Here is a 72,089-nt window from a genome sequence, read left to right as displayed (position 1 = left end):
TATCGTGAACTTTTCACGATAAAATTCACGATATCGTCAATTTCATCGTGAAAAGTTCACGATAAAGTTCACGATATCGTCAATTTCGTGAATTTCTTCGTGAAAAATATGCGATAAAATTGACGATATCGTGAATTTTATCGCATATTTTTCACGATTTAGTCTATTCGCGATGTCCCTTCAGGGCCACCATATCTACTAGCAAAAACGGGTTAATAGTAACATAATGGCAAAGATGTCGTAAGATACCTAAATATGTGTCGATGCTCATTTACATATGGCATGGGGTTTTCTTTCCTTCTATTTCTTTCTTTCTTTCTTTTTTTTTTTCAAGCGTGCTACACTTGACATTAGGGACTTTTAGATTCGCACGAAGACAATGGGGATTGCCCCCCCCCCCACTCCGGGGTCGGAATGACCGCATGCGTGTTACCAAAATGTCCGGTAAAGGGGTACTTTTCACGCACCAAAGTCCGGCTCGTACATACACAAAATTGACTTTACACACCGGACTTAGGGGGTGTTTTCAAAAGGAGGGAACACGCATATGCGTACCCTGAATAACACTGAGTGGGGGGAGGGGGCGGGGGATTGCTACGATCGACATCCTTTTAATGCACTGCCTTAAATGGACGTCACACGTATCAGTCCACGCAAATCTAAAAGTCCCTATTTGCAGATCTTATTACACATTGGTATACGTGAGCTGTACTCATAGGACCATTGCTACTTGCGAGGCAGCTACTTTTTTTTATTCATCCCAATAGACCGGTTTACTAACATTCTCAAATGTATGGATGTTTCTTTCCTGGGGACCTACAGTTATTCCACCTGTTGTTAATGAATAAACTCCAATAGGCCTACTTGGAATCTAGTCTGCATATAATTATCTGTTGCCATGCCGGGCAAGTCACGGGCAAGCTTTCAGGTAATAATGTCAAGAACAACTCTTGTTTAAAGAGTATGCATACAATAGACCAGTTCACGGTTAGCACTTTACTGCAATGACCCCGAATATCCACAGATCTTCAACACATGAAGAGGTCCCACTTTGTACATTTTGAAATAATCACTCCTATGTAGCGATGGACTGGTGATTTATAAATAGCCTTTGTTCCCCCTTTTCAAAGAATACTTCCACCTGTGTACAATGGAGTGCACTGAATGTGCATGAATGAATAATGTTACATAACTTTCATGAGCACGTATCCAGTATTTCGTCTCCGTGTATTTCAAAATTTGTTCTGCAATGACCTGTATCTGCTCATGCTCAGACTGCAACCGTGAACTGGCTTATTTGAATATGTTAGTAAACCTGTCTATTTCTAATCCTTTATTTCAGAACCCTCCGCGGTTCACCGCGACATTATGTGAAAGGGGATTTTAGTCGAGTCTGGTCCCATTTTTATTGTTGGCGAAGGTTTGTGCCGTCAAGAGCACCAGCTATGCAAGATGGATTGTGGGATGCATGGGCCAAATTCGACAAGGACATTCCATCTGTCGTCGCTCCGGCGGCTGAGTCGCGCTCGTTCGCACCAGCGATATCTTGCTCAAAGATGGCGGACGTGGGTCGCTCTTGTTTCTTGAACATGGACCACACTGCCTCTCGGAATTCTCTGAACCTCAACGCGTAGATGATGGGGTTCACGCAGGAGTTGAAGAACGACAGAACGATGAAGAGAGTGGATGATGCATTCCTTCTCAAAGTCTGAGGGAGGACTCCGAAGAAGAAGAGAAAGATCGCCACTTGCACTGGTCCCCAGCAGATAACGTAGGTTATGATGACGATGAGCATGATCTTAAGAACGCGTTGCCTAGCAACGTCGTGAAAGGATGGGTTGTGCTGCCCTTGGAACCGGCGAGCCTTTAGATAGAGATGCCTGGCGATGAAGATCTGTGTTACTAACAATACTATGGTTGGGACGAGAAGTCGGAGGCAGAAGAGGTAGACAGCTACAGTGATCTGGCTTACTCTGTTGGCATACCTGTATAAACAGATACCTCTGTCGCCAACGCTGGTGGTAAAGATTCGGGGGAAAGTGGCCAGGATGGCGAACAGCCAGATTATGATTATCACCATGGCAACGCGTCTGCGTGTGAGGATACGATTGAAGTATATGGGATGGACAATGGCAATGTAGCGTTCCGTTGATATTGCAACCAGGATGTAGATAGAGGCAATGACACATATATCTTTGGCGATGTTCGGTTCTTGTATCTTGCAGTAAACTTCGCCAACCCTGGTTGGAGGAAGCCTTACCACCTTCAGGACAGGGATCATGACGATGGATGTCAGGAAATCCGCAGTAGCAAGACCTCCGACCAAGGTATCCGTTGAGCGACTCTTTGCCCTTCTTTGGAAGAGGACCATCATCACGAGTCCGTTGCCAAGGATACCAATAATTGCGGACACCATTTGAAGAATGACCCACCAAGACCACGTGATCGGGCGAAAGGACCAATCAGAGTCCGAATGGGTAATGCCAAATCCGTTCCCAATAGCACTTGATTCTGTAGCTTCGTGCAGTTCAGATGCGAGTGTTGTCAGCGCTAGAGTACTTTCAAGAAGACCAGGCCCAGAAGTCGACATGACATTTCTTTCAGCCAAACTCACATTTGAAGTTTCCATAATTAATTTGATAATCCTCTTTGTGGAAAAACCTCTTGGTATATGGTCAAGATTGAAGAAAAAAAATCGACCCTTTCTTTTTTCTTCTACTGCGCCCAGGAACCTAAGCGGTGTCTGATCTAGAGTAAAGTCAGCAATTGTTTCCAACTATAAATGTTTATCTACCGTGAAAGTATCCCCTTTATATACATTCGTCAAATGAAGTTGAGAAATTACACAATACCGACTTTATCTTACGTATACTGCTTCACCTTGGTAATACATGTATAATTCAAGGAATTGTCTTTTGGCGCGTAAGATAATAATTGCTATACGGAGAAATGTCCTTCCTGTGCGAATGTCTCTTTTCTTGCTTCTCTTTTAGACGAAATGGGATCCTCATAAAAGGCTAGATGGGCTTCAAGCCACAGGCCCATATCCATTAACCCTTACTGTACTGGGGGGGGGGGGGCCTGGGAGGCCCCCCTCGACATTTTCGGAGATTGCGCCGCAACCGCTCGGAATTTTGAATTGTCGTTTCATGACTTTTTTCCCTCAAGTCTTACGCACATTTCGATACCATTTTCGTAAAAATCGGATATACCTGTAAGGTGTTACATAACAATTAGTATGCGCATGTCATCAAAAAATTGCTATAATTGCATATATTCATGTACAAGCAGAAATGTGAAGCTATGAATTGATATCAAATTGCTTTTATATGTTTCTCAAAGTAACTTGATGTATTTCAGAACAAAAGAATACATTAGAAATAAAACAATAGATATAATAAGAAATAAAAAAACAATAAAATACATAAGAAAATAAATAGTTGAAAATCGCATTAAATTTGCATAAATTATCATTATTAATTACTTCAAATAACTTTTTTGTGATAGAAAAGAAGTTTCATTTGAATAATGAGTAACAACATTCAAAAAGTGGAGTCTGACAATTTTTGTAAGGATTCTAGTCCCCGATATATATTTCCGGATTTGATATTCATGAACGCATATTCATAATTTATGCAAATTAACCTATTAATTTTCAAATATCATAAAAATAATGAAACCTCATGAATTAGAGATGAAGGAAACACTTATTCAATACATTTTCAAGATTCTTCACAATTCTACGGACAAATATGTAGAGTTTTCTGTAAAATGCATAAAATTAGCATTTTGCATAATTAATTAGGCTATAACGACAAAAATTTGCATATTGGCGAAAAACTAATTATACCATCTTGTTCCTTACGTAAATATCTACAAACATGCAAATTTTCGCGTTCATCGGACATTCGACGGCCGAGATCATAGGGGGGGGGGCCTCCCAGGCCCCCCCCCCCCAGTCAGAGAGTGCTCGAAATAGCCCAGTACAGTAAGGGTTAAGGATCCTTGCTAGTGAATTTTCCTCGTGATGTCCATAACCAGCGGCGTATCCAGACCTTCACTTAATGTGGGGCGAAACAGTAAGGAAACCACTTTTAAGGAACCTGGTTTTCGTATGGGGGAGGATGGGGTGGGGGGAATCTTCAACAAATGACTTAAATGTATTATTGATATATTATTAACTTACCTGTGTATAACTACTGGACTTCAAACAAGATTAAAAATGGCGACTATTTTTTCTTCACCTTTACATTCTTTAGGGAGTGATACCCCCTCCCTCCACCCAATACGCGACTGTCCTTGTAACCCGTTAAAGGAAACCTCACCTCAAAGAATAAGTGTAGGAATTGTGAGAAAAAGAGATGTATTCCTGCCCTTTGATGTACAATTTATTCTTACGAAAGTGTACAAGACCTACTTTTATATAATAGGGACTTTTAGATTGAGTGGACGAGAACACGACGCACGCCGACTGATCATGCGTGTCAACGTACTTATCTGCCCATGTTGACTACAATTAAAAAAATCTTTTAGATTGCACTCGACGATATACATGCATGCAGGAAGTAACACTATGAACATCACGGACAAAAAAAGAGGACAAGATATACAGTTCCTCATTCTACCCTCAACAAAAGAACATCCCTTCACTGCTATTATGTAAAAATGTGTAAAATAGGTGAATATGCATGTGACACCTGTTCTACACATTTTTACATAATAGCAGGGAAGGAATGTTCCTTTGTACCTGAGGAACTGTATATTTTATGCGCACGCAGCATACTAGTACCTTGAGCATGTAAAGGCGCTATATAAATATCAATATGTATGTATGTATGTACTAGATTTAGGAAAATCAAGGTTGACGCATTCTCGATCGCCGACTGAGACGACGTAACGCATGCGCAGTGCCTTAAAATGACGTCACACGTTGCAGTCAAAGCTGTCGACGTGCAAATCTAAAAGTCCCTATTGAAGAAATTCTTGGCATGATGAAATGCCTTTTATCTGCATGACATGGGCGCAGCTGACACACAAGGCGAAGTGGTACATGTATCCTGCACCAAGCTTCGATTGGAAATACTTTTTAGTTCAATAACAAAACCTTTACTTTTCAATGGGGGGAACCATAACTGAGAAGGTAAGAATTATATTTGGTGAAAAATATATTACGAGGGAAAAATTGTAACTCAAATATTAAAAAAAAAATAAGTATAGCAGTTGACAAATCTATTTCATTTAGGTGAAACCTTCACCCAAGAAGAGCACCAAATTATCGATGCGATTTGCGTTCTGGCAATTGTAGTACATGTACATAGGATAATAGCAGGTTAATGAAGTACTTCATCACCACACACATCTGGGAAGGAAGATTCCATAAATTTGAATACATTTACTTGATAAACGACTTCACATAATACGTCACGTTATCAAGAAAATTGAGATGCCCATGTCGTGCTGAGAAAATGTACGTTATTCTTGCTTTCTGTCTTTCTCCGACGTTTTGATGGGGAATCTTGCAGATTAATGGGCAAGAATGCAATAAATCTCTCAGAATAACTAAATATTTCATGGTATGAGGCCTTGATGGGACCTTTAACGGCATTTGAAAGATAATACTATTTTAGAACGTCTCTTAAAAAAAAAGGGGGGGACTTGAAAATGTCTTTAAGTGGGGAAATAACGACTATTAGTTGTCAAATCGACATACGCGATAGCAATACAGTAAGTAATAGTCTGATTTTCAGACCATAGTACCGAATGGTCGTACGTTTTTTGCTGCGCAAAGATTCAATCAGTTTAATTTTTGGCCATTACAAGAAGTGGGTTATTGATGTAGACAAATGCGCATGCTCATTTCATGTATGTTATTACCAAAGAAGAAAAAGCCAGTCAGTCTCTCAAAAGTGCCTGACAGTGAAGTCTAGCAAGTAAACGGGTTTCCTTGCATAATTTGAATATTAGGATACTGCTAACGTTTACATTTTACAGATAGAACATACATGACATATTCATAATTCCTGCAAAGTTCTACAGAATTTGATGTTGGCTGCAAAAGGGACATAGTATCTTTAATTTATTTTTTTAATTTTCCTTGAAGTTCGGATCGCGCGTGAATCAAACAAAATTAAACCAGTTGAAATCAGTGCTCATGTCCTGATAAGCCTAGGTAAAAGAAAAAGTCTCTCAACCGTTTTCCCGTCAAAATATTGCAAAATATCAATCTTTTTTTTAACCTTTCGTTTCATTTATCTGTAATATTATCCCCCTCCCCCCCCCCCCCCCCACTCCGTGAACGGAGGGATACCATGCATGTTACCAAAATGTCCGGTAAAGGGGTACTTTTCACGCACCAAAAACCGGCTCGTACATACACAAAAAAGACTTTACACACCGGACTCAGGGGGTGTTTTCAAAAGGAGGGAAAATGCATAATTATGCGTACCCTAAATAACACTGAGTGGAGGGGCCGGGAATATTAAATGCCAGGCACTGTGTCGTATAACTTATTTTCTCCCTGTACTGATGTATTTTGTCATTTCCCTGTAACCTGGTACTTATATCTATATTTTAATTATATATCTTTAGGTCGGCCACTTATAAGGATTACTTCCTTTCTGGCTACTACCTGCCAAGCAACTTTCATATTGTTGTACCAATGTATTTTTTGTTTTACCCCGATTTATTGAATTATTTTGACAATGACTTATTCCTAATAGATCTAGATAATAGTATACATTCTCAGATTTTATTAAAGAATAATTTGCCAGTGTTTGTTTTGCGTGAATGCTAAAGCATGTGTATGCTACTATGCTTATCAACTATGGGACCTACGCCCTTAAGTCATAAATGACAGTAATGAGGATTAATACCCTTCAAAAAGGCACTACTATAGCACATAGACACGGTTTTGATCCTGGGGCCTCACAGTTACCAGGCCATTGCTAAGTTTGCCACTGATAATGTAATCACAAAATAGGGGTATGCCAGTGTCTACAAAATTGTATATTTTCCCTTTGAGATTTCCCTTTGAAGGTGCCCTTTTTCCAGAAAGTGCCCTTTTCTATTGGTGCCCCCCCCCCCAATTTGGAAGTCGCTCCGCCGCCTCTGCATCATTATCCAGTATAATGGGTTTTTTTTTAAATATTTCTTTAAAAGAAAAACCTGTGGAAATGGAGGGATCCAATATATCGACTTCAAAAAACATATGTATACATAGATGACCTAGGCTGGCTAGGCAACGTTCATATTACCACCCAAGGTAGATATGCATTTAATTATTTGACTCTGGGGTGTACACGGATGCAAGCATTACAATTGAAGCAGAATTACAGCGTTTGCGTCATCCGAAAGCACTCTGAAGTTCCTTTGATTTTCTTGTCACAACAAGGACAAGAATAGTATGGTACTTACTAGAAAGGAAAAGGGGCACGTGTCAAGATAAAAGGGGGAATTATCAGAGATGAAAATTAGCATTTAAGAGAAAGGGAAGAGCTTTTTGTGAGGAAAAAGGGCACTTATCAGAAGGGAAGCGTGCACTTATTAAAAAGGAGAAGGGGCACGAGTCAAAGTAAAAAAAAAAAAAAAAGGCAAAAAATATCAAAGGGAAATTTCTCGCACCTGAAAAGAGGAACTCACCAGAGATGAAAAGGGCACTTATTAGAATGGGAAAGGGGCATTTTTATGAAAGTAAAAGGAGCACGTATCAAACTAAAAGGGGCACTTATCAAAGGTGAACAGTGGCACTCATCAAAATAGAAACAGAGCAAAGTAAAACGTGTACCTGTCAGATTTTAACTGGGGCAATTATCAGAGGTGAATAGAACACTTCTCAGAGGTGGTAAGGGGTACTTCTCGTACCTGAAAAGGGACACTTACCAGCATGGGTGCCGATCCCGGGGGGGGGGGGTGGGGGATATATCCCCCCCCGAATATTTCAGGTGGGGGGATGGCCTGTACAAGCACAAAAGTGCAAAAAAGGAAGTAGAGAGTGGGCGAGAGGGATAATGAGAGATAGAGAGGATACAGGCGTGTAGCCAGGGGGAGCGGTGGGGGCGGTCGCCCCCCCCCCAAAAAAAAAAAAAACACCGGCCAAAAAAAAAAGAGAGAGAGAGAAAGACGAAAGGAAGAGGACGTAGGAAGAAAAAGGATTAAGAGTCGAGAACTGTAATGAAACGTCAAAGCCTCCGCGCTTCGCGCGGGTAGGGGGGGGGGGAACTGAATTCAGACAAGGATTAAGAGTCAAGAATGGTACAACGAATCGTCTTCTTTCTTTAATAATTTCATGAAACGTCAAAAGAAACTGAATTTAAACAAGGATTAAGAGTCGAGAACGGTACAACGAACTTCTTCTTTCTCTAATAATTTAATGAAACGTCAAGGCTTCCACGCTTCGCGCGGGAAGGGGGGGGGGTGGGAACTGAATTCAGACAAGGATTAAGAGTCGAGAATGGTACAACGAATCGTCTTCTTTCTCTAATAATTTAATGAAACGTCAAAGCTATAACTACGAATATGTATGTTATTTAACTATGAAGCTATTACATTTTTATGACGTAAAGAATCTCGGAGAGATCGAAAAGCGCCATCTTAAAACCAATAGACCAAAGCAACATTGGAATTTGAAATTGAGATAAAACCTAACAAAGCTAAAGTTAACGGACGCCGTGTGAACTAAGCGAATGTCAACAATTATGATGGTCATGTTCAATGAATGAAGACAATTGGTCAATATTTGGTGATCAATAGACCATGTTCATTAGAGCGTGACCGAGTTCGGCCAGCTGTTTATTGGTAGTCTAGTCATACATAGACCTTGTAAGCAATCTCTTTCAATATTCGAGAGCGTGAAACAGTTCAATAAGATCATGCGTTCAAAATATATCAAGCATATATATATATGTGTCTGAACCAGATTTGTTAATATTTTACAATATATTATATATCCCAGCAAAATGTATTTCATATTTTGAATAGGATCGACTCTGAGTAGGCCTATTTAGTACTCCCTGCTCATGATGTGCCTATCTATACCGCTATTTACTTTTTAAAGACCTTATCCGATGAAAATACAACTTTATAATAATGGAAAGCTGAATGAACGTAGAAATTTAAATACAAATTTAAAGGTATAATTAAATTATTTTCCCCTTCAAACTTAGGACATGATATGCCAATAATGTAAAATAATGTTTGTATATAGGGCCTACTAAAACAGCCTCTTGAAGTGATTACTAAAATCTGTTTGATCATGATGAAAGCCCGCTGTTTTTCTAGACTACTAATCATCATGGTCAAGATGGTACCTGGCGAAGCATACAACTTCCTTCTTTTAGCGATGAACATGAATGAGCTAGTATAATCTGCTTGCAAAAGATAGGGGTCTATTATGTAACGGTTTGCCCCTACCATCACGCCTTTGTGCCATGAACCGGTACCCTAAGCCGGACATCAGACTGCCGCTAGACTTCGGGTCTAGTTGACCGCGAGAGACCGTTAGAGTCATGATTAGGTCCCCTTAGGGACTGAGAGCTTGCGAAGATTATTGGAGACGAGCTCGTTCCGGACCCATGTAGCCCTGGACCTCGTTGGAGCGGAGGACCAAGAACTTACTGCTTTCTGTTTTAGAATAGAACATTAAAACTTGTCAAAATCACGTTGAGACTTATCTTTAATGTACTTGTACGTACATATATTATGATAGCCAGGATCTGATGCGCCGTTTTAGATTTCACGCTTTTTGTCAGCTTTCTATCTTTGCTTCGTCGTTATAATTTATGCAAGCCAAAACACAACGTTTAGGGATGAAGTAGATCATTCCGCTTTGAAGTCGGTGTCCGTTTAAAGAGAAGCATCGTTTATTGAACTGTTTCTTCAATGCGCAATTTTCTACTCATACTTTAGAGAAATTCTTTTGAGAAAATGGAGAAATATTAGCTTTAAGGTAAAACAGATGGTAGCTGGAACCTGGAAGGTTCGATCACCGATCAAGTGGTAATGATCGTGGCCAGAAAGCCGTATACAGCATTCGCCCAAGTGTTCCAAAATGCCGCCCGTCAGTGAAGCAAAGACCAAGAATGAAATCCAGCAAGTTGGTAAGTTTTTTTAATTTTTAATCACTATTATTTATCATCATCATCACTGATTAAAGTCAGCATTTTCCCTCTTACGAGAGGTTACCGACTTTCGCGCCATGAGGATATACTCCCTCCCTCTACTTCTTCTTGTCTCGAGCATCCACTTCATTTAGACCAACCTGACTGCCTTATTTCTTCACCATATCTTCCAATGTAATGTTATAATATTTCTTTCTCTCTTATGCCATCCACTCCTTGTTATTTGCCAAGAGTTAGTTGTTTTGCTTGTTTTGCTTGACCGCCAAGACAGCATGCGTGTTGCGTTGTACGTATGTAAGCAACCCGGGGACCGACTGTTTTAAAGAGATGGTTCATTGAAATGTGGAAAATGGGCATATTACACCTCTACAGATTGCTGAGAACATTAACAAAATGAGCAAAGTAGTCTTGAAGCCCTCACTGTTGTGATGAATAAATTAAATGCAATTTTGTTACCCTTTCCCGAACCTACTCACAAAGTGAATTGACGGCGTTATTTTACATGCGAAACGGTGACGTCACAATATGAACAACCTACATCACACATTTGGGACTATGTTGGATACCCATTGCAATTTTCAGATATGGTTTAACGTTGTTTATATCTTTACCGCCAATGGTGATATTTTCTCTATTTTTGGCATTTTGAATGAGATACACTGAATAAATGATTCTTTCTCCAAATGTTTGTTTGATTTTTATATTTTTTCCCGTCACATTTGAGCATAAAAATCGGGAAACTAATCACATATTCTGAGGGCACTTCAGCGTGTATGTGTCTGATCTGGGAAGGCAAAGGACATTTTGCATGCTGGCCTAACGACTCTTTTGGAGTAAAATAGGCGACAAATTTACATAGAATTGTTCAAATATTCATTACAGCGAGGAACTTTGTAATGAGGATTACCAAGGAGAGGGCAAAAAAGAAAGGGGGAAAAGAAGAAGCAGGGAATAGAAAGAAAGTTGGACAAGATAGAGAAAACAAGAGAGTTGCTAGGTAGAATGAGATCTTTGTGCAGCAGTGAATGACGGAGAACCTGGATAAGGAAAGGGGGAAAGAGTGGCAGGACCGAGAAAGAGTGAGAGTGATGAGAAGAGAGGGAGAGTGGGGAGGCAAACAGGGAGAGAAAGAGAAAGAAGAAGAAGAGAGAGAGAGAGAGGTAGATACATTTCTATATGAATCAAATCCTGCCTTGTAAAGAAATAGAGAGACAGAGAAATAAAGAGAAAGAGAGGGGGAGGGAGAGGGCGGAAAAAGAAAGAACATTGGAATGAATAGAGATAGAGAGAGAGCTCGGTGCGGTAGAATATAACTGTGTCATTATATTGCATTTATACTTCTTCACCGTGGATAAAATGTCGACCAAGCAAGCTTCGAATTGAAAACACCAAGAGAGAGAAGGCCCCAACTCCATTTAAACGATTTTAAGTCATTAAAAAGTCATTACTTTATTTAAGAGACAGAACACACATACTTCCATATCCAAGGATTTTAAAAAAGGTGTTTACTTGATTAAGGGTTGTCAGAAGATGAGAACACTTTTCTCCGATTGACTTGGAAATAATATAGATATATTGACAGATATGAGAGGAATAGCTGTTTTTTAGGCTCAAGGGAATGTTACATCCTGCCATTACCCCGAGGCGCGCCTAAAGAGAGGTATGTCATAGGTTCTCCTCCGTTATACTCTCATGTATTCGATTGAAGCATCTAGTGCCCCGCAAATCGATTAAAAGCTTGCTGGCATTTAGATTTGAATATGGTAATTGAAACCTTTTTGATATATGAAGCTCTTTCTAAGACCTTTCATGAACTATACTGGAGACCTTCAAATTTCATATTTCAAATTAATTTCTTTTACCCTTTTTTCCGATTGAAAGAAACCTTCCGCACGAATATCCGGGAAGAGCACTATCGTGACGGGAAATCGAAATGGCAAACGAACATTTTCCCTTTTAATATCATAACCCGGTATATTCTTTCACTCAGATACTTTACAAGTCATGGAGTTAAGTTTTCAGTGCCAAAAGTTAAAGGCATCGTTTAACAATGTTAAATCTGAGATGCACGGCCCTACGTGTTATCATTTTATGTGATATTGTGTAATACTGAAGCCCTAAACAAACAAAAAAGCGCTTTAAAATGTTCAAGAAGTGCCTCAAAAAAGTAAAAATCTTTGAGTGACCGGTTTTACCATACTCGTTCCCCTAATAGAGTAGAGTGTAGAGTTATGAAAGCCGTTAGGCAAACGCCAAATTTGGCTTCGATTTCCAATCATAAATATCTTGATAATCATACAGGCGATCGGCTTGTAAAAGTCATGGGGTTCCTGACTGACCTAAAGGTTTATAATTATCACTAGCAGGACCCGCGGAATTCCGCGGGATTCTAGAGGGGGGCGGGGGGTGTAAATAGATATATAGAGACTGTCTAAATTAAAACCACCAAGAACTTTATTTGCCATTCAGGCCATTAAAAAAATATACATGTTTAGCGTCCCCGCCCGCTTTTTTTTAAAGTATTTTATTTTTTTATTTTTTTTTATTTTTGAAAGAAAAAAAACAGCGTTCCCGCCTGCTTTCTTTTTTGGGGGCCGCCTCCTATTTTTTTAAAATTTGTTTATTTATTTTTTTTTTTTGAAAGAAAAAAAACATGAAACTGCTAAAATGTATTTCTGATTTTAAAAAAGAAAAAAAAAAATTGTCGGCCGCCATCTTGAAAAAGAGCCTGAATGTCAGGAAAAATGTACGGAGCGGCCATTTTGAAAGAAAATAAAAAGAAAAAAAAAAGGGCCTCCTCCTTCCCATTTTTCGAAAAAACAGGAAGCTAAACATGTTTTTTTTTTAATTTGGCCTTATATAAAAATTAAAAAAACGATCCAACTGTACCGGTAGTTATTCTTTAAGCCACTGGAACTGCGTAGAGTTCCGTAGTGTGGCGTACCGACTACGCAGAAATTAGGCTGCGTATTAATGGGGAAATAGTCCCTGCGTAGGTTATGCGTAGGCTGGCGAAAAAAATTAAACAGGTTGAATTGTTTTCGTTCATCTTGCGTACCCCTTTCCGTCCCTCAGCATATAGTAACGTAGGCCAGCGTAGTTGTTACGCAACACTACGCAACTCTACGTATTGACCCCACGCCAATTAGTGACCCGCAAGTGTCACAAATAAAGTATTTAAAATATGCTCATCTGACCCTATACGCCTAAAACCCCCGAGCTTTCGGGGGTTTATGGCCCCTTGAAACCCGTGGACCCCACGCCTATATTATATATACACTCAACTCAGGACCCGCGGAAATCCGCGGGATTCTAGAGGGGGTGCGCAGGCAAAAAATTAAGTTTTTCATTTTGGGGGCTCCATTTCAAATTTTAGGGAAATTTTCGGGGGCTCTTTTTTCTGGGGCTACTTTTTCATTAATTCATATAAGGATAGGCCTACACTTTGTTGAGATTTGTTTAGTAGGCTATTAGGTTTCAGGCTTCCTACTTCATAATTGCCTATTTTAAAAAAAAAAACATTTTCTAGTTCAATAACTAAGTTTTCATGCATTGATTTGATGCAAGAACTGTAACATAATAGACCCTAGATTGTGATTATTTCTGACCATGAATTTCGATAATCATTTTTCAAAGTAAAATTTTCACAGGAAAATCAAACAGTCTTTTAAAAACGTAGACATTAGAGTCTAGTAATACTTTTACTAATTCTAAGCTCAGGTTTCGTAAATCTATTCACGAAACTATATTGAAATCGCGGCAATAATGATGCAAACCAACAGATAACAATTTCAAAGTGTCAAATCTCTTCGACTCGAATTCAACTCACACACTTTTAACTGCAACTCAGCTCATCTCACACACACTACACAGTGGCAATGCACTGTCAGTTACGGTGATTTTGTCTGATTTTCTTTACTTTGAAGAAATGATTATCAAAATTACGTAAACATGGCGAGAACATCACAAAATAGGCTTTAATTTCATACCTCTATTTATGGAAACTTTATAATATTGCAGCAATCGTGAATTCGTGATGGAAATTGATTGCAGTTTCGCGATGTTTAGTGGTTCATGGTCTAGATTCAGCTTCTACCAAATCAAAATCGACCGCCAAAAACTCGAGCCCTACGCTCCGTCTCGATCTCGCAACTGCGAAAATGTACGTGTTTTGGCGTGCTTGCGTGCGACATGGTAAGCCAGGTAAGGTATGGAATATGGTTCGAGTTCTTTTACGACCGATTTTTGTGTATACAATTTTATACGGATAGTCATCGGTCGTGTGTCTACGGATGTAATGTTGAATATCCATGAGGTATCTCTGTCGTCACGCATATCCTGCATTATGCATATCGCGTCTGTTTTCGCCCTGGACGTCGACACGGAGGAGGACCTCGGGCGGAGTATAGCCAATTCCACAGAGTAGACTCTCCCGCGGACGATGGCACAGGGCACGGGTACCCCGAGGGGAGGGTTCAGGAGGAGATAGCCGCACCAACTTCGGTCGGCGATCTCATTAAAAAACAATAGAATACAAAGGCTCGCCGAGACGCCGCGCCCCCCGCGGAGCCTTAGCGTATTATTATTATAGATTGCAGCATGAGCTTAACCCAGGATTTTGTTTCAGAATCTGAGACAAATATACCGGTTCCCTTTAAGGGCAGAAAGACTTTATGCTAACTGAAACTCAAAGTATTTCGATCTATGAATAGGAGATTGAAGGTCTCGAAAGCAAGATTCGTTTGTAAAGTTTAAGGCTGCAATTCGTTATTGATAAGGTACCTCGGTTTTGGTTTGTATGAGATCGAGCAAAATTGGTTTCAAAGATGACAGCAAATCGCTTCTTTTTTGCGAATATACATTTCAGATCTTTTTCATCACGAGATGATGAAAGGCCTAAGTGAAGTGACTATTTCACTTTGAATGTGTGGTCGATAGCTTTTAATAAAATGGTAATGACAAAATGCCCCACAATGATGTGCTGCTCCCATTTTTGTATTACTCTTATAATGTATCATCGAGATGTTTTACAGAGAAGAATTGGAAAAAAATGTTGAAACGTTATGGATTTTTATCCCGTTATGTGCACCGAAAAGAACTCCCTAATGACTAAATATAATAGCCAGACTCTAAAAGGTTTTCAAAGCAATATACTTATAGAGATATATTGATTGGCAGTAAAAAAATAAAAAAGAGAAGAAAGTTCACCAAATTGGAACGATCTTGATATTCTTCCTTGTGGAGAAGTGGAGCCCCTGTCAGGGAAACTTCCGTTTATGAAAACATGGACATTATTCCTGCAATATAGTGTTCGTGCATATCTCGACGGGTACAGTATTATTTTGCTTTATATAGAAAAACCTCATGATTTTTTACATGACCCATTAATTAAGAGAATTTTCTCGGCAGTTCAGACTACGTACCTCTAATGATGAGATTGGATGCAAATATAAAGTTAGATGGTATGTTTGGATCTCCTCATTTTGAGGCACGGTTTTCGTCTCTGTCGTCTATAGACTTGCGTAATATCTTTTTGTTTCCGTAATGCAAATTGTATACCTGACTTCGAACAAATTAGGACTCTTACGAAAAATCTCATTCAAGATCCAATGGTTCTCCTTTGGCAAATAATTTGCTACACTTCTCCAGCATGTTTACTGATATCTACATACTTCATTTGATTGTTGGTTGTTTAGCAATTGCCTTTGGGATTCCTGGCAACATAACAATCATCGTCGTCTTCGGTCGTCTAGGAATTAAGAATGCCACCGACATCACGTTTATCGCCCTCGCCGTTGTCGATCTCATCGCTAGCATCATCAACGGTTTGAAGATTTTGATGGTTTTCTTCCACGGAGACCATCCCTGGGCGTGTTTCATCGAGGTCATTGCAGCCAGGTCGGCCCTCTACGCTGGCCTCTTCCTGACCATCTGGATAGCGTTCTACCGCTACCAGGCTGTCTGTAAGCCATTCGCTAGACGAATCGGACGAAGAGCTGCCGTCTTGATCTCCGTCGCTTGCACTGTTGTCGCTTTCGGGCTCCATGTGCCGTTCTTCTTCATTACGACATCGATAAGACTCCGGAACGAATACGAATGCAATGTCTACGGCGGTGTACCCTGGGGGCGTGATGTGTATGCAAAAGCCCAAGCCGTTGTGTTTTGTGCTTCTGCCTTAGGTATTGCAGCCTTATACCTTCGCATCTACAAGTTCATTCGGACCCACCAGGTTATCCGCCAACAGATGATCACCGGATCTGCTGCATTTGGTGGTCAACCACGCGTTCGAGCTTTGGATGACGCCGTGTCATCACCGGGATCCATCCCTTCAGTAAGTGGTGCAGTGTCCTCAGCAGTTGGTTCCTTCTCGACTTCGGCAAAGCCCGTTGGAACCAAAGCCCAACCAAGCACTGTTCATGATGATGGACCAAACACGCAGGAAACCCAACGATCCAATGTTCGTGTTGGACCCAGCAAACAGACAACCCAACCAACCAACAATAAGCTAAAGCCATCATCAAAGAAGCTTCGGAACCACCCATCTGACCACAAAACCACTCAAGTCGTCATCATCATCACCGTCATATTTTTCCTCCTGTGGCTGCCCAACATTGTGCTTGATCAGATTCCACGTGATCTTTTCACTCGCATCCTTCAGAAGACCCACGTCACCATCTATTTCTTCTATCAAATTAATTACATCAGCCATATCACCAATGTCTTTGTTTATCTGTTCACTTATCGCCGCTTCAGACAGTCGTGTTGTAAGCTATGCAATTAATATCGAATTGAGGTTTGATTTCATTTGTAGTAATAGATTCATGCAGTTAACAACTAAATTATTCCTGCCCTTACCCAAAAAAAATCATCCCGATTTACGTTTCTTGAGAATGTGACATATTAAAGCTTACGTCTTAACAAATTCGACAAAGGCCCTACTCCAACCAATCCAACGTTTATTCTTAAATTCCGAAGAAGAAAAGAAAAATCCAATTTACGAGGGTTATGAATAGTTTGGTTGTTAACTGTTGAGTGAGTCATAACCTATTAAAGCTCCAATGTCTTAATAATCAAGTGAAATTGCTGAATATAAAGTTGGTGAATTCTTCTTTAATTTTGATAATTGCTAGGTAGTATATCCATGGATAAACCTCAAAGATGCTCAAGCTTGGGTACAGAGAGGGCAGCACACGGACGTGCGATACCTATGCCACCTTGCGAACTTGTTAACGCACGGGAGAGTAAAACCCGTTGGCTCAGTGTTATGTAGTGATCGCCAACATTACTTGCCTACGCTACGAACGACCGAGTCTAGTCGTGCCGCCCCCGATTTATTCCGAGTTTCGATTGACTGTTTGTAATTTAGTTTAAAAATATCAAATTTAGTGATATGTGATTAATTAAATATATCTAAAAAATAAAAATTCATATTATTATAGTTCTGTAAAATATATTTATTTACAATTTAATCTTGCAAGTTTTATTTGATATTTGATCGGAATTTGAAGATTATATTATGTATTATGGTCAAAGTCCGTCCGTTGTTGGATCACGTTTAGCGAGCACGCAACGCACGCGTACATGATTTCACTTTGTTTGCCCTGTACCTTCATTGCAAATGTTCAGGCAGACTACCTATGACTGTCAAAATGTACGATTATTATGATATTACGCGCGGTACTCCGAAACCGCTCCGATGTACACACTGAGTTTCCTTCGGGAGATGATCTTAATGCTCATGCCTTTGCTTTTGACTAGATAAAACACGGGGCAAAGATTTTCCGAACCGTATATGGCATTTATTTTGTAAAAACGTCGTAAATTATTAAAAAATAGGACTACATTTACTTAGTCGTGTTTGTCATTATGGTAAATTTGTATTATTAAAGTCACTAGTGTTTTAGACATTATCATAGCATTAATTGATTTAAATGAGTTCACTCTGTTGTTGTGACTGCAGATCTAACCGACACATCATCATCAACAGTCATCTGGAATTAAACCGAAACAATGTTTCTTAGAAATCAAAAAGACTTGAAGAAACGCCTCATAAAGCTCGCTTACATGCCAAAGGGAGATATTTTGGTTTAATAAGGATGATTTTACTAAGATGATTGTTGATAATGTGTCGGCTGATACTACAGTCGTAAAAACAGAGTGAACTCCGGTTCCAGTTAACAAAAATCTTGCTTTCAATGACTTGAAGCGAATATCTTTTATATTTTTCTATGATTAATAATTCTAGGCGGATTAGTGATACAGAACATACATGTACTTCTAAAATATTGTTTGCGATTATGATAGAATGTGTATCGCACATACATTTAGGTAATTCGAATTATGGCAAAACAAAGTTATACACGAAATGTTGGCCTCAAAATATGAAAAGGGAAGGTCTAAAACTGTATTTATTTCATAATTATTGTTGTTAAAACAATATTTTAAACTTCTGGATAGATAGAACCTACTTCTTACTTTAATTCCATTTCCCTGCACGAATCGTTACTATAATGTATCACTTGAAAATGTGCGTTCGATATATTTGTTAATTACGACTTTGTTCATTTTCTGCACACATCAATAAAATAATAGAGGGTGTGACGCCTTTTCTATTTTAAGCCAACATTTAAAAATGCTGTGCTACTTATCACTTATCATGACCCCGAACAATTTAGAAATCTAACTTTGTTTGATTTGTCAATGAACAGAAAACTTAGAGATTAATGCATCCCAAAGGGAAAGTCCACCCTGGTATTAAGTTGGTTTTAAAGCTTATCAACACTAGTGTGGCTAGGAGGGATTAGACCACACAGCGAGGTCACTGACAGGTGGCTATCTTATCAACTCAGCTCTCAAATAACATAATAAATAGAGGATAGAAGATAGAGGCAACGATCGGGGAAGTTTTCTATATAGAGGGAGCAAGTATCTACAAGTTGGACAGTGGGGCTTTAAAGGTATTATGTCCCATTTGCAGCCACCATCAAATTATGTCGAACTTTGCAGGAATTATGAATATGTCACGTATGTCCTATCTGTGAAATTTAAATGTTAGCAGTTTTTTATCATTCAAATTATGCAAGGAAACCCGTTTACTTTCTAGACTTCACTATCAGACACTTTTGAGTGAGTGACTGACTTCTTCTTTTTTCTGTGTTAATAACATACATTAAATAAGCTGTAAAGTCACACGCGCATTTGTCTACATCAATAACCCACTTTCTTGTAATGATCAAATTTAAACTGATTGAATCTTTGCTCAGCTCAAAACATACGACAATTCGGTACAAGGGTCTGAACATCAGAATATTACTAAAATGATTGCAATCACTGAAGTCGATTCGACAAGTAATGCTCTTTATTTCCCCCCTAAAAGACATGTTCAAGCCCTTTCGTTTTGAGGAAAGTTCTAAATTAGTATTATATTGCAAATGCCCTTGGAATTTAACCTTTTCATTTTTTGGGCCTGCGAATTGGACATTGTACCTTTAATACAATCAGAAAAAAATAAAGAAACAAATAAGTGTAAGTTTGAACAATAGCAGATAATAATTAGGAAATTTATGAATTTGTGAAATTGTCATCATCAGTAAAACACAAATCGGCAACACTGTTACGTATCTTGCGAGCTTCTCTTCAATTTCCAACGTCATAAACGTTCATTTTCTTAGTTATTGATGGCGGAATAGATTTGTTTCACACAGGGGTTGTCAAAATCACGTGGAGATTTATCTGTCATTTTAGGTATGGTATGTACATACATTGTGATATCCAGGTTCTGACGCGCCGTTTTAAATTGTACGCTTTCTGTGGCTTTCTGTCTTCGCACCATCGTTATGCAAGCCAATGCCCAACGTTTTTGGATGAAGGAGAGAATTCCGCTTTAAGTCGGTGGCCGTTAAAAAGAAGCATCGTTTATTGAATTGTTTTTTCAAAGCGAAATTTTCTCCACAGACTTTAGAGACATTGATAAAATGGAGAAATATTAGCTTAATTAAAGGGAAAACAGATGGTAGCTGGAACCTGGAAGGTTCGATCGCCGATCAAGTAGTAATGAACTAGTGATCAAGGCCAGAAAGCCGTAGACAGCATTTGCCCTAGTGTTCCAAAATGCCGCACGTCAGTGAAAAAAAGACCAAGAATAATATATATATACATGATAAAGTTTACCTTGCCTTCTTCTTTGTATTAAAACCTATGAATGATGTTTTTAATTTACATGTAGGCCTCTTTGCCTATATGAGGTGTTTTGGTCTAGTGGATAATAATAACAATAATATTGGATATTTATATAGCGCACATATCCACCATGCATGGTGCTCAAGGCGCTCCAACTATTACTCCGGCTCTGCTAGGCAGCCGATTTCGGCGCTCACATCATTCAAGTAATTCCTTCCTACCGGAAGGATAAGTCACCCGACTGCAGATCACAAGGTACGGGGTTCAAATCCCAGCCCGACACTAATGAACTATGGCAAGACGTTAACCTACATTTGCCACTCTCCACCCAGGCGTTTATTGGGTAAAAGGTAGGATGCGAAATTTGATGTAGTTTGCTCAGCATTGGGAGTGTCTGTAAAATGACGTCTGGCTGGAATGCTCCCCAGGGAGTGGAGAATTTGCATACATGTGTGCGAACAAGCCTGAATCCGACGACCAGTGTTATAATATATCTGTAAAGCGCTTAGAGATATCGTTGATGTATTAAGCGCTATATAAAAGCGGAATATTATTAATTTTTTCTCACTGTTATTTATCATCATCATCACTATATAAAGTAAACATTTTCCCTCTTACGAGGAGTTACTCATGTGTGCACCATCAGGGACGGATCTAGGGGTGGGGGCACAGGGGGCACGTGTCCCCCCCCCCCCCCGGCCAACAAACAAAAACACAAAAAATTAGTGCACGCGTGTCAAATGAAGTGTATAGAATACTCTGGTAAATTTAATATTTAAAAAAATCACTCATTTGCATATTTATGGTAATTTATGCAAATAAGGTCATAAAATCTACCTTTTTACCCATAAATCACATATTCTTTATATTTAAGCATTCTTTTTCACTAAATGTATTCGTTAGACCATTTGAAACAATAATACGACCAAATAAATTTGGAAGAGCTAGGTTACTCCTTATGTTATCTCTTGTTTTGATAATTTCTTATGTATTTCATTGTTTTTCTTTAACTTATGTATATTTTTTATCATTTCTAACTACAATTCAACTATGTTGACTCCCAAAACAAACACCTCAACTTTAAACATGACCCAATAACCAATGTTTTATCTCTTTTTAGGAAAAATGACATTTCCATATGTTTTGTACACAAATCACGAAAATGAGCGATTTTCGGGCTGACCTGCAAAAACAAAAGGTCACGTGACTTTGTAACTGTAGGTCCGATTTAAAAAAAAAACGTTTTAAAAGATGCGCAAGACTCGGAAGCAAAAAGTCAGTGAGCGGCGGGGCGACAAAAATCGCGGAGGGGGGGGGGGGCATAATGCCCCCCCCGGCCTTATTAGGGTTAATGCCTTACCAAAGGGCACCAGTGCGTCGACTTGGTTTCGAACCCGGGACCTCCCAGATACGAGACCACTGAGCCGCCACCCCTCCAATTATTTTCCCGTGTGTCTTCTCCTCCTCTTCCTTCCTGTTTTGGTCCACTACTGATTTTTTAAAGTTATTTCTATATTACACGGGAAGTCCACCCTGATAATAACTTGGTTTTAATAGAAGTATTAAAACAGGTCAATGAAAGTTTGATCAAAAACTGATTGATTAAAATAAGAAAGTTATTAACTTTTGAAGGTGCGAGCAATCATACACAGATTGGCAACTATGTGACGTATCTTGCAAGGTCCCCTCTCATTTACCCTGAACTACACAGAACTTCACACATTCATATCTTCCCTTAAGAAAATGTTCAATCATGCATTCACCCCTAAATATGATTATTGCAGATTTGTTTTTATACCACCCCTCTCTGAATAAAATATAATCCGCCATCGGAAACCAAGAAATTAAAGTTTGCTAAATTTTCTGTACAGAGGAACTTCACAAATTCATATTTTCCCTTTAGAAACTGTTCAATCATACAGTCATCCTAATATTTTCATTTATACTTTTACCCTAGATTTAATTATTGCATACATTTTTTTATACAACCCGTGTATAAAACAAATTTATTTCGTCGTCAATAACTAATAAAATGAAAATTAATTAAATTTCTCAGCGCAAATTGGAGAGGATCTTGACGACGGATAGTCAACCTGTTCGAAACCTCGAGCCACTCATCCTTAGAACTATAAACTAAGAAAGATAACAAACAGTCCTTTTCAGGACTACACACCCCCAAGAAAGATTACCGAGTCAGGGTCCTTTTCAGGACTCCTCAATCCTCTCACTCTCTCTCACATGGTGCACCCGCAAGCCTACTGTATAAAAACAAAGGAATACATAAATATATAATATAGGCCCATGCAAATTTATGCATGCTCATGTAAATATGTTACCATATGTACCATAATAAAAAATGTAAATACCTAAATCTTATCCATGTCTGTGATTCATTTTGAGTCAATATGATACTTTTTATTGTGTTTTTCTTTAAAATTTAGAAAAAGTAGCAAAAATGTGGGTTCTTCGGTCATTAATATGCGCATAATTTGCGTATTTAACAATGGGTCGTTAAAACGAAAACATGAACGCGTCGCTAATATTTCAATGTACCTCTATGCAAAATTGCACATGAATCGGACAATCGGTCTCCGAGATCTTAGAGGGTCAACTTGACCCCCCCCCCCCCCCCCCCGCCTCCCCCGGTAAAAACGTGGTCTGAAATAGCCCGGTTAAAATGGGGTTAATATCAGGGTGGACTTCCCCTTTCAATATTATGAAACACCCCTTCTCCTAAAATTTAAGAAATCCGAACGAGAAACTAGATTACTAGACCTTACCATTCGTAATCCATTTAATGATCATCATGATCATCAACGCCCCGTCGTATCAAGGATGTGCTTTTCTAAATACGCATCCCATTTTGTTCCACATAATGATTTTTCTTCCACAAATAAATATACAATATAAACTATTGCAATGCGTACAAAATATGAAAACAATACTTAATGAGAACAATCCTGCGAAAAAATACATTATAATCATTTGACTTGTTTAAATTAAAATATCGTAATGTGGAAAATACCTTTGTTCTGAGAGAAAACAAAATGCTTTATTTTATTTAGAAAGAAAGAAATATATAATAGTATATAAAGAATGTTAAACGAAAAAGTTAAAGCCGTAAAATCTAAGGAATGAAGGGAATTCATTGCCCTCTCTACCTCCCCACCACCCCCCCCCCCCCCCCCACCACCACCCTTCCCTTGCAGAACCACCCCACTATATCCCACTCCGGCACCGCCCGGTTGAGAACATGGATAGCCTTGTTAGGTCTAGTATCACCTAGTTTGCCTGGAGTATAGATAGCGAAACGCAGGAGTGATAGAAAACCAAGGGGACGGCGAAAAAGAAAGGGGGAAAAAGGAAGAAGCAGGGAATAGAAAGGAAGACGGACAGGATAGAGACAATGATACCTTTGTGCAGCAGTGTATGACGGAGAACCTGGATAAGGAGAGAGGGGTGGGAGAGAGAAAAAGAGAGTGATGGAAAGAGAGGGGGAAGCAAGCAGAGAGAGAAGGAAGAAGAGAGAGGGGTAGATAAATTGATATATACATCAAATCCTGCCTTGTAAAGTGATAGAGAGAGATAGAAATAGAGAGAGAGAGAGAGAGAGAGAGAGGGGGTGAGAAGGGAAGCGGAGAGTGGGAAAGGAAAGAACATGGGAATGGGAAGAGATAATAAGAGAGAGAGCGAGAGAGAAAGAGAGAGAGTGAAGGAAAGAGAGGGGGAAGCAAGCAGAGAGAGAAGGAAGAAGAGAGAGGGAGGTAGATAAATTGATATATACATCAAATCCTGCCTTGTAAAGTGATAGAGAGAGATAGAAATAGAGAGAGAGAGGGGGGGGGGGGGGGGGGAGAGGGGAAGGGGAGAGTGACGGAAAGAGAGGGGGAAACAAGCAGATAGAGAAGGAAGAAGAGAGAGAGGTAGATAAATTGATATATACATCAAATCCTGCCTTGTAAAGTGATAGAGAGAGATAGAGAGAGAGAGAGAGAGAGAGAGAGAGGGGGTGAGAGGGGAAGGGGAGAGTGAAAAGGGAAAGAACATGGGAACGGGGAGAGAATATAACAGAGAGAGCGAGAAGGAAAGAGAGAGTGACGGAAAGATAGGGGAAGCAAGCAGAGAGAGAAGGAAGAAGAGAGAGGGGTAGATAAATTGATATATACATCAAATCCTGCCTTGTAAAGTGATAGAGAGAGATAGAAATAGAGAGAGAGAAAGAGAGAGAGAGAGAGAGAGAGGTGAGAGGGGAACATAGAGTGAAAAAGGAAAGAACATGGGAATGGGAAGAGATAATAAGAGAGAGAGAGAGTGAAGGAGAGAGAGAGAGAGAGTGAAGGAGAGAGAGAGAGAGTTCGGGCGGTAGAATATAACTGTGCCATTATATTGCATTTATACTTCTTCACTGTGGATAAAATGTCGACCAAGCAAGCTTCGAATTGAATACACCAGAGGGAGAAGGCCCCAACTCCCTCTGAACGATTTTAAGTCACTAACAAGTCATTAGTTTGTTTAAGAGACAGAGCATACATACCTTCATATCAATGAATTAAAACAAAAAATCTTTATGAAAACACCTTTTCTCCGATCTACTTGGAAATAAACGGTCTTTCTCCTTCTTTTTCTTCTTCTTACACACAATTTTTTTTTTTAAACGGAGTTGAGCCCTTTTTCCTCGCATGTATTCAACTGAAGCCTCTATACCCCGCAAATCGATTAAAAGCTGTTTCACATTTAGATATGAATATGGTATTTAAAACCTTTTTAATATATGAAGGTCTTTCTAAGACCTTTCATGAACAATATACCGGAAACCTTCGCATTTCATATTTCAAATTAATTTCTTTCACCCTTTTTTTGCGAGTGAAAGAAACCTTCCGCACGAATCTCCGGGAAGCGTTAATTTTTTATGCGGCACAGATTGGGGCATGGCGCGTGTTAAACCTATGGGAAGTACGCTCTTTCCCTTCTGAATAGTGTCTGCACGTACGTGAGACTAGTCATGTTCGCTAGCGCATTAAGCTCTGCGAAGAAGTTTGTATATCCATCGCGAACTATGTGTTTAGATAACATTCCTCTTCGTTTAAGTTAGTTAAGTTTTATTGACTAATTATTGTGATGTTCTCCTTATTGACGTGCTGCCTCCTCTTCAGATTTCCAATTTGATTTTAATTGTTGATGTAATGATTTTCCATGCGGTAGTGGATTACATGTAACACTATTAAAAACAGACCTCTACTACTTATACTGTCTAGTACGCACACGACCAGTGCTAGTCTGTAAATCAAGACCCCTTTTAAAAAAAAGCCCCAATCTGTGCCGCATAAAAAAATAACGCCTCCGGGAAGGGCACTTTCGTGACGGGCAATCAAAATGGCGAACCAAAGTTTTCAATATCATAACCAGGTCAATTCTTTCACTCAGATACTTAAACAGTTATTTATCATAATAACACATATTCAACAGAGTGTAAGGTACCAATTACGTAATCTAAGTTTCATAAGAAAGTGTTTATCTAAACCTGCGGCTGAGATCTTAATTCATGCTTTAATTTCTTCTCGTTTAGATTTTGCAAATTCATTGTTCTGTAACCTTCCAAAAAAAGATGTCACAAAACTGCAACGACTTCAAAATTCTGCAGCCCGCCTATTAACATTCACTAAGAAATCTGATTCCATATCACCAATTCTCCGTTCTCTCCATTGGTTGCCAGTTGAAAAAAGGATTATTTTTAAAATTATGTTACTTGTACATCATTCAGTTTACTCTCTTTCTTCCCCTGCATACCTGAGCAACTCTGTTTCAAAATACAACCCCACACGAAGTCTTCGCTCCTCATCAGACACACTATTACTTAATACACCCAGAATAAAACATGCTTGGGGTGAACGGGCTTTCTCAGCCATGGGTCCAAAACTGTGGAATAAGCTCCCTCTAAAATTACGTCAACTGTCATCGACAGAAACATTCAAATTACAATTAAAAACCTATTTGTTTCTTTCGTTGTAATTATTGCAATATTTTAATTTACTATGTCTAGGAGAATTCCGAATTTGTTTTTTCTTTCTTATGCCTGTTACATGTACTCTTTTCTAAGCGCCATGAGCACCGAAAGGTGGACCTGTGCGCTATACAAGTAGCCACTATTATTATTATTATCTTTTAAAGTTAAAAGTTAAAATGTTCAGGGACAACAGCTAAGTGCACAATGACTTGATGACTTGATGCTGACGAAAACTCAAAATATCTCGATCTATGAAAAGGAGATTGAAGGTCTGGAAAGCAAGATTCATTTGTAAAGTTTAAGGCTGCAATTCGTTATTGATGTATTTTCATAATAATGTACCTCGGTTTTAGTTTGTATGAGACCGAACATGATTGCTTTCAAGGATGACACAAATTCGCTTCTTTGTTCGCGAATATACATCTCAAATCTTTTAAATCTCAAGACGATGTAATGTTTGTGGGAAGTGACTTTGAATGTGCGATTGATAGCTCATGGCCGCACTAAGTGCCCTCCAAATAGTATATTCATAATTTTTTTTTTTTTTTAATAAAATGGTTATGACAAAATGCCCCACAATGAGTCGCTGCTCCTATTGCTAATTACTCTGATTGTGTATCACCGAGATGATTTACAGAGAGCGATGGGAAAACAAATATTGAAAAGTTTTTGATTTTTTTTTCTTTCATTTATGTGCACCGAAAAAAACTCCCTGATGATTAAGACAGTATAATAGCACGACTCTAAAAGATTTTCAAAGCAATATTTAGATATATAAATATCCACTTGATTGGCAGTCATTCAGATTTGACTGATCTTTATATTCTCTCTTGTGGAGAAGTGGAGCACCTGTCAGGACTATGAATAAATGAAAATCAGTATTCTTGTCATCATAAAGAGATCGTGCATATTTCGACGGGCAGACTATTTGCTTTATATAAAAACCTCATGATTTTTCACATGACCCATAAATAAAGACAGTTTCTCGGCTCTTCAGAGTAACCGCCTCTAAAGATAAAGTTGCTTTCAAATATAAGGTTAGATGGTCTCTTTGGATCTCCCATTCCGAGACACTGCTTTCGTCCCCTGTCGTCTCTGGACTTGCGTGGTATCTTGTGTGTTTTTTTTCCGCTAATGCAAATTGCATACCTGACTTCGAACAAATTAAGACTCTTACGAAAAATCTCATTCAAGATCCGATGGTTCTCATTTAGCAAATAATTTGCTGAAATCCTCCACCATGTTTACTGATATCTACATACTCCGTTTGATTGTTGGTTGTTTAGCAGCTGCCTTTGGGATTCCTGGCAACATAACAATCATCGTCGTCTTCGGTCGTCTAGGAATTAAGAATGCGACCGACATCACGTTCATCGCCCTCGCCGTTGTCGATCTCATCGCTAGCATCATCAACGGTATGAAGATTGTGATGGTTTTCTTCCACGGTGAGCATCCCTGGGCGTGTTTCATCGAGGTCATTGCAGGGAGGTCCGCCCTCTACGCTGGCCTCTTCCTGACCACCTGGATAGCGTTCTACCGCTACCAGGCTGTCTGTAAGCCATTCGAAAGACGAATTGGACGACGAGCAGCCGTCTTGATCTCAGTCGCTTGCACCGTTGTCGCTTTCGGGCTACATGTGCCGTTCTTCTTCATTACGACATCGATAAGACGCCGGAACGTATACGGATGCAATATCTACGGCGGTGTACCATGGGGGCGTGACGTGTATGCCAAAGCCCAAGCCGTTGTGTTTTGTGCTTCTGCCTTAGGTATTGCAGGCTTATACCTTCGCATCTACAAGTTCATTCGGGCCCACCAGATAATCCGCCAACAGATGATCACCGGATCTGCTGCATTCGGTGGTCAACCAAGTATTCGAGCTTTGGACCATGTCGTGTCATCACCAGGATCCATTCCATCAGTAAGTGTTACAGTGTCCTCAGCAGTTGGTTCCCTCTCGACCTCAGCAGAGAACGTTGGAACCAAAGCCCAACCAAGCACTGTTCATGATGATGGACCAAACACGCAGGAAACCCAACGATCCAATGTTCGTGTTGGAACCAGCAAACAGACAGCCCAACCAACCAACCACACGCTAAAGCCGTCATCAAAGAAGCTTCGGAACCACCCAACTGACCACAAAACCACTCAAGTTGTCATCATCATCACCGTCATATTTTTCCTCCTGTGGCTGCCCAACATTGTGCTTGATCAGATTCCACGTGATCTTTTCACTCGCCTCATTCAGAAGACCCACGTCACCATTTATTTCTTCTACCAACTCAAATACATCAGCCATATCACCAATGTCTTTGTTTATCTGTTCACTTACCGCCGCTTCAGACAGTCGTGTTGTAAGCCATGCAATAAGTAATCTCGAACTGCGGTTTAACTTTCATTTGCAATTTACAAATATATTCAGTTAACAAACATATTAGTCATAACCTTACTAATTTTTTTGTTCAAGTATGGAAAATATTGATTTATCCCGATTTACGTTTCTTGAGAATGTGACATATTAAAGCTTAAGTCTAAAATTATTCAACAACCTGTCTACCTTTAATTCTTGTAAAACAAACATCAAATTTATAAGGGTTATGAACAATTTACTTGTTAACTGTAGGGTGGGTCTTTAAAAAAGGGAACCACTATTTAAGCTACTTGAAAACCAAGAAAAATTGCTGAAATACATAACAGCTTGGGGATGGTTGGTAATTTCTTCTTTAGTTTACAATTAGTCGGTATAGTACATTCATGAGTAAGCCTAAACCTAATCCATTAGGTTGGCATAAAGTTCATATCTTAACGCTAATGACTTGCCTGAAATAAAACCCGGGGCAACATGTTTTCGGACCATATAAATGATGGCATTGATTATATGGAAACGTTGTACATTATAACAAATAAGACTACACGTACTTAGTCATGTTGTCACTGTAGTGAATTTGTGGTATTTTATTCACTGGAGTTTTAGACATAGAAATAATTGATTTAAATGAGTTCACTATGTTGTTACGACTATAGTTCTAAGCGACACATTATCAACAATCTTCTGGAATAAAACTTTACATAAAACCGAAATAATGTTTCTTGAAAACTCCGAAAACTTGAGGGAACGTCTCATACAAAGTTCTTTTACATGCCACGGGGAGATATTTTGGTTCAGTAATGATGATTTTACTTAGAAGATTGTTGATAATGTGTCTGCCAGAACTGTTGTTACATTCGTAACAACAGAGTAATATCTAGTTTCAAGTTTCAAATACTCTTGTTTTCAATTTCTGGAAGCGATTTTCTTTTGTTGATGTTGCTAGGATTAATAATTCTAAATATGGACGTATTAGTAAAACAGAAGATATTTTTAAAATATTGTTCGCGATTATGACTCAATTTGCATTGTACAAAGGTACATGTAGTTCGAATTTTGGCCCAAAAAAAGTTATACACGAAGTATTTTTGGTGGCCTGAAAACATGAAAAAAGAAGGTCTTTTTAAACTGTCACGTTAATAATCATTTCAAAAGTATAGTTGTTATAAGAAATATGAAAATTTATAGATATATAGAACGTAATTTTCACTTAAATTCTATTTTCTTTTATCGTTATTTTTCCCAAATGAATCACTTGCAACTATTCATTTAATACATTTGTTAAATTCGACGATGTTCATTTTCTGCACACAATTTGTGTAATAAAAGAGGGTGTAACGACCTCTCTGTATAAGCCTACTTAATGCTGTACTACTTAATTATCACTTATCATGACCCCAAACAATTCAAAAGTATAACTTCAATTGGATATTAAGTTGGTTTGAATTAAAACAAAAAATGAGAGAGAAAAAATTAGTGAACGCTTGGGCATCATCCACTCGAAAATGGGAATTGTTTAAGCTGCCAAAAGGGAGCTCCTCTCCAATTTCCCCAATAACTTTCCTATTTTTAAGCATTTTTTTTTTTTGGGGGGGGGCTCAATCTTTCACTGGCCTGTTTCTCTAATGTTTATGCTTCTATTAAAACCAACTTAATATCAGGATGGAGTTGGTGGACTTGCCCTTTAAAAGTGCTATACTAGCATCCGATGCTTCTACAGCATGTCCAGAACTTTCCTCCAGCACATGCTTTGAAGCCCCCCCCCCCCCCCCCTTACCCTAAATAACACTGAGTGGAGGGCCGGGCTTTGAAGGGTTTATTGCCGTTTAGTCTACAGCTGGTTCGTCCACAACCCACATGTAGATAGTAGACGAACTGGTTGCAGACCAAATGGCAATTCACCCTCTAAATTAGAAGTTGAACCGGTCACTACCACGAAATTTAGAAGAAAATAAAATTACAGAGGGTTTGCATAACATAATTATTTGCTTGTATTCTGGATGATTTTTGTTTTGTTTTTTGTATAGGGCAAATGGGAGGGGATCTCGTAAAATTCGTCACAAATTTGCTATTTTCTGTTTGATTGATTGCACCTTTAAAAATTCATATTTCTTAGCGGGTTTTTTTTTTGCTCAAACGTTCACTGGTCTGTTTCTCCAATTCTATTAAAACCAACTCAATCTCAGGGCGGGATCGGTAGATTTGCCCTTTAAAAGTTCTATACAAGCCTCCAATGCTTCTACAGTATGTCCAAAACTTTCCTCCAGCACAATCTTTAAAGGGTTTATTGCCGTTTGGTCAACACTGGTTCATCTACTACCCAAATGTCGATAGTAGACGAACTGATTGCAGACCAAATGGCAATTTACCCTCTAAAGTAGAGGTTGGACCGCTCATCACCACAAAAACCATTTTCTCTTTTATGTATCAATCCTTTCTGATGAATAACGGTTCTTTCCCGTAACTCCAGGAAGCCAAGTGCTATCTTCTCATTACACACGCTATAATCCTTTGGCGAAGGGGAAACAATCCCTTCTCATTTACATAATGTTCCCGGAAAGGGACCCAGAACGCGGATGAGCCATCGGTATTGACTTCAATTCTGAGTTCAAAGACATCCTCATGATAGCGTGGATAATCTTGTGGGTTCTCCCTGAATGTTACGTAACTTTTCCTGGTACACTCAAGTCCATTGACGCCTAAATCTACGACATGTGGATGGCATAGAAGATTGTGTATCGTGACCATCGAAATCCAAGTAAGTAGAAGGATTTTCCGAGACCGCTGAATTGCACCGCCGTGCGCCATCTTGGATAGAACGAGCGTTGTGAAAGCGAACTGCGACTACGTGCTATGTGTATGCTCAACTTTCGTCTGCAAAATGCCATATTGTGCAGCTTTCAACTGCACCAATCGCCTTAAAAGAGGCTCTGGAATTACCTTTCATAGTTAAGTGATCACTTCATTAAAAACATGGCAAAAATAAACAGTTTTGCATGATAATCCGAACGCAGAAAGCCACAGACTAAAGCGTGTATTTGTACATCGGTCCCATCTATTCATTTCCATGTTTGTGAACTGTTTTCGCTCGAGTTCAATGACATCGGCTATGAACTATCAAAAATATTGAATTCCACAGAGCTGCAAAGTATTACAAACCGATAATATCGAATACATGATATCCAGAGAATACTGTACTGTTTTGTGTGTTTTTTTGTTTTTTTTTTTGGGGGGGGGGGGGGGAATCATTGGGGCATAAGCAGGTCACTTTCTTTGTTTGACTTGGTGAAACTTGGTTCAAGTTACTTTGAAGATTAACTTGAACTTATGAACATGTTGCAATGATGATCGCGGCGCTGGTATTAATAGTGACACAATTTCCCGTGATTCGTCAGACTTTCAAGCATTATTGTAAGAAATTTACTGGAATTTACTCAAAATTTACACCTTAATTTTGGACATTTAAATTGTTGTAACACAAGAAATTTTACTCATCAAAGACGGTGAAAGTTACGACCTGTCAGTCATGGCAGTTAAAGAAGCTACCTGCATGAACCTTCCTACGTCCTCTAAAACTTACTCCTCAGATGAATATGTGTAGATTATGTAGTGATTTCATATGGCCTAGTAAAGCACAGCACTTGAAATACAAATCAAGACAAAAAAAAACACCAGGCAATATTTTGCGAAGCTCCCATTATTCTGGTACATGTATATCTTTAAAGACATTATTATACATTTTGAAATATTTTGGGATTTCTGCTGTAAAAGGGTAAAAAATTGGTCAATCTTATTTATGTGTATTTTTTTACATAATATTTTACCATTGATGAAATAAATATACTAATTCAAACAGACTATTTCATCTTCTCCTTCCCACTGAAATGACAGAATGTGCACTACAGGGATAATATAGTATACGGTATTTATTACGATGTTTGCCCTATTGGTCTATTTTGTGTTTTATACATCTAGGCTTACCCAGAGAGAAAGGAATTGTGTGATTCTATTATTGACACTAGCCTGTCTTCTGTCTGACAGGTTTAGGTATAGTTTGAATCTGATTGCATAAATTAGATTTGAGATTAGAATTTGCGAAAGAGGCATCAAAGAAATAAAAAAAAAACTGGATTATTGTCAACGTGTTTCAGGGAAAGGGATTTTCTTTAAATTTTGTATTTTTAACTTGACTCTGATCTCTTATGGTTCCCGAAGCTATTTACAAATTATTGTGCGTATGTTTCTTGATAATGGATAATGTATTCGGTGATGGCATAGTGCCACATACATGTGTGTACAAACAAATTGTTTCGTCAAATTAGATAAGGAAGTCACTCATTATGTTGTATGAAAATCTGTATACAGAGGTTTACGGTGTATGCAAACGATCCCTGTTTTGTTATAAAATATTGTCCAATGATTTTATTGTTCAATGTGCAGTGTCATCTATTCTACACTACTGAATTCAAACTGTAGTTGCAATGGTTGTATCCATGTTTACCAACTGAAAGAGCTTGAGCTAAATGAAAGTTGCAACTTTCATCTAGAGTAAAAATCTGTTTTAAAAGTTTTCACTGAAATCAGATGAATCCATACATTGCTTCGTGAACAAACCAAAGAGAGGGAAATACTGATTGTATTATATCTTGTTGAAGTCTAGTTTATTAATGAAGTATGTTCAAGTTTTGAGTGCTAAAAGGGAGAAAATCTTGCCTTTTGTACATTGTAGTCAGTCAAATGCAAATGTACATGTGATTATTTCTCTGTGTGTTAAAATGAATAAGAAATGTGCCGGTATAAACATAATGTGCCATGATTGCTTGCTTGAGGAACGTTTTTTCCACACCATTGAGGATTTTTTTCTTCATATCCACCATTGCAATAGTTCATGGATGTTTTGATAAGTACTGTATACATTCATGTAATACATAGCGCAATGCCAAGGTTAAAAAAAAACTTAATAAAGATGAAAGTATTCACAATTATGTGGAAAGACATGTGAATAGTTGCCACAATGTGTCATTACTTAACACTTCTTAGACAAATCTTTAATATGCCTATATGGGATGAAAATAATATCTGGCAGCTAAATGGTAGCCTCCCAAGGGAAAGAAAAGAAATAATATTAATATTCAGTGGGCCTACTTCTGCAGTGCCAAGAATCAAAGGGATAGAGAAAGAGAGAGGGGAGAGAGACAAAAAGAGAGAGGGGGAGAGTGAAAGAAAAAGGGGGAGAGAAAAAGAGAAGGGGATAGAGAGAAAGAGAGAAAGAAAGAAAGGGAGAGTGAAAGAAAAAGAGAAGGAGAGAGAGAAGGGGATAGAGAGAAAGAGAGAGGGAGTAGAGAAAGGGGTAGAGAGAAAGAAGGGGAGAGGGGGAGTGTGATAGAAAAGAGAGGGAGGGAGAGAAGGGGATAGAGAGAGGGGGAGTGGGAAGAGAAACACAAAGACTGAGAATTTACGATAGATAGAGCCTAAATAATTTGATATATTCTTTCTATCACAGAAAGAGACAAAACTAGCCTAATACCACAAATGATATTTAACAAATAGTCTAGCTCTTTTAGTCTTTATGCAAAAAAAACCTAAAATTTCAACTCCCCTACTGTCCAAGCTGCCGCTCTTATTCCAATATTCAAGTCATCAAACATCTGTATGGGACTTGGAAAAGGGCATAAACAATATATGTAAAGATATTTTTCACCAAAACTAACAATAAAACCCTGGTTTCTGGACGTCCCTTCCTCCAATTGCAATAGGAGCTTGTACACAATACGTATGCGCAGGCGATTTCTTGTACTACGCAAAATGGCGGCGGGCGCACTCGAGCGGTGCCATTGCGCTGCGTGAAACGTGAACGGACACAATCCTTCTACTTGGTTTGAGTTCGTTGATCGTGACTGATACGTACACCATCACGTGATCACTGACATGTGATGTATCTCGGGGTTTTCCTTATTTCTTACTATTTCTACACAATTCGTATGTGTTTTTCTTTCTTTGATTTTGGTATTTTTGTGTTTAATTACCAGTATGTTGAAATTTATCGAAGCGTTTTAATAGAAATCTTAATCAGAAATTGTAAATGTAAATGTGTTCAATAGCGCTAGCTTTAAATGTCTCATGGAGTAAACCTCTCCTCTCTCTCTCTCTCTCTGTTTCTCTTCTCTCATTTCTCCCTTTATGTACAATATGGTATCCCATCTTCCTAATAAACTAACTAGGCCAAATTGTTCCTGGTCATGATACGCTATATAAAAGAGATATGATAAAATAAAAAGCTGGGGCCGTTTCTCTAAACCATCATAATTCTAACTTCTTGGACATCCCGTTGTAACATGTGGTATAGAATCAATACGATTTTCTATGGGATATCCACGAACTTGAACTCATGATGGTTTCGAGAAACCGGCCCCAGGCAGGCGACTGGACTGACTAACTACCGTAGAGATAGTCCTATTAAGTATATATCTCTATGCTAACTACACATCTTCCGTAGAAAGGAGTCTGGTTAGCTAGTCTTAACGCGCAGACCCTATTATGATGATTTTTGTTTATAAAAATACATGTACGGATGCAAAAGTAAGAGGTGATTAAGAATGGTGTCAAATCAACAAATATATCTCTTTGGAAGAGTCTGTTCCAATATTAATTATAAATGTATCAAGACATCCGTGAAGAAAGCCAATTCTTTTATTACACTTACAAGCTATTATCTTCTCAGCCCCCCCCCCCTCATCATTTTCCATGACTTTGTTGTTGTAGAACTCCATCCGTTCCTAATGTTCTGTGTTTGTTTGTTTTTGCGATGATCTCACTGAATAATTATGGAAGACGAATAAGTAAGTGAACTATCAAGTTCCCTCTGTTCACTATATAAATACATTATTTTACACGCACACGCGCACATAAACTCTCCCTCTCTCCCCCTCACTGTGTCTTTCTCTCTTTCTCTAAATGCCCCCACTGGACGCTTGTCTCATACCAATTTTGTCGCTCAAGGTCTATATCTATAAACTACAGGTAAATATACTAGTGAGTAAACACAACACACACCATGTGCAAGAAGGACGAGATAGGGGTACGCTTCGTTGCCCCTTGTCTTTTAAACGATTCCTAGAATTGGAGTGTCTTGATAGTAGACATAGGGATTATTCAGCTGAATAAACTACATTTTACAGTTGTGTAAAACTAAACAAAGATGAAGAAGGTGATAGTCTTTTAACCCATACCTGAACTTGAATAGGTACGTTATTTTCCCGTTTATTTAGTCACATTTTCCTTTAAAAACATAGTTTGGAGATGTAACATTTCTGATTTAAGACCGAGTTATAATTATATATAGGTATGGTAAATTGTGATTAAATATTATGTTCATGTGTTGACATATTTTGTTGATGGAACAACATCATTTCATTTTAATCATGGTTATTCTTCTTTAAAATAGATGGTGGTCATAATAGCAATGCATCACTTCTATCTATCGTACCCTTACTGACACCAACAAAATCATGTACCCCTCCCCCTCCTTCTCTCCATCTCTCTCTCTCTCTCTCTCTCTCTCTGTAGATACATGTACATGGAATATTTGTCTACCTATTTTTCTTTCCTTCGCTCTCTCTTTCTCTCTCTCTCTCTCTTTCTGTCTCTCTGTCTCTCTCTGTCTCTCTCTGTCTCTCTCTCTTTTTATATCTCATGTTTCCCTTTCTCATAAAGATTCTGTCATCATTCCTTCCCTAGCTGGTATGACAAACTTCCTTTTGTAATGTCGCCGTATGCCGGGAAACGAAGACTAGCTTTTACAACTGTACCCGTTCCTGTTGTTTACTAATGAATATTCATAAGTTGTTTTCCGATTATCCCCGATGTGTAGCTGCTAATAGCCTTCTACTCAGTAATCTCCGGTCAATGAGTTATTGTCTGGGAAATGTTATAACACCCCTCCGTTTCTTTACGAGGTACTAAAGGGAGATGGAGTCACCCCCTTCGTAATTGTTTTACACCCCTTCCTTTACAGTGCTTTTAACATACACACACACGCACACACACATTTTCCATTCGTGTATGTACGTACATGGCTGCATGTGTGATACAGTCTTCGAATGATAGTGTATTGTTGATTACGCCACACACATTACCCCCCCCCCCCCCCCCCCCCCAAACTCATAGTCCCCCTTTAGAAAAGATAATCCTAACTACACCCCCGCTAGACGGGGCTAACATTACGGCGTGGATCAGCTGAACATGGACTTGGGCTTTCATACCTACGAACACGGTTTACTGTTACATAACATTACTATCCACCGGAGAGCACTGTGATGACCTTTTTGCGTGGGGTCTGTGGCATTCCTGTACGGAGGATTCATCAATAGTTTTCGTGGACTTTCAATATTGTGTAACCGATTTCGCAGAGACTTGATGACCTCATGAGGCGCAGGATTCGAAACCCAAGACGAATGAAGACCTTCACTCTGATGTACAATTAAATCGACGTCACCACATTTATCATAATTGATAATACGACTTGAAGTTCGTTCTGTAAGACTGCTTTCGACCAAGCAACATTAAAGAGACATGACTTCAAAGGCTTTACCCCTTCCCAACTGAACTTGGATATGATTTAGAGGCGGTCTTGGAGGATCACATACCAGCACAAGAGGCGGTGTACCAACCATGAAAGATAATAATGTTCTTGTTGATGGCTTTGGTGGGCCGGATTTCTGCAAAAATGTTAAAGAGACGATAGGTATGTACCTCTAACTGTGAATTCATTTGTTTTGCCAATTGCTAGTAAATTCTTGTTGTTCTTCTCCTTTCTCTCCTTCTTCTCCTTCTCCTTCTTCTTATTCTTCTTCTTCCTCTTCATCTTCCTCTTCTTCTACTTCTTCTTCTTCTTCTTATTCTTATTCTTCCTCTTCCTCTTCTTCTTCTCCTTCTTCTTCTTCTTCTTCTTCTTCTTCTTCTTCTTCTTCTTCTTTTTCTTCTTAATTCAGGTTTATTCTTGTGCATTGTTTTCATTGAAGTCCTTAAATGTTAAATGATTTCCCGATACGATTATCTTATAGTAAACATACGACTTTCGTATTTTTCTTGATATTCTGCATTTCCCTCAGTCATTGGTCTATTGATTGTGTGATGACCGAGAAAGGAAGTAAGAATTCATCGAATTTACACCTTTTCATAATGCTCTGTTTATTACAGTTTTTGGGAGTCGTGTACACTTCAGCATTGAGTACCGACAGGATATAAACGAATTACATCAATATTTTTAAATAAAACTTTTGTTACTTTTCTGCAAGGCATTCGCTGTATTAACATGGCTTTGCGGTATAACTCTCATAGAGAGTTGGAAATGGTGAATTATATTTGAGCTGAAAGAGAGAGAGAGAGAGAGAGAGAGAGATGGGGAGGAGAGAGAGGGGGAAGATATTAGTGGGAACTTGGGCCTTAAAACCTAAAATTGTGAAACTCTTGCCATATTTCTTTATACATGGTATATTATATTATATGCCTAGTTTATCTTTAATTCTTCGTTTGGATGTTTGTCTGTTTTACCTGACTGCTAAGTATTAAAGCAACGATTGTATCAACAGCTTTCAGTCTTCTTCGATGGACTTGGTAATGGTGATTAATATCTTACCAAAGGGCACTAGCGCATCGACTTGGTTTCGAACCCGGCACCTCCCAGTTTCGAGATCACTGCTCAACCACTGAGCCATCGCGCTTCCCTCTATATCCTTCACATATACCCACTCGCCCCCGCCCCTCCTCCTTTCAATATCTATCACATATGACAAACTACCTCGAAACTCAATATTTTTGAGGGGCCCATTATATCTGCATATGCCTACGCCCTGTACAAAACAAATGATGACTTTTCAAAGTAAATTTCGCTTGAAATGCGTCTGCATTTAAGGCCGAGTAAAAAAATTCATGTTTAGCGTCCCCGCCCGCTTCCTTTTTTGGGGCCGCCTCCTTTTTTTTTTAAGAAAAAAAACTCTGCAAAAACTCTGCCAAAATGATATATTTCTGATATTTAAAAAAAAAAAATGCCGGCGGTCATCTTCAAAAATAGCCCGTCTGTCTGGGAAAATGTACCGAGTGGCCATTTTGAAGAATAAATGAAGAAAAAAAAGGGAGCCTCCTCCTTTCTTTTTTTCAAAAAGGCAGGACGTTAAACATGTTGTTTCTTCTATTTGGCCTTAGGCCATTAAAACAAATATATACATGTTTAGCGTCCCCGCCCGATTCTTTTTGGGGGCCACCTCCTATTTTCTTTTCTTTTCTTTTTTTCTTTTTTTTTTAAATGTCGGCGGCCATCTTGAAAAATAGCCCGACTGTCAGGGAAAATGTACCGAGCGGCCCTTTAGAGCGGCCATTTTGAAAGAAAAAAGGGCGTCCTCCTTCCTAGGACGCTAAACATGTTTTTTTTAATTTGGCCTTTTACCAGAGCTCAACAACTGGTCAAGACTCAAGATGACCTCAGGGTTGCCAGCAGAAATCTATCAAACTAATCTCTATTTATCTTATCTCCTTTCGGCAAGAGGTAGTTGACCATTGAACTTCCATTTCCAGCTAAGTTTAAACCGCCAGTCTGTCGAATATCAATTAAAAATGATTAACCGGTATAGAGTATTGTCTACCGGTGTGGGCAGTACAGATGTTGAAGTCAATCAAAATAAATGAAGAAAATATGTCAGGAAATTTAAAGGCGACCTCGGGTTCTCGAACTAGCATTATATGTGCTGTTCAAAATTGAAATTAAAATTGAAATACTACCTGAAATCATGTAGGTCCATGTTGAATTACACGTTGATGTATAAGCAGTAAATGCACCGTTTTAACGGGTAAACTTGCGAAAATTGCTTTGAAATGCGTAATTTCCTATCCTCATTTCTTCGCCTATCTTAATTTTACTCAGCACTGAACAAAATTTACATCTATTTTTATCAAGCTAGTCTGAGATAATTTAATTACTAATTTTTTAAACGTTAGGAGAACTTTTGTCGGATTATGTTGTATGATAAAGTCATTAGTTCGTCATTACCATAAATAATTTACCATAAATAATTTTAATTATGATCATTACCATAAATAATTATTATCATTATTATTAAAAGAAAAAGAGGTTCCCTTTGAAAGATAACGGACTTGTCAGACTTAACCGTGAATCCCAACTATTTTTTTTTCAATGGCCAAGTCTCATTGGTATAGTGCCAATAAGATAGATTTCCGTCGGATTAAGACGAATGTCCCGTTACTTTTCATCTGTTGGGAAAATCTGGCACAACAATCGTCATCATCGTTTGGTATACTATGAGCGAGAGAGAGAGAGAGAGAGAAAGAGGCACAAAGCGAGAGTTTACGATCGAGAGAGAAAGATAGGGAGGGGAGCGAGAGAGTACGATCAAGAGAAAGGAGAGAGAGAAGAAAAATATAATGTATAAAATATGTGTGTGTCTTTCAACAAAGAAGTTCTAGACATAAAAAAGAAGGAATTGGTATAACAGTCTAGCGAAGAAAAAAAAAACATAACAGATGGGTGATAAATATAATTAAGGACGTTTTGGAAACTTCATCTAAAAACAGAAAACTTCTTTCTCTCAAATAATGATATTGCCTGCATTTATCTTTTTTCGTAATGGGACATGGTGCCTCCGACTTTTATTTATATTTGGTGACACATAGTTTAACCTCCTCTATAAAATAAACGTAATTGGAATAAAGGTGAAACTCATCCTTTTTTCCAAAGCCAAATGATCGAAACCGATGCTTACACATTTTCAACTAATCCGAAATCCCCCTTTCACCGTTAATTCTACCAAACTTTTACTCAGAAGCCATGCACAACGGTAACATCGAATTCGAGAAGAAAAGAAATCGATCAGGGATTTATCCAGCCCCAATCTTTTATTCCTGGAACACCTTTGCATTTAATGACAAACTTTTGTTTTGCCAATGTCGAGGCAGGACACCCCCATTAATCCGAATAGTCTCTAATAACGCTTTTGTTCGGCTCCAAGCGTTATCGAAACTGCGTTCCAGTTAGTCCGCTATTCATGTTTTAATCCCCATCACCGTATTGAATGAAACATCGACTTAACCAGCTACTAGGGCGATTTGACTTGTAGCTGTTTCCATCATGGTTTACTAGGATCTTGTAATCCGGTATGTTTCTTACAATAGACGCAGTTACATGGTACGGTACATCGTGTACAAACAATCTGCAACCGATTATGCCGAAACGGTCAAGTGCGTTTTTGAATAACATTTCTGGGTCCTCCTTTGTTTTGGTGGTCTGTTATGGTCAAAGAATGTGGTCACTTTTCCTCCTAAATGGAAAGGGCTTGAGACTGGTATCGTTATGCGTAATCTACTACTAACTGAATCCGTGTGTAAAGTAGAGAAAGCTATAACATATTGTAATAACCAAATAAGATACCATTTATTTCAAGTGGTGTCTTGTTCTTGTTTTTATACTCGTTCTGGTTTTTATGAATACCTAAATCATGCGAAGTTATTTTGGGAGTAAATTTAGAGTAAAAGTCGCCCTCGTAAGCGCTGAAATGCAGGAACAAATGTTGAGTGCAATGTGCATGTCCATTTTCGGGTTAATTCATAATTCTTTTATTTACCAATGATATTTAAGAACGGAAGTGATATGATTTAAATCATGTTCGCTTGGTGAAAAATGAAGAAAAGAGGATAGGTTTTTATGAATACCTAAATCATGCGAAGTTATTTTGGGAGTAAATTTAGAGTAAAAGTCGCCCTCGTAAGCGCTGAAATGCGAGGTTTGTTTTGCTGTTATTTTTGTTGTTGTTGTTGTTATTGAGAAGGAGAAGGATGAATCGACTTTTGCACAAACATATCAATGTAATATATGTTTACTGATATTTAGCAAAGTGTGTTGCACTGCAAAATAATAATAATCATGACTGGGATATTCATTTTTGATAGAGGGCAACACCGACTTTTTAAAGTCACATATACATGTAAGATGGGTGCATGTTTGCCTAATCTGCATCTATTCGGATGGCATCTTGTACATGTAATTTTAATTCCCTCATGACCGTTTTCGTCTGATGAATAGTTTTTGTTTCATTTGTGGAAAACAAATACCCCCATTCAAATCCTGGGAGGCTACAAATGCATGTACCACCTTGGACCTACCCAGTACAATGCGCTCAACAAAAAAGGTGTCTCCTATTGTTAATTAATGAAATCCTAGATAATTAACACCCCAGTTACGAGGGGGGGGGGGGATATTCAATCTGAGTTTCTTGGAACACGTCCTTTATTTCAAAGGATTAATCCCTCGTTATTATTCTCTTCAAAAGCCTCTCTTTTCTGTTATATTCGCCTCGATATAAGTACATGTAAAGGATCATGAACCTACCAGAGGGGTAACAAAACCCCTAGTGGGATATATTGATCGAGAAGTAAATGAAAAATGTTGACTTTAAGGGAAGGGTGAGTTAAAGAAGAGGTGAAAATAATCTGTGATTAAAAAAAAAATCTTTGTTGTGTCGGTTTGGAAGGATATCCTAGAAGAAAAAAAAGAATGTCTCGCTAAGAAAATCGGTCTTCAAATGCCCTTTTAAAATACGACGAGATATAGCAGAACTTCAGAGACAAACTGTCATGTCAAATGTTTGTGCGTCCCATACATAACAAATTTATGTGTACATGACAATTTTTGTTTATATTTTATGATTCCAAATTCCAAAGCCCCACAGTATACATAAAGACTAATAATATGCTTCACAGTCAATCCTTCCCAATGGATTTCAGGCAGTTTCTTTTTCACAGGGATAACTCAACTTTGTGTTTAATTGGAACATTAACATGAACAATAGCCGTAGCTGTGAACGGTTTAGTTCTCCACCATTGTGTGAATGGTCCATTCGTGCGTGCAATTTCTTCTCATAGGGGTTTTTCAGCTTGATAAGATAGCAGAATAAAAAAATGCCCTTTTAAAAAATCTATGTTGCTTTAATATTAATCTCACCCCTTCACACTCTCTTTCTTTCTTTCTGTTATCTCTCTCTCTCTCTCTCTCTTTCTCTCTTTCTCTCTATTGAGGTGAGAATTGCTCTCCTACCGCGACCCGGTCAGTCCCTCTCTTTTGGACCACTCATAATCGGGAGCTGGTCCGACAGAAAGAGACTAATTAGGGAGCTCCCAAACACAAGGGTCACAGTTACATGTACGTACAGTATTGCAGTTCTATAACCGCAACCTTGCTAATTAGTGATTCCGAGCAATTAAAGACCGACTTCCATTTGAAGATTCAGACTCCCAAATACATGTAAATTCTGGGTTTTTATAGCGCCTTATAGTAAACGATCGGCGACGTGTAAGCCTTTCTTAGAGTACCAATTTTTAACGTCATACTGGCCATGTTGCCTAAGTAGCTGGTTCCAACCAATGTTGTACTTAACAGAGGTGTTGTCATCACACCTTCCACAAACTCTGAATTTCCCCTGTTCGATCCAGCCCGTTGCTTGTATGATTTCTCGGTTAACCTCATGCGCAATAGTTGATGGTTATTACCAGTAACCTGGACGACGACCGATTGTGACGTTAGCACTTCGGTTCTTCATTCTATGACTAATCAAATAGAAATACCAAAAAATAATAATGTCTTAAACATCGTGGGAGAGAAATACATTATACATGGGGGATACATCCGTGCTCAATTGATTAAAAAATAATAACCGCAAACAGCGGTTTTATAGCAACATCGTCAATATTTGACTTATACAATCGGGTAGGAATATCGATGGGTGAAATTATGAACAATGTCATCTTATTTTCTGATAGAAATCGCTTAACAATACATTTATTGTTTAAGCAACAGTACATATTACACATGGTCAATACATGATCCATTACAAGATCGAAGAACGTCACGAAATTTTAAGGATGATATATGTCTTCAAATCGGTTCGTACTTTGTTAACCGAATATGTTCCTTTAGTTTTACACGTTTAAGATCAAGTTAAAGTCGATCCTGTGGTAAGGTTGTTTTTAATAGTTTTAATAGACGTATACAAATGAAAGTCAGTGAAAATTTGAGCAATTTTTTAAATTTTTAATCGGATATTCCTCAAACTGTAACTAATTTGTTTCTCTCATAATGTCCTCTTTTATTGAAACACACTAATGTGAGAGTGGACTACTCCTTTAATTCCGCCTGTTTTTGCACTTGCAAAAGAACACTCATTGTGGTGGTACTAAACTGAAATGTAGCCATTGGAGGGGTGTAACGGTACATGTAGGTGACAAGGGCAATATACCCCCCCCCCCCCCCCCCCCCCCCCCATATTACTTACCTGATATGCCCCCTCCTAACTGGCACTGCCTCTGAGGAGAAATTAGACCATAAATCTCAATATTGGGCCAGTGTAATGGCTTGTTAATTCAAATATCCATTTAAAGACGTTAGCCTGCAATAAAGATGTATTGCGTCTTTAATCCAATGGAACTGGAATGAATACTAAGTTCATGGATTATGTAGGTCGGTAATTCGTAGGTCAAATGGCATGAATCAGAGCCAACCATGTATCATTTATGTAAACAAAACGATTAAAAATAGGCATCCTTTGAATAGATGTGCACACGAGTATGTAATATGTATTGAATCAGGTGTGGGTTACTAATCACGCGAACATTGATTACATTTGCGTCAACATTCGTTGGGGAGCACTTAGATTGATATCCAAAAATAACCTTTTTAATACGTACCCATCCATGCATAGCTGTATCTGTACAGCCGGTGTGGCGTTCAACGTTTATTGCGCCCTCATGCGATGATTATTATAACTATGCTTCCGAACAAAACGTGCAGAGAGGGTGACGAGAACAATGGGATGATGAAAATGATATTCAATAAGAAAAAACTGTACCGCTATCTGTTTCTCGCTTCCAGAAATTGCATCTATATTTATCAGTTTATGTAACGCCTATCGGGTATCTTTATATCAATCTCCGTATCGTTTCATGTACCTGAATATGTATATCATTATGCTCTCAATTATTACATTTTGTTGTAAAGACAAATGATAACACGGCCTTGTAACTGGAATATCGACTTGCAGCGCAGAGAGAGAGAGAGAGGAAGAGAAAGATAGGTTGATGTACATGTACTATATACAGAGGAGAGAAGAGAAAAAGAGAAATGGAGGGAGAGGGAAAGAGAGTGAAAGAGAGGGGGTGAAAGAAAGAGAAGAAGGGAGAGTGTGAGAGATAGAGAGAAAGATAGAGAGAGAGAGACAGAGGGAGGGAAGGAGAAGGGGAAACGAAATAATTGTATACAAAATGTAAGGGCGGATCTAGCATTTTGTCAAGGGGGTGTTTTGACCCAGTGGCGGATCCAGGATTTTCCAAAAAATCGCGCCGTTTTTACTGTTTTACTCTTTTTTTCTTCTTCTCACTTGGCCGTCCAAGGGGGGGGGGGGGGGGAGGGGGTTAAACCGCCGAAACACCCCTCCCCCCCCCCAGATCCGCCCCTGATATGAATGCACTTTGATGGAAGGGAGATGTTGAGGGGGAAAGCTGGGTCAAGTAGCATTATCTAAAGAGAAAAATATCTCGGTATGACGAAAGTATAACTGGTCGGCGGATAAGCCCCACGCATTGTGCAACCCAATCACCCCCCCCCCCCCGCCCTCTCCCCCACCCCTTCTCTCTCTCTCTCTCTCTCTCTCTCTCTCTCTCTCCATACAACCGTGCAATTCAATTTCATTTCTATGTGATATGGCTGTCGGCCATTTCTTAGGCTTTTATAACGGTGACTCCATAACAGGTAATTAATCAGGATCAAAATTGTTACAAGTAAGTGTCATACAATATATTCTATTCAGAAGCGGACGCACAAAATCTGCTTCAACATGATGAAGTTTAAATGAGACTCGGCGGGGTGTCGTGTTTGGTATTGTGCCACTACGCTGCAAAGGTAACAAACAGTTTTATATCAGTTGGTATCAAATATGGAGATATTATAATTAAGTCAGACATAGCAACCCCCCCCCCCCCCCGTCCACCCTCCCATTGGGGCATGACTGTAATCAATGCTGTCACATGCGTTCATATTTGCGTTGGTCGATGGAATCGATTTCTGATTGCAATCTGTTATATATTCCCAATGGATTCTGATTATCTTTCTATGAAAGATTCAATTGATTTGTTCATATCTTTGAAATTCAAGATAATCTGTGGAGATAGGGAAAGAGACACGATGTTAAATATTGATTATAAATGGAAGTAACATTAACCTTGAAAAGGCATTCAGGACCTTTTTGATTTAAAAAAAAAATCCAACTCATTAAACTCCATGCACAAATCAAAATTATTTAAAAAATATGAAATAATAAGCAACATGACTTCATCGGTAAGAGAAAATCTAATTGTATAGCAAATAAAAAGCACACGGGCAAGAAAAGTTTTGTTTTGTTTTAATAAATATGCCCTTGTAGACTCTCTCTCTCTCTCTTTATATATATATATCTCTCTCTCTCTCTCTATTTCTCTTTCTCCCTCCATCCCTCGCGCCAATTACACGAAATAATGGGAAAGAAAATTAGACGTTTAAATTGTTGTTTATTACTGGTAAGCTACCAGTGACTTTAACGAAGAAGAAGAAATATTCGACCATCCCTTTAATATACCCCAAGAAGAGATAAACTTGACATCAACAATTACAATAAAGTTAAACGCCATTTTTCTTTCTGCCCAATTCATCCATCACAAATGTCATTCTTTTATTTTCTGACTTTACCCAGGAGGTCATTCTAGTCCAAGGTTTTTCAGCTCGAAAAAATAAAAAATAAATAAATAAAAGCCTTTGATAGAACCGGCCTTTTTTGTCAGGTTCATTACCTTTGCTTGTGCAAATATCGTTCAGTGATATCAATTAAATCCAAACTGAGGTCATCTTTTTCAAAATACATATTCGTCGAGTATCTGTGAAGGATGAAGATGAAGTTAGACCTATTTTCTTTTTTTTTCTCAAAAATTAGAAGTAAAGGCAAGTTATGAGTTTTCTCTGATAATAGAGAAATATAAAAAGGATCGCGTCCTCAATGTCAGATATGAATTTGACATTACGTAAAGTTTGTTTATGAGATCGAATTTCACAAAAATATACTGGTTTCAATCATTTTCTCTGCTTTATTTCATATTTTGATATGATTTGGAATTGATTTATTGTGTTCTGCATTCCATATAAATATAAACAATTTTCGGTAGCGTCACGAACATAACATTCTTAAAGTTTGTTTCTGAAATTAAATCATAAATAAGCAAATATACATAAACATTACTATAGCAAAATAGAAAAGTTGTCAAACAATTTTCGGTAGCATAATAAACTGGAAATATATATACAATTACTTTAAACAAAAAAGGAAAAGATAACTTGTCAGAGTATCATATTTCATCAAACTTTACAACATTATTTGTGAAAGAAGGACTTGATTTTGTTCCCTTCATTCAAGTTTTCAATAGGCTTTAATTATAGGACAATCCTTACTGATTCACTTGTTTTGAAACAACGTGTAGTTTGTTGGAAATCGCACATTTTAGTGGAGGTGCCGTGGTTCATTGACTTGATCTAAGAGTTGAGGGTTCTAATCCCAGCCCGGCACTAACTTCCCTTGCAAAGACATTAATCCACAATTGCCACTCTCAATCTAGGTGTAAATGGGTGCTTGGCAATTTCATGCGTAATAATAATGTTATGGCCCTCGGGGACGAACAGGCTTACCTTGTAAAAACAAATATTTTCGTCTTACACGTTTACCATTTATCCGAAATCGGAATGGCTGGTTTTTTCCTCCTTTTCAGGATATTAATCACAGAAATTCCTTCTTTTATTTAGAGCGGAAATGTACATCTGTTCACGATCATTTGTCATTTTCTTCCAAACAGTTACTTTAAAAATGATTTGTCGTTTCAATTTCCTGTCTCTCACATTAATACATCCTGCTATTCATTCTATTAAAATAATATTCCGAATTGTTCCAAGTGCACTTTTTTGGTTGACTTTCTCTCCATTTATAAATCAGTGTGGTTTCTCATTTTTGTCTAAACCAAAATTCATTAACTAAAACACCCTGAGGAGTTGCGCGTTGTTGAACGAGACGATATTAGTACTTTGCTACTTTGCCCCCTTCAAAATAGTATCACAACAATTTTTCTTAATCCAAACTCGGCGGATAATTCTCGACCTCCCCGCAACTCTTTCCCCCCCCCCTCTCTCTCTCTCTCTCTCTCGCAAAAATATTCTATAGAGAGTTGATGTACATGTACAATGCAACGTGGGGGACGTTTATCATACAATGATACTTGTAAATCATAATAATTATTCCCATTCAATCCATATTTCAATATAACAGTCCGCGTTTGGTTAGGGCGAAGGGAGTCAATGACTAGCTAACCGCGCTCGGGTAAGTCGCGGGCATATCACGAGACAATTCACAAGCCAGGGGTTCACCCCTATTGTTCATTGTAGTTCATTCACAGGGTTATGATCTATAATTCTCAATACTTCGCCCTCGTTTTATGATTTGAACTAAGAATCCGAGCTGGAATTTCAGGCAGGAATTTGTTACAATTTCTAGTTTTAACCACACATTTAACCACACAATATATAAACATTTTTGTGTTTCTCTAAAAAAATGAAAATATTATTGATTTATGAATCATGTTATTTTTTTTATCTAGGGAATCACAATAAAGTTAAAGCTTTCGCGCACTGATCAAATTGTTTACATTATCTACGTAATCATATGCAAAAGCCCGCCGAACACTATGCGATACCACTAAGATCCCTCAACGATCCAATTTTAAAAGAACTTGCAATGAAACGAACATTCAATCTTAATGACCCAGGATACTAATCGTCATAACACGAAGATATTCTAAATTTCGAAGGATTGCATGCTTTCTTGGAAGAGGGAAATCTAAATTGTGTCCTAGAATCCGAAACTCGAAATATCAAACTCTTACTTAATCAAGAGAAGAAAGGAAGAAAAATTGGCCCCGTTGCATGGATCAAGGCTGACTTTGCGGGAGAGCGCCCCACTTTACAACACCCCTTGGGGGTAAAGCCCCCGTTAGTTTCACCCCTCTTCCACGCTTGACTCAACAACCAAGGCTCCGAGGGGGGATGTCAATGCACCCCTCGGTACAAAAGACCCGTACCAAGGGGGTGGTATATGGGTACCTCCCAAGTACCCGAGCGAGTAATAACTTCTTGGTCACACGTACCTCCTCGGTGCGTTCACATTTGGAATTTTAACATTATTAACTTTGAATATTTCCCTAAGTTAAAGGGGTACTGTATATGTAGCACTCCGGTCGCAATTTCTAACAATCAGCGCATTACAATTTGCCTTACCTTAACAACACATACATGTAATGTCAATATATATACACCAATAGACAATATAACTATACTTTTAGTTTGATTCAAAATATCTGATTCTTTTATTTTTGTGTCAACATTAAGATTTAGTAATGGTGTCGTCGTCTGGTGAATACGTCGATGGACTTTGAGTCACAGGGTCCGTGGTTCGAGTCCCGCTGCGGCACTAATGTCCTTTGGCAAGACATTAATCTACATTTGCCACTCTCCACCCAGGTGTAGTAAATGGGTGCCTGGTAGCCTGGAGCTCTACATTGAATGCTTGAGCGGTTTGTGATGACATGGTAGCTCAGCTAAAGTCGAAGTAATGATAATGAGATTGCAGGGCCTTCAGGGAGGACAGCAGTATTAATAGTGATGAGAATACCCCTGGTAATTAAATTAGACATTTTTTTTTTGGATAGACGCACCGGCACTGTTTTGGACTTGTAGCCGATTGTCACAAAAGGAAGTTCATCAATAAACAGCTTTCCAATCAAAATGGGGTGCAATATTGTTCTATTTTACACAAAGTGACACATTTTCTAGTCTCAAACTTAAACTTAAACAACATTCGAATAATTTCGTATTACCACTCGCCTTAGTATCACACACAATCATGCGCGCGTTCACCAGAATGGTTCAAAAGTTTACTCACTATGAAAGATTAAAATACATACGTGAACGGGTTTTAACGACATGTCATTTGCATTACGATGAAGCGTGCCCGAATTATTTGATTTAGACATTCACTCAAGTATGAATGGTTCTTTGTTGGAGGTGCTCCGACCGCACTCGATACTCGATTGTTCAATCAGAAAAAAGAAGAAGGAAAAAAAGCGAAAATTGGTTTTATTGATCTCGTTACCTTTTATCAAAGTTCTGGACTTGACTTTTTGATTTTGTAAGAGTTGATGGTTGAATCATTTACGTTGATGACACTCTTAGTGGTGGTCCGTCATATTGCAGCTCATCCTTAGCATCATACGAAGACCTTTGGGAGGATAGCATTTCTAGTCTGCAACTTCGGGAGGACCAGAACTTGATTTTATACCGACTTCATGTGTGCTTCAGGCGTCTTTAAAGATGGAAGCATCGTACTTTGCGAGAACATCTTGAAGGAACAGGAATAATACTGCTTCGTCTTCTCTCACTCTTCTTTGAGGAAGAGATACTTTAGGAAATGGTGAAAGACATCTGTGTTATGCAAACTTAATATTATAAGACGCTTTTAGTTTTAGGCTCCGTGAGTTCGGGAAATTTCAGCTTCTAAATATCTTCATCCGTCGTGTCTTGTGAAAGTTGTCACTAGAAGCTGGGAATCGAGCTTAAACATTTAAACATTTCCATGTTAGCTCTGAGGCCTAAACAATTTGTCTCGCCATTCGACGTCGTCAGACTTTAAACGTGACTGTGACGTCATCATGACGTGTTACATGTTGCCTCAGTTTTGCAATCCATTCTATCCTCCATTCTCATCAAGGCGACTAGGTAAGTTGGACATTATTCTCCGTTAATACACAGGCGAAAATGTCCTGCACTAGTCAGCTTCTTAACTTAAACCCTGGACGAAACACTATATACTGAACCATAACCCTAACCCTACAAACAACGATAGACCTGACGTAAAACCCAATTTTAACTAAACCCAACCTTAAACTTTGACGAAATAATTCCCTAAGTATTTGTCACCGGAGCCAATGTTCGAGTACCTGACAAACAAGAAATGCCCACTGGTCAATAATTGACAATTGCCTACGAAATCCTGTCTTAAACATATATCAAAGATTTATCAACCTAACCCTAACCAGAATCTGACGTAAAAACCCGGTTGCGACCTAACCCTAATTGTTTGACGTAATAAAGCGCAGCGCAAATTGGCGCAGGAACATGCGTAGAAATAAGATCAAGTTTCCAAAACGTTCACAAGATACGAGGGAGGGAGGGAGTCAGACAGATATATAGAGAGAGAGAGAGAGAGAGAGAGAGAGAGAGAGAGAGAAAGAGAGAGAGAGAGAGAGAGAGAGAGAGGGGGGGGGTAAGGGGAAGAAAAGGAGTAAAAACACACGATGATACAAGATACATTGTGGTATTATATACTTTGTAGTGAAAGTAATATAAATATGTAATAACTCCTGATAATTCAAGTACGAAATCGAAAGAGTTTTTTTACTCTCTACCTTATCGAGCAAATGTTCCTTTACCAAAATGTCCTTAGTAACAATAACTTATTCGAAATTTAAAAAATGAATAAAACCAAAAAAGGGAAAATGAATAAAGATAAAGGGAGTAAGAGCATTCCTCATATATCCAAATCACATTAATGCCTGAAGACTTCGCGTTCAATCACTGCCAACAAATTCAATGAAACTGTATTTTCTTCACAAAAGCAGTTGGTTCATGCACTTATCTGATATTTGGCAAATTGTTTTTAACCATGATTTGTCATTTTCATTTAGAATAACATTGTAATTTGACATAAAAAAGTAACTGACTTCGTACGAATGGCATTGGCACGGTTATCCATTCATTAATTTTCGTTGTGTTGCATATTCATGCCAAGTCGGTTCTCAATCATAATAAGTGCATTTTAACAGAAGCAATTTTATGCCTAATAACCTCTCATTCATCACGGCCTAGCCACCAGCATTCAATGATAATCCAAGTCTGAATCAATCAGGTATTCATATCTTGTGTTAGATAAATTATCTAGTTGAGAACAAAATAGTGTTTTGTGTACCGTTTCCATGGCTATGTCGGTGCCGATTGGAATCGGCATTGATCTATAGCGGTTACGAGGACACAGTCTTATTTTGAGCGTTAAACTACTCCGGCAAATAAATGTATATACTTGGACAAAAACCCGGATCTTTGGGCAGAAGGGAAAGGGCAGGGGGGGGGGAATTAATGAAAGATATAATTGGGACCCATTCTAAGAAATTGTGCGAGTCCCAAAGAGAGAGAAAGAGAAGGGGGAAAAACTAATTTTCAAATGACAAGAACATGAAGAGAAATAGATCAGAGAGATTGTGGATTGTCTCTTTGGTGGTATATGGGGAAAGCGAGGAACGGAAAAGAGTAAGGAAGGAGAGGACAGGGGAGAAAGACAACGAGAGGTGAACATTGAAGAACGAATGAGAGAGAGAGAGAGAGAGAGAGAGAGATAATGTGGAAAGGAGGGGACTGTGATTGAGTGACACTATTTTTCTTCACTCTACATTACTATGGCTAATATTATAATTCAAGTTCAATTAATGTAGTGACACCAGAAAACCAATGTACCATAGCACAGATATGTAACCTTCTGATCCGTGTCGCATGATTTCTTCCTATGATTGCTAGTTGGGCTTCCCAAAATTCTTTACCAAATATTGTCTTTTTCAGTGGAACCTCTTTTGTGGATTAATTAACGATCATTTGATTTTTTTTACCACAATTGTCTAGCAATTCGGGCTCTATCTTTATATTGCCCAGTGACCATTATGATAAAGACAAATGTCCATTTTCTAATTCTTACTTTTTTTGTTTCATTGTAGGAAGCAACCATGGAACGAATGGACTTCACTTCCAGACCCATACCACCTTCTCCTCCTCGGCGGATCTTACCCTACGTCCCCTGACCTTTGGCCCGCCACCACCAACAGCCCTCCCCATCCACCCCACCAATGCCATCGTCGACGCAACGACGCAAGGGACGCCACAAGGCTATGGGTTGTCCTCAAAGGATATGCCATTAAATGGGATGAGGGAGGAAGCACCCGGGAAGGGACAGTCCTCTTCGGTTCCGACCCTCTCCAATGGCTTCATACGTGATGTCTCCAATGCCTGGTTGCACACTCTCGCCGACCTCTGCGACTGGAAATCAAAGCAAGACAAGTCACCACCAAACGTAACACACTTGAATGGCGCCCTCACACCCACAATGGCTCCAGACTGTGACAAACCGTTAAACGAGCTAGGGAATTGCTTTTTGAGGAAGGAAACGAATGGGTTCTCTGCAAATGGCAGCACGCCTCGAAGCGATTACATGATTTCGACCATCCTAGCTGGAAGCTCGGGTTCGGTTAGTAATCATGATGCTATGGTCACGAACGGAGGTGACATCAACCAATCCAGCAGGAACTCAAAGATCAATAGCAATGAAACTATTTCCGACTCTACCAGTGGTTCGAAAACTGCTTTTAAAAACTCCCCTGAGATTCCTAGCCTGGAACATCTTCGCATTATGAGGAACAGTCCTGAGAGTAGTATCAAACAAGGAGGAAATAGCGGAGTATCAGCTAATCAAACCGTTGATGCGTCACTTTCGAGCATTCCAACTAAGAATTTGCCACCACGGAAACGCCACATGCGTTCATTAGTGTCGCCTCCTACCGTTCTGAAAAGTCCGTCCAAGTCAAGCACTGAGCGCATTTCGACTCATTCGTCTCCATCCAATGAACAGTATCAACCTGATACTTTCATTCACTCAACTGCCTCATCAAGTGAGCCTTCACAAATAGAATTACTGTCTAAAGACTCGCCTTTAAATGGAACCAACAGTCTCACGAACGTTGATCTAAAGAAACGAAAGGACATGTTTGATCCTTTAGATGTTGTTCAACTGTCGAAGCGACATGCCGTGGACAGGATGATCGCATCCGCAAGAGACTCACCGTCCTCTTTAGAGTCTATCCCAAGCTCAAACAGTGATAACAGTAATAGGGGTTCCCCATTTACGATTGAAGGTTCACTTCCAGATAGTGGAAACAGTAGCGGGAATAGTAGTCGTAGCGGTGAACCTTCCCCTTGCCAGCCTATCATGAATCCGTCCATCCTTCAGTCACGCCTTCAGCCATCTCTACAGCAACAACTCCCGATCCCAAGCAATTTAACGATGCCAACTCCAAGTGCACTTCTCCAGAGACCTGGAGACCTTCAGGCACATTTGACATTCCAACAAACAACTCGGTATAGCATCAGTCAGGAAATGCTGACCCAATACAACGGTCAGATTCCACAGATGCCACCACTGCAGCAGGTTCCTCGGTTCTTCTCACCTCAAGATCCGTTGCCTCATCCGCAGCTTAGCCAGATAGTTCCCAACGGGACTCCTGCGCCATTAAACACAATCAATCCAAATTTTCCACATTCTAAGACATTTGACATCAGAGGACCGATTATCCCGACCACGCAGACTCCTCCCATCGGCGGAACTACCCTCCGTCCGATCCCTCTGCATTATCAAAACGGCTTTGCCCAAGGAGGCTCACCACATTTAGAACAAAGTCTACCTAGACATGCAATGCCTCACTCTGCATTCCAAGATCAGCCTCCTCATCTCATCAGACCAATCCCGCCTCAAACTCTTGCCCAGAATGTGTTTCTTCAGCTAACTAACCCACCTGCCAGTAACATGTGGGTTCCTCCAACCTCGTCAGCTCAACACCAGGGTCTTGTCAACGGATTTGCTGGAGCCACTCAGAATTCTCTGCCCCAGCAACAACTGCTTCGGAATCTTGCCGATCCGGTGACCAACGTCACAGTCCAACCGCCTCCCACCACAACAACGGTCGAGTATGCCCCACTCAAGCGGGCGCCGGGGAGATCTCGCTTGAACAACCATGTGTCCAGCGGACTATCTATGGGGGATTCGACGTTCCTCTGCGAGGTCTGCAACAAGGTCTTTCCACTGCAGAGGCTTCTGAACCGTCACATGAAGTGCCACAGCGCCACCAAGCGGTACAACTGTGCTTTCTGTGGGAAAGGATTCAACGATACCTTTGACTTGAAGAGACACGTCAGAACACACACAGGTGAGAAATTGTTTTTTTATTTAAAAAAACAACTTGTAATTGTTACCTATAATGCATGAATACACATTATTAGGCTAAGCTGATAATTTCCACTTGCGAATTAGTTATTAATACGGTCCGTTAAAATGCAGTACGGTCATTCTGGAGAGAAAAAAAATCATGTTTCTTTTCTGAAACAGGACCACCCCCCCCCCCCTCGATTCTGAATTACTTTTAATGGGATTTACTCCGATCAGTTCGTTTAACTGTTCTTCTTCTTCTTATTGATAATCTGTCTCCTTCAATGCTGAAGATTCTTGCATATGTATATACTGGTGTGCGCATATGTGGACCAAGACACCGGGTTTCCCCCTACTCTTATACGAATAGTGCAGTTGATGAGTTGCTTCTCGAACTCAAAAAAGCGTGATTGAATTCACCAATGGTACAAATAACCCGTTATGATTCAAATGAAGATAATGTCTGAAACATCCCAAATGAGTTCACCCTAGACAATAAGAAAGATTGTATTGCGATACATTCTTTCCCAATTTCAACGAAATAATCAGAACGCATCATATTTGATCAGTTAATATTATACCTTCATTTTATTTCCTTTACATGTCTTTCCATTTTCAGGAGTACGCCCTTACAAGTGTGAAAATGTGGGAAGGCCTTCACGCAGCGGTGCTCGCTCGAGTCCCATCTCTCTAAAGTCCATGGGGAACAGCATCGGTACTGCTACAAGCAGCGCCGTTCCAAAATATTTGTCTGCGAGGAATGCGGCATCACGACAGAAACCGCCGACTTTCACTACGACCACATCAAGGAAATACATCCTGACAGCACCGAGCTGCGCAAGTACCAGGACAAACTCCAGTTCCAGAAGCTGGTGATGCAGCAAGAGGGTGCTGCGGATGAAACCGCCGCGGACGGCAGGGGTGGTTTGATGAGGAGCCGTCCGGATCTGAGCCCAACATCGGAGCTGATGCTGTATAGGGAGCATGACGAAGCGGCACTACCGCTCCAGAACCGCGCCGAGCAGCAACGGCGGATGAGCGAGCTGCGGTCATCGGGGGACGTGTCGCCGGTAAGCAGCGGTAGTAGCGGTAGCGGCGAAGATAGGATGATAACTGAATATCAACATGATTTCAAGACTGAAAGAGCAGAGGAAATCACTCGCAGTGGTCACCATAATACTTCATAACTATACTCTTCTTAACCATTCATACTTGTGAAGCAATATCAACAGGAGGCCGTGTAAGTAAATACCGAAGATAACCCATGAAATAGATGGACTTCGAAAACTTCGCAAGGAGGAGAAGTTAGCCTTAATAGCCATAAGCTTGACCTTAACAAATCTAGTATTCTCATCTTTGTTATCGTCTTGTGTGTTTATGATCATCATATGCAATAGATATCTCAATTTTGTGAATTTATACATTATATTTATATATTCGGTTGCAAAGTCGGACAATTAGAGATAAAGCAAAGGTTGAGTACCCTTCACGAATTCAATATAGAAGTAAGCAAATTTGTTGGTGTGGGGAAAGAAAACTCAAATATTTGTTTGTTATAATAAGTCTTCCAGTTACTCTCTCATCCATTATATTTTGTATAGATAATTAGGATTTAGTGAACTGCACATCTTGCTCCGGCAATTGACAATGTACAGAACTGTATAGATGGACATAGAGAGATACGAGTTCAAATGACTGAGGTGCCGTTCATGAATTAATCTCAACGAGCCTTGAAAATTGCCAGTGTTTATCCACAACTTACTGAAATATGAATAGATTTATAAAGCATTGTCTGTTGAAAGTCTGCCCTGTACAATATAACCATATCTGTATTTGAAATAGGGGCGAAGAATAGAAGCCATTTTTTTTGTTGTACCGAATTGGCGAATGAAATGATGAATATATATTAAAGGTAAATCTAGAATTCGGGAAGCGAAATTTTTTATTTCATTTCCATAGGTCAACATTTTGGAAGGAAGGGTGGTGATCTGTAAAGGCATGCAGTGCCAAGAAATGAACTTGCAGCCTCAGTGACGAATGATGAATAAGATGGAAGAGAAAAATCCGGCATTATTATTTTGGGTAACGTAAAATTAATGCAATATCTGGGGGGGGGGGGGTGGGGGGGGGGGGGGGGGGTCTTCAAAATCATCGGTGGTTAGGGTTATAGCAATTTTAATCAAATGTTAAGGGATTGGTCCAAAGCCGTGTATTGAAATGAAATCCCTATTTCTAGAACTTAATTCGTTGATCGAACTGTGATGCCGTACAAATCAAATCATTCGTCAAAAAGGAAAAGAAAATACAGCACAAACCACATCTGTAACAAGATGCATGCGCTCAATTCATTAATCGCTGTTTATTGAGACTTGTAATAAATTCCTCAAGCAATAATGCACTGAAATATAATGTCATCGTCTGAAATATCTTACTGTGCAGTGGGGGAATAACTATCTTCCGATTATGTGTCTGTGGTAATATTAGGGACTTTTAGATTCTGCAGGACGAGAACGCGGACTGCCCTTTTAAGGCAATGTGACGTCACTGCCAGTGCCTTAAAAGGACGTCACATTGCCTGAAAAGGGCAGTCCACGTTCTCGTCGTGCAGAATTTAAAAGTCCCTACTATATAACGAGGAACGACGTGGAGAATTGAAAATGCGAAATTAACAATCATGTGACTATAATTGCATATAGTATCAATATTTTTAAGTTTATACTATCAATTCATGAATAGATGTAGCTCATTTAGCTGGTGCATTTCTAGATTATAAACCGTTTATTATTAATGATATACTTCCACTGAATAACTTTGTTATTAGGATGCCAAGTAGTTTATGTAAATTGTATTAAATATTATGAATTATAAATATAAGAGTATTTTCTTCGCTAAATTTTGTATTTTGGAAGTTGATTTTGAATGTGCCAAATATATTGATTGTATATTTCTGAAACGATTTTACCATGCGCTGAAATGAATGTATAAATGATAAATCTGATGTTGACCTTTGACTTCGATTGCGTCAATACCTGCGTCAATACCCGCGTCAACAAAACTACACAGAAAATTTAGTGCATGCGCCAATAATTCAACACATGTTTGCACTGTTCATTATAAATCCACCCTTTCTGCGATATAACTCTTGTAAGGCGCGTCAAAGAAAGGGCTAGTCGCTGACGCAGTTATACGCCAGCGAAATGACGTAACGTGTGCAACATGACTAAGGCATATTTCCATGACAACAATTTGTGTAGTTTACTTTATAGATCGTAGTTGTTGTTCGTTTTGTAGAAGTAGTCGGTAGTTGTATAGTTGCTAGAAAAATACCCTTGAAATATATGTGTATGTCTTTCCGAAGCAGTCATTGCTTAATAAGCCACGTCTTTCATCATAACTTTGAAAACTGTAGGATTTCATGTTTTTGTATCTATGCTCTAAATAATAATTCCACGATAGCACACGTTTATAAAGCCTAAACTCTTAGATAAAATGTTGAAAGTTTATTTTACGACTATCAACCAGACACAAATCAATAAGCAAGACAAATAAGCCAAGTGTCTCATCAAATTTTGGAGTATGATTCTTTAGTTTTAATTCAAAAGATGAAACCAATGGAAGAATCATTATTCTCTTTCGTGACCTATATTGCAATACATTCCGTAAATTAAAAATTCTCATGCTTATTATGTTTTTGTGTTAGCTAATTTGAATGTTTTCAGCGTTACGATCTGGGTGGTTAGGGGTATAATTTACGTTCTTTTTGTTACTATTTGTTGTTAGATCGTGAAAATTGTGCAATTATGTGTTGTTTCTGCAAAAAGTCTACCATCTGTCAAAAAAGATAAATTATGTATTTGGGGAAGAGCAGGCAATTTTTGACTCTCGCATTAAATACGTTTTGATATGAAACACACACCGACACGTGTTTTTTTTTTCTTACTCAAATCAAACGTGTTGTAGAATGGTGGTGATGATGGTGATGATAACGGTGTTAATGGTGATGAAAAGATAATGATGATGATGATGGTGATGAAGATGATGGGGATGAAAAATATGATGATGATGGCGATGATAATGATGATAACGGTGAAGTAGATAATGATGATGATGATGATGATAGTGATGATAATGATGGGGATGAAGAATATGATGGTGATTGTGAGGATGATGTAACGGTGATAATGGTGATGTAGATAATGATGATGATAATGATGGTAATGATGAAGATGGTAATGATGAAGATGGTAATGATGAAGATGGTAATGATGAAGATGACGATGATGATGATGGTGCTGATGATGATGATGATGGTGATGAAGATGATGATGATGATGATGATGGTGCTGATGATGATGATGATGATGATGGTGATGAAGATGATGATGATGATGATGATGATGGTGCTGATGATGATGGTGATGATGATGATGAAGATGATTGTGGTTATAATGATCATTGTGGTGGTGGTGATGATGATAATTATAATAATGATAGTAGTGGTGTTTTAAATGATGATACAACGAGAGTGATAAAATAAAGATGAACATGACGATTTGAAAGGGATGAAAAGGATGATGATGATGATGATGGTGATGATGATGGTGATGAAGAATATGATGGTGATGGTGATGATGGTGATAATGATGATGGTGATGTAGATAATGATGATGATGATGATGATGGTGATAGTTTTAATCGATGATGATGATGATGATGATGACGATAATGATGATGATGTACAGATGACGTTTACGATATTCGTTTACGCACCTCTCTGTCGTTTGTATTATTGCGTTGTCTTATCTTAAACTCTTGTCAAATTCCTTCTTCATCCTCCTCCCTCGATTACACTTCTTCTCAGACGTGATCTCCACATGATTTCTATGTCTGTGTTTCCCCCTTCACCTTCTCTCTCTCTCTCTCTCTCTCTCTCTCTCTCTCTCTCTCTTTCTCTCTTTTTTCTCTCTATGTCTGTCTGTCTGTCTCTCTCTCTCTGTATCTCTCACTCACTCACTGTCTTTCTATCTGTCTTTATCCCCTCACTATCCCCTATTCTGATCCCCTCCTCCTCTCTTTATCTCTCTCTCTCTCTCTCTCTCTCTCTCTCTCTCCTCTCTGTGTCTGCTCTCTCTCTCTCTCTCTCTCTCTCTCTCTCTCTCTCTATCTCTCACTCACGCACTGTCTTTTTATCTTCATTTCTCCCCTCACTATCCCCTCTTTCGATCTCTCTCTCTCTCTCTCTCTCTCTCTCTCTCTCTCTCTCATTATAAGACGAAGGACAAGAACAAGAACAATACTATTAATGAGTGGGGTATAGAGTCACACCGCCGAACCACTTCAACCCAATTTAATACCATCCCATGCATTGCCATTCGGTCTAGTGTCAAAATGTTAGGTCTAGCGTGGTTCTCGTTGGTGTGACTTCATGGGACACTAACACGTTACTATTCAAAGAAAATCAATGAAAAGAAGTTGAATTGATATTTCTGAAAATTATTTGTATTTTATGAATCTTTATTACATTCTTTTATCTCTCAGAAATTCAATATACAACACAAGCCATCTGGCTTATTACCCTCCCTTCTCGGCCTCGAGCACATGTAGAGGGAGGCGGGCACACCTACAGGGAGGTGATGTTTTTTGACCACGTAAAATACGTAAAATCCAAAGAAAATCAATGTTAAGATGTTGCATTGATGTTTGTGTAACTTATTTGAGTATTAGGAAGCTTTATTGCATCCTTCATTCAAATGTTGACCTAGATAGAGTCATCAAGTCATGTTTTTAACACAAGATGGCGCCCGACAGACTCTGTTTGAGGGTGATGATGACTAAAACTCCATTTGTATATGTTTCAAACCCTCATATCTGGGGGGGGGGGGGGGGGGGGGGGGGGGTGTTTCACAAAACTTGTCGTGAGTGACAAATGATAGTTTTTGTTATAATCTAGTGAAATCATTGCTTCTGATTGGTTATCAGCAGATTTGTCACTGATTTTTGCCATTTGTCATTGAAATTAGGCTTTGTGAAACACCCCCTAAAGTTAAATCTTATCAATCAAATGGAATCTAGGGGGCTAAACAGCCATGCCCCCCTCAATAAAAATGATAATTTTAAGGGAGATTTAAATTAATATGAAGAAAAAAAGCTGAGGATCACACACAATAATCACACCTGTAATTACAGTACGGAATGTCACTTTAATGTATTACACATCAGTCTGAAAACAAATCATTAAGGAGAACTCCACCGGTTACCTCGAAAACAACGGATTCTTTTTAAGGTCTGTTTAAATGTCTTCAAAATTATGGGACCGAATTAAGCATGCTGATACCACCCTCTACGTATATACATCAGCTTGAGAATGGGCACACTTGACAATTTGGTTAGTCGAGAATTATCAAGCCAAAAATACTATTTTCACCTCCCATTAGTTACAATAGATTAATAGTATAATACAGAGTTGATTTTAATATTTGTACAGATGTGTAGGCTACATATATTCTTGCAAAGAGAATAATATTCATTAAATTTATAGAGAGTAAGGTATCTTAAATTACTTGGTGCCATGTATTAACATACTTGAACTCTTTAAATGGTTTCTCACTAATATAAGAAAATTGTAAATACTCTCAAATTTCTCATTAATTTCATGTACATAAAACATTTTACTTACAATGTTTTAATCAAAATTATTCACTGCGGGTTCTTCCATTGTCAAGAAATTGTACATTAATTAACAATATTTCCAGTTTAAAAAATCTGAGATGAATGGCGATACGTGTTAAATCTAAACAATTCCACTTTAAAATGATTGAGAAGTGCCTCAAAAAAAAAAAAAGTAGAAATCTTTGAGTGACCGGCTTTAATATACTCATTTTCCCCAATATATTGTAGTGTTGGGAAAACGGTTTATAAAATTTCGAATTCCAAATATAAATATCTTGATAATCAGACAGGCGATCAGCTTGTAAAATTCATGGGGTTCCTGCCTGAAGGTTTATGATTATGATTGCAGCATGAGCTAAATCCAGCATTTTGTTTAGAATCTGAGGCAAAGATAACCAATCCCTTTCAGTGTGTGACTTGATGATTCTTACACAAACAACTGCATAGTTGTATCAAATTGATGGTCATGTTTTCTTTGCATTGTTCGATGTTTATTGGCCGCTTGTTACGTTCTCCAATGGAATCCTACGAATGAACAATTACAAATAAAAACAAAAATTAATAATGACAATGTTACTAATAATGTGGCCAGACTTTAACATTGGCATTCAAGTCGTAATAATGCTTTTGAAGAAGTATGTATTTTTGTTAAAACTCTAAGTCATTAACTCCTTCGTGAAATCAGTATTGGCTGGAACAGCAGAAGTCGGTAATCCATATGATATAATGATACTTTACTATTTATTCTCACCCTTATTACTATGATTACTATACTTTACTATATTACTAGCAAAATGATTTTGGTGGCAATCGTGTATTAGACCAACTTTAGAAAGTTACATGTACAGTTAACAACGCACAGAACGTGTAATTCGTATACACCCAGTAAGGAAACAATTTTTAAGGGGCCCTGGTTTGCGCTACGGGGAGGGGGTATCACCCATATGTATATAGTGCTTTTCCACTTGACCTACTTTCCTTAAGCTGCAAACGACAGGGGGGGGGGGGGTGTTTCACAAAGATCCTAGGTTGAACTTATCTCTAAGTTGGACTTAACAATTATGGAAAGCCGTAAGCATATTTGAAAATATTTTGTAAAAGTTATTTTAAAAGGCATTGAATGTTGATTCCAATCATTCATGTTTTCTGTTATCGAGGAGATTTCATGTTCTTGATGTGGAATTTATAAAAAATGTAAAATAACTTATTTTTCGTTTTTGAATATACTTTATTTTAAGCTACAAATGGCTCTCCGTAACTTTTAAGTCCAACTTAGAGTTAAGTTCGACTTAAGATCTTTGCGAAACACCCCCAGCATGACTGGTAAAAGGGCTGAATAAGCATCATCAGAGAGTTTCGAATTCAAGTTAAAATCGTACCCTGTGTAGCAATACTCGACACGAGACTAAGATAGTTCTTTAATATTCGGACTCTTATTTCTTATGTGTTTTTCACAGTTCAGGGCCCCGTCTTACAAAGAGTTGATATTAATCGCAGCTGATTTGCGATTGATATCGATCGCAACTATGTACATAAGAGATGGGATAAAACAAACTTGCGATTGATTGGAGGACTTACGATTGATTGGGATCAATCGTAACTCTTTGTAAGACAGGGCCCTAGATAGATAGCGCAATAAATGTCATGGTTATGCGAAGGTGGCCTTTTGTTACTCACTCTGTTATCTCCAATTTGGAATCGTTTCTCGTCTGGTACAAGCCTCGTAAGACGAAAAAGATGACGATAAGGAGTATGACAGCTACGGCACCGAATGCGGCACTGAGGTCGAGCACCGAACTTGCTTTAACTGTGTATTCAGACAAAAAAAAAATAATAACATGTGGCAACACATTCTTTCCTGTCAATATAAGGAACATGGTGGTAGTGATGATGATTATTACATGCACTATCGTTATACATAAGGCATTAATCCTTATTACCAGGTCAATCGAAGAGGACCTAAAGCCGTCGGCCCTCTGGTTGATTATTAACAAGCATTTATGCTTTCTTAGCAGTAAGGTAAAATAACCACCACCACCACCAACATCAAAGTACAAACAATCGTTTTCTACATACCGATAACAATCCGATAATATATTATTCAATGCGCGTTACAGGCTAATTGATTAATGCTAAACAAACAACAACAAAATATGGAAAATAAATATAAGTTAAAATTCTGTTATTCTAGAGGTAAAAAGGTCAATTGAAGTGGAAGTATTCAAAAGATGGGAGGGTATTCCTTATTTGTATGATGATAATAATAATAAAGACGATTAAGATAATAGCAATAATAATGATAACAATTATATGATGATAATTATATAATAATAATATAATAATAATAATAATAAAATACTTTGAGCACGATGATGCTGTCGCTAATGATGACTGTACTGGTAATGATGGTGATAATGATGGTGATAATGATGGTGATAATGATGGTGATAATAATGGTAATGATGATATCATTAATAGTAATAATAATAACAATAATAATTAAAATGATAATAATGATGGTATTTCTACTACTTCTACCATAACTACCACTCCTATTATTCGGCATTGATGATAAATTACCTGTAGGCGGGGGTTTAGTCATCACTTTCTTAGGTCTCTCTGTCTCTGTAAACGCATAGTTGCATGATACAAAATAATTAAAATTTGTTTGTGATTTTGTCCAAAGTTCGTTTGATCAAGCAAAAGGAATAATAATTTGAAAAGATTGAAAAAAGTGCCAATGCTCAGGCGATCACGGAAGACAAGCAAGATAACACAAACAAATACAGTAGGGGTACACCAGCAAAATACAATTTAAATCCCCTCGCTGACGCAGCGTTACGTCACGTAAAATGACTCCTCGTGTCCAACTGCAAATATTATACAGGTTCTTTGCGTCAAAAGGTAGCACTTGTAAATATCTGACAGAATTATTAATCACGGGTTTTCTGAAAGGGAGCCACAAGTCTCAAAGGTCTTTATGGCATGGATATCTTCATTTTATCACATTTTAAGGTGCCTTTTCGTCAATAACTCTACTAAAAATAAAAATAAACTAAGGGAAAAGTGTCAAATTTCCAGATGTCCCCTTTTTTGGCACAGAAATTTGTAAGAATAAAAAGGGCGGTGGGCAGTTGTATAGAAAAATACTTTTTGTAACATTTAGCGCTCCGTCTTAATTAGGTGAACCAACACAACCCGATGATTTTATTCGGACCAATTTGGTTGCCATTATACAAGCACGACACATACCTGTTGGACTGTTGGACGAAGCCCTCGTCGCTGCCTTCTTAGTACTTCCAGGCTCTGTTGAGCGATAAACGAATTTTTTATTAAGGTTTGAATCAAATTTAGATAAACATTACTAGGGTTATTGATATACAAGAAATGAAGTTCTAAAGGACCGTTGAATCTACAACTTTCAAAAAAATCATAACTTTGTCATATTTTGTCAGATTTCATATAAGCTTTCACCATTCTAATTATCTGGTATTTATGCTTTCCACTAAAGTAGTTTGCTATCAAGGTAGAATTTCCTTTTAACATTAATCACATAATAGTGACACATGTGATGTATGATATTTCGTAATTCTACATACAATTATATGACGTGTCTCACCGGTTTGGTCAATAGGGGGCGCACTTGTGGGCAGCGTAGTGTATCCTGAGGATGAGTTGCATAGAAAATGTAAATTCTTTAAAGGTATTACAAAGTTTTGGGAAATTTTGAAAAATGGGTGGATAGTGAATGTTAAAGTTTTGATTTAGTTGGATGCCCCTGTGGATGTATTAAAAGCAATAACAAATTTAGCCCCTAAAACGCTTTTGCTTTCGAGAAAAATTGAATATAAAGATTTACCGGTGCTCCCAGTAAATTGTTATTAAATTTCAAATAGCTCCTACGGCCGTACAATGTTAGCTGCGACCATGGAAATCGCAGAATGTGTAGTTGTGGTATATAATTTCCGAACGGGAATAGCTAATCGCTCGATTTTAGTCAAGAAACATTGTTGTATAGCTTTATTAATATATCGACCTTGAGAGGGAGCTATACAACATAAAGTGTTTATTATTTACAATTTCATAACTTTAGAGTCGATTTTGACCGCGACAACGAGCAGTGAATATTGTAGGATCGCATATGGTTCCAATATGTCCATTTGAACCAAATTCACGACCCCATACCAAAACTTTGTATTACCTTTAAGCAGATTTTTTTTTTTTGTAAATAGACACACACATAGAAAAGAAGACAGCCAGGGAAAGACACAGGAAGAGAAAGAGAGAGTTGAGAGCGACAGACAGAAAAAGAGAAAGAGAGAGTTTAATAAACAAACACATAGACAGGGAGAGACAGAGAGAGCATCAGATCAATCAATGTTGAGGGCTGACTTCCCTTTTGATAGTGATGTTTTATGAACCACAAATATTCCTCATCATAATAAGAAAAATCGCGAAAGTATAAATGCATCATATTTCATCCTTCTACATAGAAATATATAAGGTTTCTCACCTGTTTGATCAATAGGGGGCATAGTAGGCATCGTTGTGTTTCCTGAGGATGTATTGTATAAAAAGTGTTAATTCGTTAAGCAGAATTTGAAAAAAAAGATACACACACAAAGAGAACGAAGAAAGACACAGAAAGAAAAAAGACAGTAAACGAGAAATAAAGAGATAAATAAACAAAGACATTGACAGGGAGAGAAGGATTATTATTATAATAATCATATCAATCAAAGTAGAAGATGATCAAAGAAAAACAAAATTATTGTCTATAAACGAAGTCATGAATGTATAAATGTATTATATTATATCCTTCTACAATACGTGTCTCACCGGTTTGGTTGATTGGAGACTCATTTGTAGGCAGCGCAGTGTATTCTGAGGATGTATTGCATAGAAAATGTTAATTCGTTAGAAGTAGAATATGAAATTGAAACGCACACACATACAGAAGAAGACGGACATACGGGGAAAGACACAGAGAGAGAAAGATTGAGTGAGAGCGACAGACAGAAAAAAAGAAAGAGAGAGCTAAATAATAATAATAATAATAATAATAAAAAACATCATTAGGGAGAGAAAAGAGAGAAAGCCAGATCAATCAAAGTTAAAGATTTATAGCGATCAAAGAAAAACAAAAATATTGCCCAAACGAAGTAATAAATGTTTTTTTTTATATACCTCACTTAAAAAATCCAGCCATCTGATTGGTCAAAATTGCAGTCGTGATTTTAGCCATTCCCGTAAAGAAACAAAAAATTCCAAAACCATTTAATAGTCCAAGAGTAAAATCCCGGGTAAAATTCCAATTACGGGGAAAATAATAAAATCTTGCTTCGATACCCATTGGTTTACGTGTTAAAATGTTCTTTGAGCGAGCGCGGACATCATACAGTGCTTTTTGTCTGCGATTCCCAACTGATCGAAAATTTCAGTCATTTTTCGGGCGGTGATAAACAGACAGTTGATCAGATTTCCCGTGATGTTTTAACCACTCTTTACTCGATAAAAGGATAAGTTAAGAATTCTTGGTAGATTTTTTATTTGAATTCGGCATATAAATGGGATATCAACTGCTTTAGTACTTGAGGACTGACTGTTTCTATACTGGCTCTCGGGAAATTTGCCTTGAGCGTATAAAACAGCCACTCCTTTCGTAGCAGTCGATATCTTTATACTATCGCATCCTTCTACATTTACGTAGATATATTTTAGGTATCTCACCGGTTTGGTTGATTGTAGACTCACTAGCAGGCAGTGTAGTGTATTCTTGGGATGTATATTGCATAGAAATGTTAATTTGTTAAGTAAAATGTGAAATTAAAACACATACAGGAGAAGACGGACAGACATGGACAGACACAGAAAGAGAACGAGAGAGCGAGGGCGACATACAGTAAAAAGAGAAAGAGAGAGAGCGAGATAAAAAATAAAAAATAAAAAAAGAGAAGAAGACAGAGACAGGGAGAGAAAGGGAGAAAGAGAGAGAATCAATCAATCAAGTTGAAGGTTTATAGCGATCAAAGAAAAAAATGATTGTCTACACGAAGTCACGAACCCACATAATACATGTACAAAGTGTACGCCGATCTAGACATTGTAGACAATCTAAGCGAAAACCTTATTTACAGTCTGAATGAACCTTAATTGCAGACGTAAAATGGGTATGTAAACATTGCACACCGATCAAAAGAAAATCCTTATTTTCTAGTCTCAATAGACCTACTTTGTACACGTAAAATGGGTATCTACTTATTGGAGAAAACTAAAGGAAAACCTTATTTTTAGTCTAAATGGTCCCACAATATAAATATAAATGGAACTCCTCACATTGTAGATATTTTTCTTCATGACAATGTTGTCTGAACTAATTCCCTACGACAAGAAACTGCTGTTCAGAAGGAAAGATCGGCCAAAACACTTTAAAAGACTGAACTTAATAGTTTAAATATAGTTTATGAATATATGGATAACTTAATTTGGCATCCGCAATCACTGAGATCAGTTTTCATTTCGTTCATACAATTTCTTTTTATATGCAAATGTATATCTTACCAATGGTGACGGTTTCAGTCATTGTCGGGATAGTTGTGAGTCCTCGTATATGGAGAAGTGCATACAATTGGAGTGAATCAGATATAAAAAACAAAACATGATTTAAAAACAAAATAAACAATAGACATAAAGGCACGTATTTTATCAACATTTGAACTAGAAGATGGGCTTACACTTTGTTTGATGATGGTGATTTTATTTTGCCTGACTGCTAAGAAAGCGTGTATAAGCTTTTAAGTAAACAAGAGGGACTTGGTAATGAGGACTAATTCCTTACCAAAGGGCACGAGCGCATTGACTTGGTTTCGAACTCGTGACCTCTCTGTTACGAAACCGCGGCTCTACCACTGAGTAAATAAGTTTTTGTTTTCTTCTATGGTCTAAGTAATTATTTATTAAACGTGATTGAATATTAACCAAAAGTGCGCGCGAGGCGTTATTGCAATTACGCCATTCAATGACTACCGGATACATAATATCGATGCACCAAACCGGTCCAGGCGCAATCTTCAACCAAAACTAAAACGCAATTCCTTGAAGCACAATGCAATAGCCTGATTTTCCTTCAATCTTCTTTTGAGGGAAAATTTGGCGTGCAAATCTATACAAAGAAAAGTGCATGATTTATAGAGCAGTCGAGTGACAACTCCGAGCCCCTCCGTCATTATCTGTAGGAGCATAGTGGTTGTTTTGCAAGGCAGCAATATTTACAGGGATGAAGTTGCCCATGAAGTTTGAATACATTTTCTGTTACCGTGTTTACCACTTCCCATGAAGTGATTCTTGATAAAGTTCATCTTCTTTTTCGATCAATCTAAAGAGACAGCATTTTTTTGTTGTGTTCATTTATTTTATTTCTCAAAAGTCCAGTTGTTTTTCGTACATAACATAGTTTATACAAAACTGCAACATAATTATAACAAATCCTTTTTTATCATTTGATAAACGAACATAAATACAACATAGTTCATCGTTCATAATTTCACAATATAGAGCTAGAATATATCACGATCACATAATAGGAAATGATAACTGCACTACACAGTTTCATCCCCAAAACTAGAAAAAACATTGCTTTTTTCAGAAATAGACTAAATAAAAAACATGAAAAGTGAGTTTCATATTTCTTAACATATTATTATACGGAATTGGAATTATGAGCTTTTTTAAAACACAATCTACCCCAAACCCCTCTCCCTTCCTTTCCTCCTCTCTAACTCCTTGGACTTATCTCCCTTCTACCAGCATGGTGATAGGGATTGTTCAATAAGGCTTTGAGATGTTACAAACTGCATATATCAAGAATAAACCATACAGTCGCAATCATATTATGAACAAGGGATAAGGAAGAAAAGTATGCCAAATTTATCGGTAACAGTGTAATTGAAAATATTCGCCGTGCGTTTTACCTTCTCCCTTGGGAAATCCAAAGCAAAATGAAACAAAGAGTATCAGGAAACAGGTTCTTGTTATGGCAGCCATGTCTAAATCAGACATTTTGTTGCAACTAATTCCGAACTGAAGTCAGTGATACAGCAATGGCGTGCTCCTATGACGAAGAAAATAACTTTTGTGGCAAAATTAGAGCCCACGTATCTGTGATTTTATGCCTTTATGATACCATGATCGTCATGATCGTGCAGATATTACCGCCCTCTCTCTTCTCTCTCTCTCTTTTTCTCTCTCTCTTTCTCTCCCTCTCTCTCTCTCTCTCTCTCTATCTATCTCTCTCGTTTGCTACCCTTTTGAAATTGTGTCACGTACAGTCATGTAGAACGAGTATAGAATCGATCTTCAAGAATTTTATGAGATAAATGCAAATTGTATTTGAACTCTCAATGCACCTGATTGTTATGGCCCTGATTGAAAAGGATGAACGGAACCTGCGAACGTAGCAAATTTTAGGTCTGGAGCACATGCCCCCATCTCCACCACCCCCCCCCCCACGCTATTATTGTACCCCTATAGGTTACCCGATTAAAACTTATGAACAAAATAAAACGTGAAAACAACAGAGACGCACATATTGAGTACGTTAAATGCATTAGAATGTCATTTTGGATGCTGTACGGTCCCCAAGCATAATGATTAAAAAGCGAATGATTTAACAGTGGATCGCATTTGCATCATTCTTAGATAGAAAAATATAGACCATTAATTTTATTTCAGGAAGGGGGGGGGGGGGGTCATTTCTTCTAAATATTTAGGTAATAGGTTCCCTACCATTTTCTCACATTATGCTCCGCATTATGATACTTTATGCAGGATCAAATAATGATATTAATATAGCTCGTAACGTTTTTGAACTGCCAGGTGTTTCCGAATATGCCTATCTATTTATATTTGTGTATCCCTGTCAGATTTCGAATTTACATGTATTAGACATCATAGATTGTCGGGTACTTCATGTCTGAAAGCCCAAGGAAAGCTGGTTGCAAAATATTTGTGAAACTCTTAATCATGATAAATTAGCAGTAATATGGCGATTGTGCAGAAATGAAGTTCTAATACAAATCAAAAATTTGATAGGGATCATTTCGAGTTCAACTAATCGACCTTTCGTTTATGACCATCATTTACGATACGAATATAACCATGAAGATCCTAAGGGAAGAGAATCAGAGATCGACGGAAGATAAAGAAAGCGAGACAGCCAGAGAGAGAGAGAGAGAGAGAGAGAGAGAGAGAGAGACTGGTTTTGCTTAACCCCGGACTATTTTGGGGGGCTTTTCACACACGCTGTTTTTAGTCCCGTACTAGCGCCTATTCCGGAATAAGAAAATTCACGCTGTTCTCACTGCAATTCGTTAACCCCGGATATGGACATACTTCGTATCTGGCCAACTGCGATACGCTCCATTGCGTAGTACCGGACTATTTTTCGTTTCTGTTCTCATTCATTTGCTTGGCATCGCAATTGCGGGGTTAGCAGGAGTTAGCACCACAATTGCGGAGTTAGCCCTGCTATTTGCAGGGTTAGTTAACCCCGTACTATAGGTGGGGTTAGCCAACTTTAGCCCACTTTGGTAAAAGCCAGTCTGAACAGAAAGTGGAATAGGCTTAACCCCGTACTATAGGTGGGGCTAAGACCCCCCCCCCCTTAACCCCACCTATAGTACGGGGTTAAGCAAAATATTGCCAGTGTGAAAACAGTAGAGAGATGGGCAAGAAGGAGAGAAAAGGACCCAGTGAAAGAGATACGTTTGCATTGTTGGAGTGGTTGAATCACCTTGAAACAATTTGCATATTTGCATAAGAAAGATAAGATAAATTTTAAAACTGGATGCCGGTGCATTTACCAAAAGAAATGATACAAAAAGGCTAGTATAAGCTTAGAGAAAAAGAGATTAGATTTAATTATATGCTGACACCCCCCCCCCCTATTTCTCTCTACAGTACCATGCACACATACACACACACTCTCTCTCTCTCTCTCCCTCTCTCACTTTTCTCCCTCTCTTTTCTCTTTTTGTTATCTCTCTCTCTCTCTCTCTGTATGCCTCTCCCTTCTTTGTCTTTCTCTCTCTCTCTCTCTCTCTCTCTACTATATCTCTGTTATTCTCTTCAATCGTGGAATATTTCTCAATCTCCTTATCTACCGTATGTTTACGTTTCTTATATTTTGTGTGTGTCTAATTGTATCACACCAAAACAAGCGATCATAAAAGAGGCAGAAAATCTGAACTCATCAAAATCCTTTTCACACACGCCCCTCATACATGCATATGCACCCACAAAAACACAAAATTGAAAAGCAATTACATTTTAACGAAACGAAAGTAAGTGCGTTAGTACATTTAGTGCGGTATACCGTCGTTGATGTTGTTTTTTAATTCGTGTCTCTGTGATTGTTTTTTTGTTTTTCTAGATATACAGATACAAAAGAGCTACGATTAAAGAATTTTGTTTTCAAAGCGTTGAATGATATTTCTAAGAGTGAACACAGATATTCATAAGACTTCGCTCATAATATATTTTTAGGATAATACATC

General features: G+C 38.4%; 5 protein-coding genes across 5 annotated transcripts; 3 read left to right on the top strand and 2 right to left on the bottom strand.

Moving 5' to 3' along the window:
- Positions 1-1,405: 1,405 nt before the first annotated feature.
- Positions 1,406-2,416, bottom strand: LOC115921372 (growth hormone secretagogue receptor type 1-like). The gene has a single exon (XM_030978797.1). It carries the CDS (start codon positions 2,414-2,416, stop codon positions 1,406-1,408), a length of 1,011 nt encoding a protein of 336 aa, XP_030834657.1.
- Positions 2,417-9,190: 6,774 nt separating this feature from the next.
- Positions 9,191-17,089, top strand: LOC115921124. Its single transcript, XM_030978237.1, has 2 exons — positions 9,191-10,094; positions 16,295-17,089. Exons 1-2 carry the CDS (start codon positions 10,046-10,048, stop codon positions 16,894-16,896), a joined length of 651 nt encoding a protein of 216 aa, XP_030834097.1. The 5' UTR covers positions 9,191-10,045; the 3' UTR covers positions 16,897-17,089.
- Positions 17,090-27,538: 10,449 nt separating this feature from the next.
- Positions 27,539-28,672, top strand: LOC115921371. Its single transcript, XM_030978796.1, has one exon. The coding sequence runs from the start codon at positions 27,539-27,541 to the stop codon at positions 28,670-28,672; it is 1,134 nt and encodes a 377-aa protein (XP_030834656.1).
- An 8,201-nt stretch (positions 28,673-36,873) lies between these two features.
- LOC115921123 lies at positions 36,874-57,307 on the top strand. The gene is given in 4 exon segments (XM_030978236.1): positions 36,874-37,409; positions 52,610-54,868; positions 55,487-55,507; positions 55,510-57,307. Coding segments are annotated over 4 exon segments (2,898 nt in total). The 5' UTR covers positions 36,874-37,336; the 3' UTR covers positions 56,055-57,307.
- A 4,550-nt stretch (positions 57,308-61,857) lies between these two features.
- LOC105441789 lies at positions 61,858-69,729 on the bottom strand. Its single transcript, XM_011673260.2, has 10 exons — positions 69,507-69,729; positions 68,098-68,139; positions 67,267-67,311; positions 66,376-66,420; positions 66,050-66,091; positions 65,156-65,200; positions 64,789-64,842; positions 64,117-64,161; positions 63,214-63,343; positions 61,858-62,061 (listed from the first exon to the last, which is right to left on the bottom strand). The coding sequence occupies exons 1-10, from the start codon at positions 69,592-69,594 to the stop codon at positions 62,028-62,030; spliced, it is 570 nt and encodes a 189-aa protein (XP_011671562.1). The 5' UTR covers positions 69,595-69,729; the 3' UTR covers positions 61,858-62,027.
- Positions 69,730-72,089: the final 2,360 nt, after the last annotated feature.

The sequence above is a fragment of the Strongylocentrotus purpuratus genome, unplaced genomic scaffold, assembly GCF_000002235.5.
Source record: "Strongylocentrotus purpuratus isolate Spur 01 unplaced genomic scaffold, Spur_5.0 spur5_scaffold_1, whole genome shotgun sequence".
Taxonomy (NCBI): Eukaryota; Metazoa; Echinodermata; class Echinoidea; order Camarodonta; family Strongylocentrotidae; genus Strongylocentrotus; species Strongylocentrotus purpuratus.
This window is presented reverse-complemented; position numbering and strand designations above follow the sequence as displayed.

Bases quoted from the DNA above. Each gene is read 5' to 3' on its own strand.
- LOC105441789 (XM_011673260.2), bottom strand. From the start codon at position 69,594: ATGTCTGATTTAGACATGGCTGCCATAACAAGAACCTGTTTCCTGATA. The intron at 67,312-68,097 runs GTAAGATATACA...ATACATCCCAAG, and splicing joins GACTGAAACCGTCACCATTG to AATACACTACACTGCCTGCT. The intron at 64,162-64,788 runs GTATGTGTCGTG...ATGCGTTTACAG, and splicing joins TTCGTCCAACAGTCCAACAG to AGACAGAGAGACCTAAGAAA.
- LOC115921372 (XM_030978797.1), bottom strand. From the start codon at position 2,416: ATGGTGTCCGCAATTATTGGTATCCTTGGCAACGGACTCGTGATGATG.
- LOC115921124 (XM_030978237.1), top strand. From the start codon at position 10,046: ATGCCGCCCGTCAGTGAAGCAAAGACCAAGAATGAAATCCAGCAAGTT. The intron at 10,095-16,294 runs GTAAGTTTTTTT...CTTCTGCCTTAG, and splicing joins GAATGAAATCCAGCAAGTTG to GTATTGCAGCCTTATACCTT.
- LOC115921371 (XM_030978796.1), top strand. From the start codon at position 27,539: ATGTTTACTGATATCTACATACTCCGTTTGATTGTTGGTTGTTTAGCA.